Source organism: Gastrolobium bilobum, unplaced genomic scaffold, assembly GCF_033153095.1.
Source record: "Gastrolobium bilobum isolate Gb01-03AN ecotype WA unplaced genomic scaffold, APGP_CSIRO_Gbil_v1 utg10291, whole genome shotgun sequence".
Lineage (NCBI taxonomy): Eukaryota > Viridiplantae > Streptophyta > Magnoliopsida > Fabales > Fabaceae > Gastrolobium > Gastrolobium bilobum.
In genome coordinates this window covers 115,004-167,040 of record NW_026895626.1, presented here as the reverse complement: position 1 = coordinate 167,040, position 52,037 = coordinate 115,004, and the positions used below count along the sequence as shown (strand labels likewise).

The following is a 52,037-nucleotide window of genomic DNA, read 5'->3' as shown; positions in this document are numbered from 1 at the left end:
TGCTTAAAAAATTCAAAATTTTCACATAAAATCTATGATTTGAAGTTGACACTGGATCACAGTTAGCACATATAAAATCAAATATATTATAATGGAAATTGTAAATATAAATGTACCCTCCTCAGCAAAAACAAAGTAATAATTATGGCATGAGCCATAGCTAAGTGAATTGCATTGTATGTAAGAAAGGAATCTAATCTTCATGCAAAAAATTTTATGATTACTCATGTAGACAACATTTAAAAGTCAATCTGCTATAATTTCCAATTATTAAGCATCAAATTCAATACATGCTAATCATAGTGTAATGGCTACTTGAGTTACTATAAATAATCATCATGCATTAACCCAAATTGATACATCACATTTTCTCCAAAGAAGGAACTTCGTGAAAATAAAGATTATGCTATGGATGTAGTACATACAGAGATTTAGCATTTCAGGGGGGTAAAATTTAGTTCACCCTTTAATTACTATTTACATATAGAAAAGAAACAATTCATGTTACGAATAAAATTTCATCTTTCTGCTTGGTAGAGGCTAGAGTGGTTGTCAGTTCTTGGCAACAAATGACTTGACTGTGTTCTGTCTTTCACTTTTACTAAGAATTTTACAACTAAAATATTGAACTCACAAGTAACTAATGATGATCACAAGTTCATGAGGAATGTTAGCAATACTCTTTGAAATTCTCTTTTCAGCACTCTATTATCATGTCAACTTCTATTTTAGCCCTACTAAATAACCTGACCCCACTCTTTATTAGTGGGGCCTGCTTAGAATTTTAACGAACAATAAAAAGATTATTGAAAAGATAATGTAAAAAAGTGTGTTGTTAGCATTTCTCAAAGAATCATAGGCCTAAAAAGATTAGTACAAATGATGCTTTGGTGGTTTTGTCAGTCTCAGCCAGGTCAGTATTAGATAGAGATATAAAAACCAAATAAGTAAACATTCTTCTAGGTTATTAACATGAGAAGTTGATATCATAATCAATGCATGATAAAAATTCTATAATATTGATTAGAACTGATATAATGCCTAAAAGGAAACTTCAAAAAGAGCCAAGGAACCATTATAGAGATGTATGGGTTAGAATCCTGACCTTCTGATTGCACACCAACAAAGGAAAACAATGTAAGAAGCCATAATTCCTGAGGATAAAAGGCCTCTATTAACCTGTAATAATTAAGCATTTTAAGTGACAAAACATAGATTTTAATGGATTTCATGCAAATTAAAATATTAGGATAAATTCATGATAAAATAAAATGTACTTGTATGGCAAAAAAGAAACTTAGGGTAAAGTTTAAGAGATGAAAAGTGTGTTTTTTTCCCTTTAAGTAATCAAAATAGAGTGTACCTTTGAATTTAAGGATATAGTCATCATAACAGCAAGCAGAATTGCTGTCCATGTGACGAAAAATATATTGAGAGAACATGAAGATCTTGAGGCATATGATGTGTACAAATAGACAATTCCGCATATAGAGAGGCAACATAAAACAACGTTGACATAAAAAGTCCAAAGGAGAACCTGTTCCAACTCAATAAGATGCTAATGTATCAAAATACAGACATTGCTATTAAAGCTAATGGCATAAAGAAATGGTGTTGATGTTAAATAATGTCAAACACACTATTATGGGTTATCTATGCTTTGAAGTTATATTCCATCAAGAAAGTAAACTGTTAGAGTGGCCTAGATTTTATGATTCATAAACTTTAAATTACTCATTCTTAATTTAGGAGCATAGGTTGTTAAGTAATTTGGCCTAGATTTTATGATTTTTATTTATTTTTTGCCAAGTTAAGTAGGATAACAACACAGCATCTGAATGTCATAGTAAAATAACACACTTCATATCGGATTTGGTTGGTGTAGACATAGTAAGAAAAATCAGTATAATCAATTTTCAAGTACAATCTAACACTTTATATTATATAGTACGAAGAAGAGAGAAGTCTATTGAGAGTCATGGAAGAAGGGAGCAAGCTATAACATTTATGCAATTTTCTAAGGGAAAAAATAAAACCAGAAGGAAGGTAAGTGATAATAAAAAGATTGGAGGGGTAAGTGATTGTAGAGTAAACTACATGGAAGGTATTTGAACCTTATCCTACTTAAAATATATTTTCAATCAGCATTTTCGTACTTTAATACTTTCAAATAGTGACAGTGCCTCTAACTACTTCTATTTCTACCACTCCATTATGGATCATCTCATCTCAGCCACCAAGGTATAATTTCATTTCCCCTATACATATATTCAGTGGGTATGAACCAATGACATAGTCCAATTCCAAGCTAAACTAAACAAGTTCTCCCTTTTTCTTTTGCAACATAAAGTTAATATTAAAATCCAAGTAGCATAGCCTAAATTCAAGTTTGTCTTTTCAGATTAATTTTATACTATTGAGTTTGCTTTTCTAATTTCTGTACAGTATATAGTCATACCATTTTCAGATAATTGACTAAGTTAAGTTCTTTATGAAATATATATTAGTAAAACAATTGATATGCAGCTGCCACATGGAAAAAATAATGTTGACCTTGGTGGATTACTTTCATGTCACATAAAAATCTTGAACCATCTAGTGCATGATCTTCTGAATTTTAAAAGCTAAGTTTTTACTAATCTACTTATTGATTACAAATTGACTCAAAGCTGATCTATGAATTATAGCAGCAATAATAATATGTACCTCTGCTTCCTTTCTTCATCTGGAGTCCAGAACTTATTCCACCAAGTTATAAAATGGATGACACTCACAAGTTGTAAAAGAAGAAAAATTCTGTATAAGCATGAACCACAATATATGCATGTAAGTAACAATCTGTAGGAAAGAATAATTAAGCAGATACCATACATTGATGGAGTCTCTATGAGAGAAGTTACTTATAAAACATTATTACATAGCAAAATTGGTGCATAAGACTCTACGACTTGCAAGGGTTGATTGTACGCAGTTACCCTATATTTTTGCAAAGAGATTTTTTTGGTCACAAGGAGCAACCTTACCATTGTTCCAAGGCTCCAATCAAACTTGAATAAAGCCTGGAAATATTATCTATAGCTTTCATGTCCTAAGATTAATAATATGCTTTTCAAATGGTACTTGAACAAGCTAACCAAGTTGAGAGGAAATTTGAAATACTAATTTTACACTACATATGTAAGTACACAGTTCAAGACTTGATAGTTGATACCATGTGTAGAAATACTTGAAAGAAAAGGGTATTTGAAATATTATTGAATTGCGTAAATAATCTGTACAAAGGGGTTTCTATTTATAGAGAATGAAAACCCTAATATTTGACCTAATACTTGACCTAATGGGATTGGCCCAATACAACAAATAATAATAATAAAATAACCAATATTTACAACACTCCCCCTCAAGCTGAGGAATAGATATTTATCATTCCCAGCTTGCTAGTAAGTTCTTGAAATCTGTTTGGAGGAAGTCCCTTTGTTAATAGATCAGCCAATTGACGCCCAGTGGGAATGTATGGAGTGGTAATCAACCCGCTATCAAGTTTCTCTTTGATGAAATGGCGGTCGACCTCAATATGTTTAGTCCGATCATGTTGAACCGGATTATGAGTTATACAAATAGCGGACTTATTATCACATAGCAGCTTCATAGGTCCCTCACATTTTATTTTGAGATCATCAAGTACAATTTTTAGCCACAGTAACTCACAAATGCCTTGAGCCATAGCTCGAAATTCAGCTTCTGCACTTGATCTGGCAACTGGCAACCACATCTTGTTTCTTACTTCTCCATGTCACTAAGTTACCACAGAGAAACATGCAATAACCAGTGGTAGATCGACGGTCAGTCATGGATCCAGTATAAACATGCATATGGTTGGGTTTTGTTCACTTTATTGATTCCTTATTCACATAGTGGTGGAAAACCATTGCTCTCAGCACTTAGCACCTTAGTTTTCATTATTTTTTGCTTCTGTGTGGTGCGTCTTGTCCTTGCTCCTTTCATTGAACACCATATTGTTGGGGCTTTTATTTATGGACTAATCTTACCTCATGGGAGGTTTGCTGAGTTGGTGATGGAAATGACAGATGATTTTGTTACTGGGGTTCTATCCCCTATCTACTTTGCTGGTTTTGGCTTAAAAATCAACTATTTAATGATTGTGACCCAGCCAAAATGGCATGTGATGTTGCTCATTATGCTGCTGTTATCCATCCCTAAAGTTCTAAGCTCCTTAATTACCACTTTCTTCTTTGGTATGTCTGCTCGAGATGGTATAGGCATTGGATTGCTTCTCAACACTAAGGGCATCATGGCATTGATCCTGCTAAGCGTTGCCTGGGACAGAAAAGTAAGTAATAATCAATTACCAACTTCATTTCATTCTCCTTTTTTTTTTGCAAATATGTAAACTGGTTTCTTTGTGAATTTAGTGCAGAAGCTTGCCACGGATAATGGAAAACTGTACCTGTCTTTGCAGGTCACTGGGGAGTTACTAGATAACTTGACAAGTTGGGATGTATTGCTAGCTGCATTACCTGTTGGTATAGTTAGTGGAGCACCAAAGGTAAATCTTGGCATCCTTCAAGGCTATAACCTAGGTGTTTGCAGTCTCTTTCTCCTCACTGATGTAGTTTCTGGTATAGATTGGCACTTCCCTTTCTGATATTACTTGTGCATACATAGGGATTGTTGAGAGAAAGGTGGGGTGGAAGGGGTTATCACTAAACATTCTTAGAACAACCACAACACTCTTTGTTGATTGTCACCAGCTTAAGATTGCAGTCTTGGTTTGACTATTTTTGTCCTAAATTGTTATCGTTATCTGTGCTGTACAACAGGTGAAAGCCATGGAGTTGATTGATCAGTTGGAAGTCACAAGACGTGGGCCATATAATGGGGTATTTGGATATCTCTTTTTCTGGTGATATGGACATTGCCCTTGCTCTGAGTACCATAGTTTTCCCAACTTATACTCGTTTTTACACAATGTACCCGTCTAAGGATGTGAACAAACGTAGACAATGGGTTGCCCATCTCCAGGCTGGAGCAGGAATCATGGCTGACAGTGATCCAGATGATGAGCAAAGAGAGTGTGAAAACAAAGTTGCAGACCTTGCCCCTGCCATTGATCTTGCAGAAGCCACATTCTTTTTTTAAATGATTTGCAAAATCTTTATCTCAGCACTAGATCTTGCTTTTGTAGACAAAGGATATTTAGTCAACTTTTGAAGGATGGTCCTTGTTTGATATGTGCAAAGAAAAATTTCAACCTCACGTACCTAAATTCATTTAGCATTATGATATTAAGCAGTTCAATTTCAAAAAAACATCATTTATTATGAGTTACTAAGGAGTTCCCATAAACTCACTTAGCCTGTTTCCAACTTTACGTTTTTACCAATTCGAACATGTTTCACTCTAAATTTTTCTGCGACCAAACCGATCGCAACCAACCCTTCTTCTCAGATTATATTTTTGTATTACTTAATTCCCTTTTTAACAAGCTATCATACGCTCAATTCGGAGCTCATTTTCTCCGGTTATCGCCGTTTGAAGTTGGATAAGCAATTAGCCCAAACAACCCCAAAAACAGCTCCAAACCACTCACATTGCTCGAATTACTGCACTCAATCCACTCAACCATTTGCTCTCAAATTTTTATCCTACAAACTAGACATCTAAAAATTAATTTTGATATATCACACGCTTAATTTGGCGGAGAAACGAAGCGGGAATTAATTTCCCAAATCCGGTCCAGAATCTGCCTCAGGTGCAGGGGCACATGGGCAGTCCGTGTTTCTCTATTTTTTTCAGGCCTAAGATCAACCCAGAATTTCCTCAAATTTTGACACAAGGTAGAGGACATCTCAACCTTCAAAATGGCGTATGGTACGTCCCTAGGGGACTTCTATGGAGGGAGATATGCTCTCCCGAAGTTTGCCTAAAATCTGCCAATTCTACAGAAAATTCGCCAGAGTTTCCTTTGTTTTTCCAATAATCCCAAACTTGTAAAAGATCATTTAAACCTCAAATGTACCTAATAAACACATGATAATACAGTAATAATCCAATGGGTGGCACACACAAGGACCAACAACGCCTTGGGGCACTTACAACCCAATCCAGTTTATAGTTATTAAACATAGAGTCCATATTAATCATTCTTAAGTAGTTGCAATCACTAACACCTTTTTCATGCATATTTCCATCATACATATTATCATAACCTAAAATAGGCCTAAGGCCCTTCCATCATAAATAGACATGCATCAATACTATTACAATATGGCTTTACAAATCACAACTTGAAACTAAAACTTCAAATTACATTCTTCTAAAATTACATCTTAATTTAAAAGACAACATAACCAAATACATCACTACTAGGCTTAGGCAAAATTGCATGAACAAGATGCTAATGAAGATACTAATTGTAACAGCCCGTTACGTACCGGTATTGTTAACATTAATTATGATATTAAGCGCAGTTACAATCACAGCAGTTCATTTAAAAAAACGAGAATAAATTTTTTTCCGACTATTACGCGAGCATTTAAATCCTAAAAAGCGTAATAATTAAAAGCTGTGACCGTAACCGTAAACTCTTGCGGAAGACTTATTTCAACTATTTTTATAACTTACATCATTTTTTATGAGTTACTAAGGAGTTCCCATAAACTCACTTAGCCTATTTCCAACTTTACATTTTTACCAATTCGAACATGTTTCACTCTAAATTTTTCTGCGACCAAACCGATCGCAACCAACCCTTCTTCTCAGATTATATTTTTGTATTACTTAATTCCCTTTTTAACAAGCTATCATACGCTCAATTCGGAGCTCATTTGCTCCGGTTATCGCCGTTTGAAGTTGGATAAGCAATTAGCCCAAACAACCCCAAAAACAGCTCCAAACCACTCACATTACTCGAATTACTGCACTCAATCCGCTCAACCATTTGCTCTCAAATTTTTATCCCACAAACTAGACATCTAAAACTTCATTTTGATATATCACACGCTTAATTTGGCGGAGAAACGAAGCAGGAATTAATTTCCCAAATCCGGTCCAGAATCTGCCTCAGGTGCAGGGGCACATGGGCAGTCCGTGTTTCTCTATTTTTTTCAGGCCGAAGATCAACCCAGAATTTCCTTAAATTTTGACACAAGGTAGAGGACATCTCAACCTTCAAAATGGCGTATGGCACGTCCCTAGGGGACTTCTATGGAGGGAGATATGCTCTCCCGAAGTTCGCCTAAAATCTGCCAATTCTACAGAAAATTCGCCAGAGTTTCCTTTGTTTTTCCAATAATCCCAAATTTGTAAAAGATCATTTAAACCTCAAATGTACCTAATAAACACATGATAATACAGTAATAATCCAATGGGTGGCACACACAAGGACCAACAACGCCTTGGGGCACTTACAACCCAATCCAGTTTATAGTTATTAAACATAGAGTCCATATTAATCATTCTTAAGTAGTTGCAATCACTAACACTTTTTTCATGCATATTTCCATCATACATATTATCATAACCTAAAATAGGCCTAAGGCCCTTCCATCATAATTAGACATGCATCAATACTATTATAATATGGCTTTACAAATTACAACTTGAAACTAAAACTTCAAATTACATTCTTCTAAAATTTCAACTTAATTTAAAAGACAACATAACCAAATACATCACTACTAGACTTAGGCAAAATGGCATGAACAAGATGCTAATGAAGCTACTAATAAATACAAATGACATGTTCATGCCCTAAGTCTAGCCTAGGCCACACGGCCAACAAAATGCAAAATATGAAGCGCTCCAGCGCTCACTCTGCGGGCCTCTTGCCCGAGGCTCCTGCTCCACTGCTACCTCCTGAAATAAATGCCCCGAGACGGGGTGAGATATACGAATATATCTCAGTAACCAAGAGGTTCTGGAGAAAACTCCACCCAATGGTTCACTTCGATGCATATCAATAGAATACAACAACCACTTTGAAAACGGGGTATAGCAAGGGATTTAGAGAATGGGGAATATAAAGAAAACAAAATACGACGATACGGGATGGTAACCCCAATTCCACGTACGCCCTCGGCATATATAAGCCTATGGGTATCATCCAAGGTGTGTTCACAGAAACCACAACCATGATGCCCAAACCAACCAAAACGCCAAAGACATTCCTAGTGTGCTCCTACCCGGATCACACACCATGACCGCAGTCAACTGGAACTCCCTCCTGGAGACCTATCCAGCGGAAGTCCGAAAATGCCCGAAGGCTAATAAAACTGTCTACTGGCCAGAGACTCGGTACCGCAGTACCCATAGCAATAATGCATGCATGCTTATGTGTTCTATACTATTCATACACACTTCCTACCGTTGCCATCAACTGGCATGGTGGAACAGAAAAGGGGAACAAGCCCCAGTACCAAGAGGTTACCTTAATTCGTGTTTCCACAAGCTCCGTAGCAGCTTATCCCTCAACTCGGTACACAGCGGAATGCCTACACAGAGGACATTCCCAATCACTCTCAGTTCAACCCATACATGTTAATTTATAATTACACATGCAATGAACCAATTTCTTACCTCAATCCACTTGGTCCCGGACCAAGGGCAATTCACTGATTCAAGATTCGGGATTCAGGTCGATGTACGGCAACCTATACAATAACGTACATCCATCAGTACTCGTCAAATAGTATCAAAACGCAAAAACACAAAAATCCTCCCCATCTTCCCTTGATGGTTCGGCCATTGTAGTGTAAATGTGAGATTTATTTTTCTAAATTTTCTTTCTCATTTTGTTACGTCTCATTAGGTTGTCAATAAGCCAATTCAAGTGCCGGTTCGTCATTTTCGCGTCGGATTACATCAGGAAGCGAAAACCGCAAAATCCCCCCTTTTTCCCTTGGAGGTTCGGCCATATAGGTGTTAATTGGGGATTTATTTTTCTAAATTTTCTTTCTCATTATAGTACCCATCCTTGGGTTGCCATAAGGCCATTTCAACTGTCGTTTCGCCGTTTTATGTCTTTTAAGCATCGTTTCGCTAAATATTTCGCTCTAGGTTCATTTATGCCAACTAAACCACTTATTATTTTTCCATTGATTCTAACACTTGCCAATCACAACACAACCCATCTAAGCACTATATAACTACACAAATCATCATCCAAATCATTTTTCATCATCAATTCACTCATTTTTCCTCAAAGGTTCGAATCTTGCCCTATGACATTCCAAAGAATTTCCATTCAATTTTAATCACTCCAACCTTCACACAACCTATCATATCATCATACCATCATGCCACAATTCATCAAACAAGTCTCAACACCAAAATTCACAAGTCCAAAATCATGATCATCAAATTTTTCTAAGTTAAATTCATCAATTTTCACCAATAAATTTCATCGCATTTCTAGCTTTAATACATCATTCTAACACATTATCATCTAATACACATTTTCAAATTGAGCTCTCTAACGTCACTATTCATCATATCAAAGTTTAGGTTTTCAAAATCAAATCATCACCATCAACCATTTAAAATGCAAGAACACTCACCCAAATGGAAGGTACAAGGCTCCTCCTAACTATACTCCACCATTGGAGCACTTGGAAGCTCCAAGAACACAAAATTCCTCACCAAAACCGCAGCTGTAAATGGCCAAGATCTCCTCACACACGCGATTTCAAGGCTCAAGAGTGGTACCAATGTGTTTAGGAGGTGTTTTCCAACAAGTTTCAAGACAAAAATCGTTGGATTCGGTGGAGATTTGACCAAGTTATGGAAGAAAGAAAGCTTGAGCAATTCTTGGCCATGGAGGGGCTGCTGCACGCGGGAGAGAAGAGAGGGAGGAGAGAGAAAGTGTGAAAAAAAAGGTGAGTTTGACTCACTTAAGTCACAGGCGGGTCCCACACGCGTTTTAACTTTAATCAATCACCTAATTTCAACCACAAATTCATGACCTACATATTTTTCTTGTTCATGTCATATTTTTGTTTCCCAAAAATACTGATAAAATTTTCACGCTTATCGGTACAATTATACCGCAGTATTTTTACACCGGAAAATCACTATTCATCAATTTTTCCCAAAATGACTCAATTCCATCAAATTTCATCAAAATCATATTTCCTAACTCAAAAAAACATTTACAACTCATATTTGAAACCTAGAGCTCAAAACTCAATCGGCACGTTTTACGGTGCAATCGTACCGCGGTATTTTTACCCGCGAAAAACACTATTCACTGATTTTTCTGAAACTTGCCTGTCCACTCAATTTTTCGTTCTGAACCCATTTCCAGGGTTATTTTTACCATCTGAGACCTTCTACTCAATTTTTATCTTCCTAGGGTTGCGTGTTGGCTAATTACCGTTTTGCCCTTTCTTTGTATTTTGGCCTAATTTTTTGGATTTTCACTAATCCATCACTTGATTGCTCACTTAATATTTTAATTACTTGATTTAAAATTGTGAGGTGTTATACTAATAAATACAAATGACATGTTCATGCCCTAAGTCTAGCCTAGGCCACACGGCCAACAAAATGCAAAATATGAAGCGCTCCAGCGCTCACTCTGCGGGCCTCTTGCCCGAGGCTCCTGCTCCACTGCTACCTCCTGAAATAAATGCCCCGAGACGGGGTGAGATATACGAATATATCTCAGTAACCAAGAGGTTCTGGAGAAAACTCCACCCAATGGTTCACTTCGATGCATATCAATAGAATACAACAACCACTTTGAAAACGGGATATAGCAAGGGATTTAGAGAATGGGGAATATAAAGAAAACAAAATACGACGATACGGGATGGTAACCCCAATTCCACGTACGCCCTCGGCATATATAAGCCTATGGGTATCATCCAAGGTGTGTTCACAGAAACCACAACCATGATGCCCAAACCAACCAAAACGCCAAAGACATTCCTAGTGTGCTCCTACCCGGATCACACACCATGACCGCAGTCAACTAGAACTCCCTCCTGGAGACCTATCCAGCGGAAGTCCGAAAATGCCCGAAGGCTAATAAAACTGTCTACTGGCCAGAGACTCGGTACTGCAGTACCCATAACAATAATGCATGCATGCTCATGTGTTCTATACTATTCATACACACTTCCTACCGTTGCCATCAACTGGCAAGGTGGAACAGAAAAGGGGAACAAGCCCCAGTACCAAGAGGTTACCTTAATTCGTGTTTCCACAAGCTCCGCAGCAGCTTATCCCTCAACTCGGTACACAGCGGAATGCCTACACAGAGGACATTCCCAATCACTCTCAGTTCAACCCATACATGTTAATTTATAATTACACATGCAATGAACCAATTTCTTACCTCAATCCACTTGGTCCCGGACCAAGGGCAATTCACTGATTCAAGATTCGGGATTCAGGTCGACGTACGGCAACCTATACAATAACGTACATCCATCAGTACTCGTCAAATAGTATCAAAACGCAAAAACACAAAAATCCTCCCCATCCTCCCCAGATGGTTCGGCCATTGTAGTGTAAATGTGAGATTTATTTTTCTAAATTTTCTTTCTCATTTTGTTACGTCTCATTAGGTTGTCAATAGGCCGGTTCAAGTGCCGGTTCGTCATTTTCGCGTCGAATTACATCAAAACGCGAAAATCGCCAAATCACCCCTTTTCCCCTTGGAGGTTCGGCCATGTAGGTGTAAATTTGAGATTTATTTTCCTAAATTTTCTTTCTCATTTTATAACACTCCCTTAGGTTGTTTAGAGGCTAGTTCAATCGTCGTTTTTCCGTTTTCCGACATTTACGCATCGTTTTGCGAAATCTTTCATTCTGGGCTCATTTAGGTCTCTAACACAATTCATTTTTTTCCATTGATCCAAACACTCTCCAAGCACAACACAACCCATCTAAGCACCATATAACTACACAAATCATCATCCAAATCATTTTTCAACATCAATTCCTCAATCTTTCCTCAAAGAATCGAATTTTACCCTATGGCATTCCAAGGAATTTCCATACAACTTTAATCATTCCACACCTCATACAATCCTATTATATCAACATACCATCATGCCACAATTCATCAAACAAGTCTCGACACCAAAATTCACAAGTCCAAAATCATGATCATCAAATTTTTCTAAGTTAAATTCATCAATTTTCACCAATAAATTTCATCGCATTTCTAGCTTTAATACATCATTCTAACACATTATCATCTAATACACATTTTCAAATTGAGCTCTCTAACACAACACATCATCAAATCAAGCTTTAGGTTTCCAAAAATTCAATCACAATTAAACCATGTAAATGGGATAAACATACTCACAACAAAGGCTAGAAGCTAACCCAAGACTCCTCCAAGCAATGGAAGATCAAAAAGCTCCATGGACAACCATTTTTTCTCCAAAATTTCGTGGCTGTAAATGGCCAATATTTCCCCAAATACACGGTTTCAAGGCTCAAGAGTGGTACCAATGTGTTTAGAAGGTTGTTTCCAACAAATTTCAACACAAAAATCACTTGATTTGGTTAAGAAATGATCAAGTTATGGTGAAGAGAAAATTTGAATGCAAATGGGGTTTTTGGGGGAGGGGGCTGCGGGTTTCATGAAGAAGAAGGGAGGAAAGTGATGCATGAATAGTGCCAAGCACATGTGGCTTAAGTCACTTAAGTGGGGTGGGTCCCACCGCCACCTCACGCGATTTAAAACTAATCCGAATTTTCCTCCGATTCCACTAAACGTCCGTAAATTCACAACCTATTTAGAAACTCAAATTTTTAACATTAACTATTCCCCTTTAATTAGGCTTGACCAGATGAATTAAGAGTCCTCCATTCGTTCGGAGAAAACACTGTTTTAAGCTATTACGCGCGCCATTGGCACGCTTCCCCAAACTGTCTTAATTTCATCGAATATTATAAGAAATCATATTTCCTAATTCATTAGACCATTTTTAACTCATATTTGAAACCTAGAGCTCAAAACTCAATCGGCACGTTTTACGGTGCAATCGTACCGCGGTATTTTTACCCGCGAAAAACACTATTCACTGATTTTTCTGAAACTTGCCTGTCCACTCAATTTTTCGTTCTGAACCCATTTCCAGGGTTATTTTTACCATCTGAGACCTTCTACTCAATTTTTATCTTCCTAGGGTTGCGTGTTGGCTAATTACCGTTTTGCCCTTTCTTTGTATTTTGGCCTAATCTTTAGGATTTTCACTAATTCATCACTTGATTGCTCACTTAATATTTTAATTACTTGATTTAAAATTGTGAGGTGTTATACTTGGTACCATATCTGTAGGTGCCTAAAGATCCTATCAAAGTGACTTTCCTCTATTCTTAATTATCAGGTATCCAAACAGAAATTTCACATCATAAATTAGACACCTGCTTAAACATTATGGCCATTCTGCCAACACTTAAATAGAAAATCTACTACTTTTAACCTCGATAATTGCATATATTATAGAAGACCGTAGATTTTTGAACTCTAGGGAAGTTTAAAGGAAGTAAACAAAGGTTTTTCAAATTAAACATAAAGATATATTGAAAAACTTACAAGTATAGTAGTTATCCAACCACCATTTTCTTTCTCTTGGTTCTTTGTCTCACATCTTATGGTGGTAGGTTCACTGAAATTCCATCATGGAGATCCATAAATATACCATCTCTAGAAAAAAAAATTCAAAATTTTCACATAAAATCTATGATTTGAAGTTGACACTGGATCAAGTTAGCACATATAAAATCAAATATATTATAATGGAAATTGTAAATATAAATGTACCCTCCTCAGCAAAAACAAAGTAATAATTATGGCATGAGCCATAGCTAAGTGAATTGCATTGTATGTAAGAAAGGAATCTAATCTTCATGCAAAAATTTTATGATTACTCATGTAGACAACATTTAAAAGTCAATCTGCTATAATTTCCAATTATTAAGCATCAAATTCAATACATGCTAATCATAGTGTAATGGCTACTTGAGTTACTATAAATAATCATCATGCATTTACCCAAATTGATACATCACATTTTCTCCAAAGAAGGAACTTGGTGAAAATAAAGATTATGCTATGGATGTAGTACATATAGAGATTTAGCATTTCAGGGGGGTAAAATTTAGTTCACCCTTTAATTACTATTTACATATAGAAAAGAAACAATTCATGTTACGAATAAAATTTCATCTTTTTGCTTGGTAGAGGCTAGAGTGGTTGTCAGTTCTTGGCAACAAATGACTTGACTGTGTTCTGTCTTTCACTTTTACTAAGAATTTTACAACTAAAATATTGAACTCACAAGTAACTAATGATGATCACAAGTTCATGAGGAATGTTAGCAATACTCTTTGAAATTCTCTTTTCAGCACTCTATTATCATGTCAACTTCTATGTTAGCCCTACTAAATAACCTGACCCCACTCTTTATCACAGATTTTCTTGGTACACACCATATTGTTGGGGCTTTTATTTATGGACTAATCTTACCTCATAGGAGGTTTGCTGAGTTGGTGATGGAAATGACAGATGATTTTGTTACTGGGGTTCTATCCCCTATCTACTTTGCTGGTTTTGGCTTAAAAATCAACTATTTAATGATTGTGACCCAGCCAAAATGGCATGTGATGTTGCTCATTATGCTGCTGTTATCCATCCCTAAAGTTCTAAGCTCCTTAATTACCACTTTCTTCTTTGGTATGTCTGCTCGAGATGGTATAGGCATTGGATTGCTTCTCAACACTAAGGGCATCATGGCATTGATCCTGCTAAGCGTTGCCTGGGACAGAAAAGTAAGTAATAATCAATTACCAACTTCATTTCATTCTCCTTTTTTTTTTTGCAAATATGTAAAACTGGTTTCTTTGTGACTGAAAGATCACGGGTTCAATCCATAAAACCATCTCTTTCTAAGTATATAGTAAAGAACCAATTCAACCCAAAAGTTTAAGCTGTCGGGTGAGGCTACATTAATGGTTTTATACTTCTCTAACATATACAAATAAGGATAAGACTGCATATAAGTATTTTCTTCACCTCATCCTCATTAAGTTGAGGTTCAACGGGGAGTGGTTTTTTTATTTCATACTCCTTTTTCAAGTTCATTATCTCTTAGTTACATCTAATTCAAATGTGTGTTTATTTTTTTTTAACAGATTTTGAACTTATATGATTTCACAATCATGATGCTTGGTATTATAATAATGACTGTGCTGGTATCTCCCTTGATCAATGCTATATACAAGCCAAAATTTCGATTTAAGCAATCACAGCTAAGAACTGTACAGAAGTTAAGGAGTGATGTAGTGCTTAGAGTTGTTGCTTGTGTCCACAATGCTCGCCAAGCCACCGCAATGACACGTGTCCTTGAAACAGTAAATGCCACAAGAATTTCACCTTTACATGTATTTGCACTTCACCTTGTTGAACTCACTAGATATGGCACTGCTCTTCTTGTAGCCCAAATGGAACATTCAAATTCAAATGCACATGGTGGAGAACAAAAACTCTATGAATCACAAGCAGAGTTTGAGAGCATAACCAATACATTTGACGAATTTGTAGAAGGATACAATGCTGTTAGATTTGAGACATCAAGTGTTGTGTCAACTTATGAAACTATCCATGAAGATATATACAATGTAGCAGAAGAGAAATTTGCAAGCTTAATTATCCTTCCTTTTCACAAGGAGCTAAACTCAGAAGGTGTACTAGAAACAACTAACACTGCACAAAGTGACATAAACAAAAGTGTTCTACAACAATCACCATGTTCTGTTGTGATCTTTGTCGACCGTGGACTTGGATCATTACTACAAACAAGTTTGAGGATTGTTGTGATCTTCATTGGAGGACCGGATGACCGCGAAGCCTTATCTATAGCAGGGAGAATGGCAGGGCATTCAGGAATTCAATTGGATGTGGTAAGAGTACTTTTGTTAGGTGAAGCTAAGGAAGAAGAAGAAGAAGAGAACACAATGAACAATGATGCAAATGAGTTATTATGTACAGTTAGGGATAATGGGGTACAGAAACAAATGGATGATGAGTATATATTTTCCTTCAGGCACAAGGCAATGAACAATAATGAGTCAATTGTTTATTCAGAGGAAGAAGTGCATACAGCAACAGGTGAAGAGATTCCTTTACTACTCAATGAGTTAGACAAAAATGACTATGATTTGTACATTGTTGGACAAAGTTGTGGTAGAAACTCTAGAGTTTTTTCCAAGTTGTTGGAATGGTGTGACAATCCTGAACTTGGGGTTATAGGGGATATTGTAGCTTCAACAAGCTTTGGTACACGTGCTTCGTTGCTTGTTGTGCAGCAATATGATTCTGGTTCAAAGCGTAAAACTCAACATCAAAAGAAATGTCACCAAAAGAATGATGGTCCTGAGATGATGTTGTGAAACACAGATACAAAGATTAGATATTGCAGATTAAGGAATGTTTTCTATATTTTTAAGATAAATTTATATGTATATAATTCTCGTGATGTAGTTAAGTATTTGGATTCCCATCTTGTTTTTTGTACTCTATTTACTCTCAAAGGCACATAAACATAAAATGTTAGTCATACTATTTAAGATAATCCAAATTAAATACATCATGTTGCGGTTTAGTGTGGTGTGAAGTGATTCCTTTGTTTGTTCACTTCTTCCAGTTCCGCCTTTACATGGTGTTAATTTTGTAAAAAAGTAAAAATAATCATTTTAATTGTTGATAATAGTGGAGCGAGGTTATTTAACCAAAATCACTTAATTTTACACTCTGGAGTCATTTTTCAAGTTAGAAATAGGAGTGGTAAACGAGCCACGGGCTTTCAGGGCCTTTGGCTCGGCTCGTAAAGGTCTGAGTTCGTTTAATAAAAGCTCGTGTTGGAACCAGACTTAGACTTGTATAAAAGCTCGTTTAATAAAAAGGCCTCAGGCTCTTATTCAGGAGCTCGGCCTTAGAGCCTCCCAGGCTAGCCTAGTATATAAATATTTATTTATATTTTTTATACTACTTGTAATAACTCTCTCATCAATTTATTTCACCCCATTTTATTGGTTTAACAGACTTTTTGAATGATTTTGTTCTATATTATGCTATTTGGATATATATTGAATTTATGTATATTTATGGAATTACTAGTGCTGTTCTATATTATCCTTCATCCTCCTTCACACAAACAAACTCACAAAAACTCATTCGTTCCACTGTGCACTGCTCGTTTGTATCAATTTTTTTTATTTTTTTTATTTTATTTTTATTTTTGTTGGCACTTTTTTTATAATGGGCTAAGATAATATAACATGTTATCTACCTTCTCTCACTTTAATTTTATTTATTTATTGTAGACTTTGTAAATTATTGCTGCAAATTGGAAGCTAAGGTTTCTATCTGGAAATTGATTTTTTGTGGAATTCTGTTCTCTTATTTTTATTCTTTAACATGCTAACAGGCTAAGACAGGCTTCACACAGGCTTTTATTTTTTGTAAATAAACCAGGCCACAGGCCAATATTATATTCGTAACAGGTAACAAGCTAAGGCCAGTCGGACACGTTTAAATACAGGCTTGACCCGTTAAGATCAAAGCTCGGCTCGGCTCGGCCCGTAACACACACAAAAAATCTTTGATTCGCTTCAACCTCTTTCCTCTAATTCACATTGATTCATTCACGGAATTGGATTTTTTTTTAAACAAAAAAAAGAAATTAGATCAGAAAAAAGACACCCACATGCAAAGTCATCGACCTCATTAAGAATTTATTTTAAGATTATAGGGTTTTTTTTGAAATGAATTCAGATAAGTTATCTATACTGAGCCTAAAACGATGTCGTTTTAAGGTGAAAATAAAGATATTTTTATAATTTAATTTATTCTATAGTTATAATAGTATTTATCATTTTAATTTTTTAATCTTTTAACCTTAAACGACATCGTTTTAAAAATGCATGTAGATAATTTATCAGTATTCACCGTAGAACATTAAAACCAAGAATATATTATTACCTACCAAATAGAGAAACGTGAACATTAAACTTGAATTTATTTTAAACTTAAAAAATAATGAATCCAATCCCGGTTTCTTATTATCTTACACATAAAATCTTGATTATTATGACATACCAGATTATGATAGGGTCATAAATGATTTACTTAAATCAATTAATAACTAATTTCTCAATTCAAATATGAGATAAAAGTACTATTTTTATTTTGGTCCCTTGGAAATATGGTCATTCCTAATTTGGTTCATTTATTAATTTTTGTATTAATTGAAATGTGCACCAATTCAATTATTTTCAAATTAAAATTGTCCTCAGATAAACACCATAAAAGACTAAATTAATCCAAATCTTATTTGGTAAGATTAAATTTAAAAATAATTATCATTTAAGATTTTGTGTAAAGATTAATAAATTTATCAAATCTTTATAATTTTGTTTTATTTTTTTAAAATTTCTCCACCAGTCTATTAATCAATTAATCCAATAAGTCAAGCATGACTATAAATACAACAAAATTCTCCCTACCAAGTCTTAAAGTAATATAAAAATATTTAACTAAATTATCTTTTCATTCTATTAAATATCAAAAGAAAAAGATAAAATTAAAAATAATAATTAATACTTTCTATTTAAAAAAATAATAAATAATATTTATAAACTTAAAGAGTGTAATGAAAACGTGCCACTAACAGCTTTCATGTAAATTTAATTCTTTCAAATTTAAATTTAAAATTGTAATAATGATTGACATAATCACTACGGGCGTGGAGACAAACAACACAGCTTCCGTAATCATTTTGGCGACACAAAATGTTCAGTATACGCTTTTACTACATCAATCAACGGTTAATAACAACCAAAACTCAGACTAATTTTTTTAATGCATATTTTTTTTTTTTTTTATAAACTATATGGGAATGCAATCTGTTCGAGTCAGAGATATCCAAATTATATTTGGCGGTACTTCTTTCAAAGAATTTTTTTTTTGCATAATGCATATTTTAAATATGATCTAACATATCATAAAATATCAATTATTATAAATTATCTTATCATTTTCTCCAAGGTAGTTAAATCAATGATGTCAATCAAAACACAAAAGAAAAAGTGTTCAACAAATTTAAAAGAATTAATCTTAACTTATTTACATGACAAAGATCCTTTGAATTGAGACATTAGATTATTAGTGTGATGAAAATTTCAAACGGAACGGGGAGGGACGGACTGAGTTTTTCAATCCATCTCAAAAGCAAGGCGGACTCATTTTTTGACCGGTTGATGGCGGGCATAGGCGGGACGAGGCGTGTCAGTGTAAAATAGGTTCGGGCTGACGAGCCAACCCACCCAGTCCGCCAAACGAAACGAGGCGGACCGAGTTTTTCAGTCCACTTTCAAAAGCGAGGTGGGATGAGCTGGCTAATTTTTTGGCACGGTGGGGCGGGGCGGAGCCGCCCACTTTGCCACCTCTACCTGAAATATATTACCATAATACGGGGTGCGAAATAAATCTCGTAAACTCAAAGTTTATGATGCAGAGCAACCAGAGCCAACCGTTAATATGAGTACTCATGGCTATATTTGATATGTTCATTGGCCAAGAACATATATACTCACTCACACACACACACTCACACACACACACACACACACATATATATATATATATATATATATATATCTCAAATCACATCATATCATATTATCACCTATATGAATGCAACTACATTATTATCCAACTATCACAAACACAAACGTATAGATATACCACCAAGATCATGAAATCATGGAAGAACAAACAAATAGGAGGAATCTTTCTAAACCAAGAGCTTACCTCTTGTAGCTTCTATAGCATGTTTACTTGTAGTACAAGTAACTAGGTCAATTCCTTAGAACTCTGATTAGGAATCACAGTATCTCCTGATTCACACCCGTTATCCGAATATATATCAGATTTGACTTTCACACATCCAAATGTATCACAAGAATTATATCTTGTAACTTCCATATTTTTATTCTTAACAATTCATGCTCATACCACAAGTCAGACCTAAACCCTAATAATTAACATTAGGTTAAACTTATATTCAAATACCATCAATAGACTTTAACCATATAAACTTACTTGAAACTCACTTGAATTAAGTTCCTAGGCTTATTTATTAATTACCTTTAATTCCAACCATATTAACCCTATATGGAAAAAACCTACATAGGTTCTTAATACACAATTTCAAAGGTTTTCATTCATCATTAATTCCTTACTCCATTTAACATTTCATCATGCATCACAACATACACTCTAACTTAGACTTCAAAATCAATAATCAAATGTCCTTTCAAGTGTTAAATTATTTTTATAACTTCAAACACTTACTTTAATCATTCCATTACACTTTATTGTACACAAAATGCACTCAACATCATTCATACAAATTAAACACCATTGTTACCCTATTAAACCCATTATGGTCGAATGTATAGGTTAGGATTTTATAAACCTTCACACATTTAAACTTTAATCCAATGACCTTAAACACTTAGTTAATCATTGAATCCATGCTTCACATACTCATTTTATCAAACAACACATAAACCCTCATTTAACATGTCATGGCCGAAAGGTATGTATAAACAAAGACTTATACAATTCATTATATTTTCTTTATTTCAATCACCAATTGATCACATCACAACCTTAACTTCACTTAGACATCATGAAAAACACATGTACTTCACATTTGTTCAAGCTTGGTTGAATCATGCATCAAAGGTTAAGTCATCCATTTTTCATTTTCTTAACATATATTCACTTGATTGAACTCAACATCATCAATCAAGCATTAAACATCATTAACACCATACGAAATCCTTATTTTACTAGTGATGGTCGAAGCACACACTTAAGGTTAGGTCATTTATCTTCCTTTTTTTTCAAATCTCTTTGATGTTCTCTTTACATTAAATGATTAATCAATCAATTTCCAACATCAAAACCACTTCAAACAACATTAACTTGAATAGCTTCCTTTTGATGATCTAAGTCTTTTCCAACATAAAAACCAAGCCAAAAGATCATCCAAACTCAAGATGACAACATATATCAAAGCTTTAGGAGAAGATATCTCACTCAAAATAAAGCCAAAAAGTGTATAAATTGAGAGGTTTTGCTCACAAGCTCACAAGAAATCTTTTTCATGTTGAAAGCTTCTTGAAATAATAGCTAGAAATCAAAGTTCTCTCAAGCTCTTCTTAATCATGGAGACTCATGGTCATGTGCAGAAAATAAAGAAGGAGAATGCTTGAAAGTAAGACAATAATGAAAGGAATTAACTCATATGAAAAAAGAATGACTTAGGCTTTGTTTGATAATTGTTTTCAAAAACAATTTTTTGATTTTCAGAACAAAAAAAAAATCGTTTGGTAAGGCCTGTTTTGTAAATAAAAAATAAAAACTATAATTCTTTTTTTGTTTTTAGAATCAAATTTAGAGAACATATATGAGTTGTTTTTGTTTTCTGTTTTGGTTTTTAACTTCCAAAACAAAAAAAAAGCATAGAAAACAATTGTTTTCATTACTATTCTACAAAATAGTTTTAAGAACAAAAAACTCAGAACACAATCAAATAGGCCCTTAATCATTATGTCTCTTTACTTTTTGACTTTAAACACTTACGATATTTATCCAATCTTTATGTTAACTATCAAACAAAGACACACACATGTGCAAGAAGTAAACTTGCATGGAAATGAAGCCAAAGAAGCATGCCAACCGACTTATGCATAGTAAACAAGCTTAGCTCACATTTTTTGACTTTTTCAAAGCATAAAGTTACTTAATTCTCATTGATTTTCACTTTACACATCACACACTTGAATTTTTGACCAACTTACATGCACTTAGATGAATCATGCGTGACATATAAGGAAGAAAGCAAGATAATTCACTTTGACCAATAGTTAAGCTTAGTTGTAAAGCTTAAGCTTACTTTTCACCTAGTTTTGACTTTTAATTTCCTTAATCTTTAACCTAATTCTTTTAATTATTCTACTCAGCATCCAATCAAATTAAACATGCTTCAAATACCTAAAATTTACCAGACAATTTAACTAGACTGACAGAATTCAGTTCAAACCTAGTTTGTCAAATTGCCAAAATACCCCTTATATCACCAATTTCATATTTATGTCTTTCAACATAACTTATGTTCTTATGAGGTCTTAATTAACTTGTTAGGCATGCATTGTATCCCTCTATTCATTATCATAACAATTTCATGATTTAACTATTAAAATTCTCTTAACAGTCACTAAATTTACATACTGTCTCACTTAAACCTTTATTTAACACATCTTAAGAATAAGGGTTGTTATATTCTCCCCACCTTTTAAGAATTTTGCCGACAAAATTATACACATACCTGGCAGATAACTTATGATATAGCTGGAGAATCTCATCCTCCCGCTCCCAAGTAGCCTCCTCAGGAGTTCAACCTTCCCATTGAATTTTCACCATGGGTATAACTTTACTTCTCAGTCTCTTTTCAGCTATATCAAGTATTTTCATAGGTCTGATTGGAGTTTTCAAGTTTTTCTTTATTTCAATTTCATCAATCACATGAGATTCATCTGCAACATATCTCCTAAGTTGACTTACATGAAATACATCATGTAGATTTAATAATTGTGGAGGTAAAGCGAGTTGATAAGCAACAGGCCCAACCCTTTTGATAATCTGGTAAGGTCCAATAAACCTGGGACTTAACTTCGCCACTCCTAGAGCTCGTCTAACTCCCGTAACAGGCGACAACCTCACTAACACATTATCTCCTTCAGAGAATTCTAAAGGTCAATGTTTACTATCATAATAGCTTTTTTGACGATCTTCAGCTTTCTTTAATCTTTCTTTAATCATTTTCACTTGATTTATGACCTCTTGCACCATATCTGGTTCATACAACTCTTTATCTCCAATCTCTAACCAACAAGTAGCGTATGACACCTTCAACCATACAAAGCCTCATACGGAGCCATATCCAAACTAGCATGGAAACTATTGTTATATGAAAATTCTACCAAAGATAGATATTTATCCCATGTCGTACCTTGATCTAAGGTACATGCTCTCAACATGTCTTCTAGAGTCTGAATAGTCCTTTCATTTTGACCATCAATCTGGGGATGATAAGTTGTATTCAGTCTCAATTGTGTACCAAAAGCATCATGCAAAGCACCCCAAAATTGAGAAGTAAACTTAGGATCTCGATCACTAACTATGCTCTCGGGCACACCATGAAGTCTCACCATCTCTTTCACATAGAGTCGAGCTAACTACTATGTAGTAAAAGTAGTTTTCACAGGTAAAAAATGAGCAGACTTAGTTAATCGGTCTACTATGACCCATATAGAATCCAATTATGCCTGAGTCCTTGGCAAACTTACAATAAAATCGATAGAAATACTGACCTATTTCCATTCTGAAATTTCCAAAGATTGAAGTTTACCAGAAGGTTTCTGATATTCAATTTTCACCTTCTGACAAATAAGACACTTATTCATATATTTAGCTATGTCCCTCTTCATACATTTTCACATATTCACTTATTCACACATTTGTTAGGCATGAATTGTATCTCTCTATTCATTATCATGACAATTTCATGATTTCACTATTAGAATTCTCTTAACAGTCACTAAATTCACACATTGTCTCACTTAAACATTTATTTAAGAGTAAATACCATTTTTTGTCTCTGACAATTTTCACGAAGCCCCTTTTGATCCCCAACAATAAAAAAGGCTCATTTTGGTCCTTAATTTTACAAAAATAGTGCCACGTTTGTCCTTCTGTTAGTTGGCATCTAACGGCCCAACTATCGAAGCACACGTGGAACGTTAGTTTGCTGAGTCACTGTTAAGTAGTCTAGCGTGGAAGTAATACGACGACGTTTTGACCATGCCTTATGTCTTCTTGGAGTTTTGGACAACTGACCCTAGCATCGAAGGCCCTATTTGGTCCCTGACAAATTTATCGAGGCCCTATTTGGTCCTTAACACTAAAAAAATGGACATGAACATAGAAGTTGCAAGGCATATTGCAGCAAACCACCAACCACAAATGGCCCTATTGCCAAGCATCCTGGACAGTGTAGGAGGACTAATTGTTGTCTCCAATCTAAACAATCTCATATCTCTGGTTTCTTATTCCAAATCCATGATATTCAAAGATGGAGATAACGATGGAGGTGAAGAGAGTAAGCCACTATCTGCATGGAGCAGCATATTCATTTTATCAGGATTATGCCAAATCTATGGGATTCACCACTTCAATCAAAAATAGTAGACGCTCAACTTGGAATTTCTTAAATATTGCATGAGTATAAACTGTTGACATTTGTTTTTCCCAAGGTGAAGGAGATTTAAGAGTTGGCTATTTGTGTAATGTATCAAAATCTGTAATGGCTTCCTCATCATACTTATTTTGAAGAATTATCCCATATTGTTTCACAAACTCTTTAAGGGTGATTTTCTTATGAATATATTTGTCAAAGAAAGAGTTAATACTTTCAGAACGTTGAGGTGTAGACATTCCAGCTAAAAAGGTATCCTCCATGTAAGTTGGCACCCACTTTTTTCGGTCTTCATACAATGATTGAAACCATATATCATCTTGGAGTTCAAATCTAGTGACCATTTTCCACCATCTCATGTCAAACTGTTCATCTGTACATGACTTAAAAATGCACTTGTTAAACTTTGGCAAGAAATTCTTATACTGTTTGATCACAAAAGACAGATTTTCAGATATCCTTTCCAGCACGTGCCAAAGAGAAAAGCAATGTCGTACATTTGGCAAGACTTCTTCAATTGATGCCTTCAAGGACTTGTCTTGATCGGTGATTATAACTTTGGGAGCTTGCCCACCCATCGCTCTATGTGACACCCCGTATATATCCGGTAATGTTATCATACTATCGTATTAAGCTGCGCTTAATTAAAAATACGGAATATCTTTTTCTTTTCAATTATGAAGTCATTAACATTACCAACTTGCTTATTAATCAATTAATAAAACATCGCCTGTATGCAATTGCAATAAAACAGCTAACTGAAATACCTCATTAATTAAAACAACATAATGCATGTCTCTAGTCACTGAACTACAACACGTAGACCGGACCAACTATCAGTTTATACAACTCAACTCAAAAGTACTAACAACATAGTGGCATGGACAACTCCCATGCTCACCCAAATAAGGCAACAAAGCCCAACATAAGTCTCAACTCAAATCATAAAGAGCAGAAAATATAAACAGCATCCAATCCAGTCATGACAGTAATACAGCATAAATATCATAATCAGCTAAGCTCTGGCCTCCTGCCGCCAGAGGCATCAGTCACCAAACTACCTGAACCTGAAATAAGCATTCCCCAAACGTGGGCTGAGATCTCTAAACAAGAAATCTCAGTAAGACAAGGGGTCCTCAAGGATCTTCCACCCCAAGCTCACTTACATGTGCAATATAAGTTTAAAAGCAGTTCATCAATATCATTTCTAAAACAGTGCAATGCAGCAGATAATCATGTCATGTGTGTCAATTCTATTCTACTGATCAGAGAAATGCAGGAATACGTCTATTACCCACACAATATGCAAGATGCTACTTGCACCCACCCCACAGACTCACCATCTTGTATAACACCACATACTCAGGCTTACCGACTAAGTAGAAACAACACATACATATTATAAGGCATTGCACATATCAGCTCAAAAGCATTTCAAATATCCAAAGCATGTAACACAACATGCATATAACCACACCCCCATGGGACATGGTGGAACCACAACATGGCTAAACCGAGGACACGAAAGCTTACCTTGCAAGCTAACACCCAAAGCCAAGAGTCCACAGCTCAAAGTCCAAACACAACAGATTCACAATCTATTATGGACCAATAATATATCAATAAACATGCACCGCAAGCATACAATATTAAGACAACGTCTTTTCATTACGTTTTACGTCTTAAGGCTTCTCACCAAGCCATAAGCCCTTAATCACATGATTCTGACTTACATTAATTAATTACAAAAGTTCAACTTCCTCAAACTAAGGTCCACAAACCCATAGATCAGTTCTGGATGAACAGTACGCTACTGTTCCTCGCAAACCCAGAATATTCGGATATTCCTCGGGGGCATATCTGAATATCTCACTGGAAATATCCGGATATCCATATCCCCATATCCGGATATCAATATCCGGATATCCATATCCGGATATTTATCGACCAAATATCCGAATATTTTGCGACAGTATGCAGTTTCTGCATTTCGCGAAGATATCCTTCCGAGGTTCCATTTTTAACATTTCCATAAGCTAAAACATGCATCTTAAGGTCCATTTAGGTTCATATGACAGTTGGTTACTTGTTTAATCCATTAAACATACCAAGACATCAACTTTAACCCATTAAACTCAAGATCAAAGGTAGAACCACTTACTCAAGGTTCAAAACAGAAAAGCAAAGGCTCATGGAGCTCTCCAAACAGCTCCAACAATGCAGACCAAGAAGGTGCACGAAAATGTCACACCAAAGGTTGATTCTTGCACCAAAAGATTACACCTTGAAGCTCAAAAAGCCAACTCCAAGGTTCCCACAACCAAAACCACCAACTCAGCCCTTCACACCTCACAAAGCAGTGACAAAACTCAGAACAAAAGCACTCTCCCCACTCACACTACACTCCACTAAGTGTTTGATGAAGAAACCAAGAAGAAAGATGACTTCTTGGCTCTCAAGGTGAAGAGGAAGGGATGAACAGCAAAGGAAGAGGCACTCAGCAGCTGAGCATTCACGTAGGAAGCCAATATGGCCTAGGGTTTTGTGCATAAGTTGCATTTATAGTCACTTAAGCCTTTAACACACAGTATTAACTTTAATTGCTACGCTTAGCATTTTAATCCCAAACTTTGGATTCTTAACCCACTCAATTTTACAAGAATTATCATATTTTTCTTATAATTTTCGAAGCACCTTTCCGGTACGCGCTTTTCATAGCCCGTACCAGTTTCTGGCACCAGTTCTTATTATTTTGACTTGAAACTCGTTTTACAAGTCCTACATATTATTCTAGTAATTATCATGCACTTATTATAATTTTCTGGAATACTTTTTCGATACACATTTATACCGACTATCAGAACCGGTATCTGCACTTTTCTTTCGAAAAGCGACTTTCAATATTCTTAATCACTTACTATAATTATTAGAGCCTCATAATAATTATTAGGGTCAATTATGGAATTATTTCCTAATTTCACATAATTAATTAATTGACTTCCTTAATTAACGGTGCGGATTCTTACACTCTAAGCCATGTCTTCATTAACCAAACAAATGTTGGTTTAGTCTCATCTACAAGCAATGCACATCAAAGAAATATAGGTTGAGAATGATGGTTCACTCCAACAAAAGAAGCAAACGACAACTTATCATTGCTTTTTATGTAAGTGGTATCAAATGAAACAACATCATTAAAACTGAGATAGTCATTGATACTTTTTGCATCAATCCAAAATAGATTTCTTAAACGTTGCTCTTCATTTAAATCTATAGAATAGAAGAAGTTGGGATTCTCTTTTTGAATGTGCTTAAAATACTCAAGCATAATTTGGGCATCTCCCTCATCCAAAGCCAAATACTGACCTCTGTCAAACTGATAATTTACATCACCCAAGAGAGACACAATGTTTTGACAGCCACCAGATTTCCTAGACATTTCAACATACATCTTTCTGGTGCGGTCACTAACAGCATGCAGGATGTCAATGTTATTCTTTTCAGCTAATTTCACATTTCTATGAATCCGAAAATGATATGCCAGAGCTGGTAAAAGTTCATGATTATGTTCCTTTATAAATTCATGAATGATCCACTTTCCATCCGGCCTTCTCTTCACATGCATGCAAGCTTTGCAATTTGTCTTCTTTACACTTGGTCTTCGACTGCTCCCACTGTCAGACTCAGGTGTAACTCCATACCTAGAGCATGCAAATTTGGCATCGATAAATTCTTTTGTTTTCTTTGAGCGTCTAATATTTTTGATTGAAATGGTGAATCCCATAGATTTGGCATAATCCTGATAAAATGAATATGCTGCTCCATGCAGATAGTGGCTTACTCTCTTCTTCACCTCCATCGTTATCTCCATCTCTGAATATCATGGATTTGGAATAAGAAACTAGAGATATGAGATTGTTTAGATTGGAGACAACAATTAGTCCTCCTACACTGTCCAGGATGCTTGGCAATAAGGCCATTTGTGGTTGGTGGTTTGCTGCAATATGCCTTGCAACTTCTATGTTCATGTCCATTATTTTAGTGATAAGGACCAAATAGGGCCTCGATAAATTTGTCAGGGACCAAATAGGGCCTTCGATGCTAGGGTCAGCTGTCCAAAACTCAAAGAAGACATAAGGCATGGTCAAAACGTCGTCGTATTACTTCCACGCTGGACGGTGACTCAGCAAACTAATATTCCACGTGTGCTCCGTTAGTTGGGCCGTTAGATGCCAACTAACAGAAGGACAAACGTGGCACTATTTTTGTAAAATTAAAGACCAAAATGAGCCTTTTTTATTGTTGAGGACCAAAAGGGGCTTCGTGGTATTTACTCTTTATTTAACATATATTGAGAATGATGGTTGTTATTCACCATCATTGAAAGAGTTAAATTTTGTTATTTTGTTAATAAAAATTGAAAACGGAAAAGTTACTTTTTTATCAAATCCCAATTTTTTGTTTAACCATATTTTCTATTTGTTTTCAGCTTCAGAACAACCCGCTCGAATCTGAATGAAAATGCATTCATCATTCGTCTCCTGACTTTTTCATCTAATTGTTGTTGTGCCATCTAATTAGGGAGGGAAAAAAAAGCAAGTTCCAAATTAAATTTATTAATTTATTTATAGGAAAAGTATATATCTTTTTAAATGACACAAAATTAGATCATTTTAAGAGAAAGATAGAGATAAATACTGTGTCTTATTTAAAATTTAAATTAAAAAAATTCTCCATACTTTCTCCTCCCTAATTTATATTTATCTCTCTCTTTATAATACATTTTTTTCCATTATTTATAAATTTGAAATTGAGTGAGTGGAGCTTATTGGAGAAAAGGGGCACACGGGCCACGGCAAAGCACAGGAGCAGCTTCATCTTCAGAGCCAAACACAAACAAAACAACAAAACCAAATCTTTTCCCCTTTCTCTCTCTTTCTTTCTAAAACCTCTCTCAGATATCTCTCTCTCTCTTTGTAAACTGTAATCTGATGTGTAGATCTTAAAAAGTGGCCATTGCGGATCTGAATTGGTGTTAGGGTTTAAAAAAAGGGTTTTTCTTTTTCTTTTTCTTTTTCCTTTTCCTTCAATGGCCACACCCTTTCCCATTCCCTTCAGTGCAGCTCAGGTTCTTCTTTCTTCTCTCTTTTGAATCAAAATCTATGTGCTTTTTTTTTTATCTCAAATAATCTCTGTGTGACTTTTGGGTTTTGGTTCATTTGTTATTTCAGGTTGGGACCTACTTCGTGGGGCAGTATTATCAGGTGCTTCAGAATCAACCGGAATTCGTGCACCAGTTTTATTCTGATGCTAGCACTATGCTCCGTATTGATGGCAACGCTAGGGAGACTGCCACTGCAATGCTTGTAATTTCTCAATTTAGATTAATACAATTGTGTTTTTTTTTTTTTTTGTGGTTTGAGATTACTGATTTATTTTATTTTACTTTTTTGTGACCTGAATTGGATATGAAATATGAATAGGACTGTTAATAAGTTGGTATATTTTGTAGCGTGCTTCTTAGTATTATATTGACTAAAAGGAATGATATGTCAAATTATGGTGGGAAAAAGAATTCTTTTGATTGAGAAGTTTCAACTTTCAACAGGGTGCATATAGAGTGAGTGAGTGAGTGAGTGAGTAAATGTGTGAAACCTCTGTTTTAGAAAAAATGAAAACAGAGCAATGGAATAGCCAAATAGGATATATAGTGAGTGAGTGAGTGAGTGATTGTGTGAAGTCCTTGTACCAAAAGAATGAAAATAGGTCAACGGGATAATTAAATAGGGTGCATTCAGTCTCTTTTAGTTCCTTTTCATTTAGTAAATTTAAGTTTATTTGACTTTCCGATTTCTTTTGAGAATTGATGATAGAAAAGAAAAAAAGAAAAAATTATCAAACTGTTGGTGATATGGAATTGCACCAATTCATGCATGTATCAGCACAATTTGAAGTTATCTCCGATTCATCACATGATGATGATACGAATTACACGCATGCCAAATCATATTGAACCATGGGATTCAATTCATGAATAATGTGATTCTAACTACTATGATAAACTAAGTATTTGGAATATGAATTCACTCTGTCCCGGTTGCTTCTAGTCTATAATCTTTAGATGGTACTTGTACCCTCTTTGCATTCTATTAAAAACTTTATTTGTCAGAGTTAAGACAATAAGTTATTCTCTCAGCTGATTTAGATTCCTTACATTTTAATACCTCCTTAATAGATTTAAGGGACTAGTTTATGCACGTACAACTATAGTAAACTTCTTATTTCCCCCCAGAATTAAAGAAATTTCTCTGTGGGCAGCAAATCCATCAACTGGTTATGTCACTCAGTTATACTGGAATTGAAATCAAGACAGCACAATCTCTGGAATCTTGGAGCGGTGGTGTTCTTGTGATGGTTTCTGGATGTGTACAAATTAAGGACTACAACCCAAGGAGGAAATTTATGCAGACATTCTTCCTGGCACCCCAAGAAAAAGGCTTTTTTGTGCTCAATGATATTTTTCACTTTGTTGAAGAGGATCCAGTTCCCCACCACCAAGCGGTCTTGCTAGCTCAGAGCAATCTTGATTCGAAAGTTAATGCTCAGAGCATAATCAATAAGCCAGGTAATTCTGTGTCAGCTTGTGTTCTTGTACCTGAATTAAAAAATTACCACCTGTTGCAGTTAAAAAATAAAGAAAATGTAATACGTTGTTTCTCTTGATATAACTCTGAAGTTATGTCATTGTGACTATGTATCTATCCCCAGGTGTTACCTGTTCTTTTATGTGAATTATGGTACTGATCTTGTTTGGTGTCTGTGAGAGACTCTTAGTTATGTGTTCTTTAGTACTCTTCTAGTTTCAGAGAATTTGTAGTTCATATATTATTAATTATTTTAGTCAGAAAATCTTTTAGTAGTGGGCCGCCAATTAGGAAGGTGAATGTGAGAAGAAATAAGGATGGGCCAGGCCCTATTAGTAATAGTAGTTAGGTTTGATTGATATTGTTATATATATTAGATAGAGTTACGTAATATTAATTGATATTATTAGATATAGTAGACAGAGTTACTTGATATTAATTGATATTGTTATATATATTAGATAGAGTTACATAATATTAATTGATATTATTAGATATAGTAGACTAAGTTACTTGATATTAATTGATATTGTTAGATATGTTAGATTTAAGTTACTTGATATTAAAGGATAGTGTTAGATACAGCAGTTAGGATTTCCTAATATTGGATGATTTTTCTCTAAATATTTAGTTATGATGTAAGGAAAAGCAAGGCAGAGAAAAGAGATCACCGAGGGAAAAGAATTGAATGTGTGGGGAGAGACCAGGCTCTCAAACTCCTAGGTATTAGCTGCTGTAATCATTCTTTCTACCCCTATCAATAAAATTCTCATCTGTTTTCCTCAGAAATTTTCTAAATTCCGGTCCTGTTCAATTAAAAATCCTATGTTAAGTTCATAAACTTTTTTCCCTTTTATAAACTGCTGTTGGTACTGCTGATCTTTTTCAGCCGCTTATACAGATACCATGTTTGTTTGTCATTAATTGTGTTTGCTACATCATTATCAGTTGTTGACTGCCACCACCCATTATTAGCACATTGACAACACATAGAAAACACCAGTTGCCTCAAATTGGTTTAAAAAACTGCATCCTTTCTGCTTACAAACTGAAGCTTTCTCAGATGTAGAATGATAAATCTGGATATGGATTTCAAGCACTTGAAATTAAATAGTTGTAACCTTAACCCTAGATCCATATGCAGATTGTGGTTGCGAGTGCTTTGTTATAGTGTTACTTTATAGAATGATTGTGTAAAGTTGGAAGTTGTCCTAATGACAAACCTTATTGATTTAACAATGATCAATGTTTTATATCTTTGAAATAAATAAAACAACTTTTACTTCTGAGAAATTTAGATAAATAACCAATTTGGCTTCAACTGATTCTGGATGCTGTAATGCTTTAACTCTTAATTAATTGAGAGCCATGGATTTTACAGTGTCCAACTACCTGCTGGGTGGAGATATCCAGGCTAGGGAGTTTGTTGCTACAACTACAAATGAGGTCAAAGAAAATGGTGTAGTCGACAATTATGGATTTTCAGAGCAACGAATGCATCAAGGCCCTGATTCTGAACATATGAGGGAGGATAACACTGTTGAAGAGTCAAATGGTTCCCTTCAATCTTCAGTGAATGCAGTGCAAGACCATGTACCTGCTTCTGATGAACCTGCTGGGGAGCCAACAAAGCACACTTATGCCTCCATTGTATGTGCTAACTAACCATTCTATTAATTTCCACAAAACTTTTTCTTTTGGTATTCAATTATGACTTTAGTACTGACCATGTTATGGGCTGTTCGTTGGAAGTTACGAGTTGCTAAAGGACAATCCACTCCATCTGTATCGTCTCTGCCTTCTCATAAGAATGTGTACCCTTCGGAATGGGACCATGCTCCACAGACTAGTAGTCAGCAAACAACTGCTTCGGCAAATGCATTTGAAAGGTCTGAGTATGATATAGTGGAGGAGCTTCCTGCAACAGAAGATGAAGGTTACTGTGTGTGTTTGTTGAGAATTGATTAATTATTTGGTTCCTTTATTTATTACTTATATTTACTTTCTGGTATTGAGCACATTTTCATGGCTCATTGCATAATAAACTAATTTGTTTGAAAGAATCCTTAAAAGTGTTATGTATAGTATTTGTCACATATTCATTGGTCACTGCCACTGATCTTGATTTGCTTGGGAATGCTTTCAGATGAAATAAAATCTGTTTATGTGAGAAACTTGTCACCTACAGTGTCTCCTTCTGAAATTGAAGATGAATTCAAGAATTTTGGTAGAATCAGGCCAGATGGTGTTGTCATAAGAAGTCGCAAGGTTTGACTTTACACCTTCAAATAACTATATTAATATTAGTACATTTATATCCCATTATGAATCTATAATTTTCACTTATATCCAGGACGTTGGAGTTTGTTACGCATTTGTTGAATTTGAAGATATGACAGGCGTTCATAATGCAGTCAAGGTTTGGATTTGGTTTTAAATGATTAGTTTGAGATATGTATTACTCATCAATTATGATATAGTAATGCCACTTTGCAACCCAGAACGAAGAGAACTAACTAAAATCAAATGTACTACATGGTCATAACGAACTAGAGTCATGTTTGTATTGTATGTTTGGCAGGCTGGATCTGTTGAGATAGCAGGAAGACAAGTATACATTGAAGAGCGGAGACCAAACAGTAACATCCCTTCTCGAGGAGGAAGTATGTCTTTTTCTATTATTATTTTGAACTTTGCTTCTGTCTTTTCTTTTCTTTTTCTCAAAAAATTTTCATCATGAATGTCCCTGACTCCTGTTTGTGACAAATAGATGTGGTAAAACAATGAATCTGTATTGCCAATTTGGAAAACTGAGGGATGAGTTGATGGGACTAGTAGTGGATTCTCATGTGACATTCATTTTTGAACAATTACAGATTAAGCTTCAATATGCTAAATTTTGTATAAGGATCCCATTAGGTTTACGGTGATGTGATAGCTTCAAGTTCTAATTGTGTTTCAATGTTTAGTGGCTTTTCCATGTGAAATATGGATGAAAAAATGTTATATTTTTTATTTAACTAACCTCATGCTTCATTTAATTATGTATCATAAACTATTCAAAATGATCTTTGTCTACACTATCTGACCTGCTATGGTGCATCAATAATGACGCTGACACTGACTATGCTACAGATGAGTGACCCCTTTTTTTTTCCCAAAAATCTCCATGTTTTTCTCTGCATAATTCAACTGTTTATAAGCCATTTATTCAGGTTTGTTTTGTTTGTCACACTTGTTTTTCACTGTATTATCAACAGGACGGGGTAGAGGCAGGGGTAGCTATCAATCAGAGGCACCAAGAGGGCGTTTCAGTTCAAGGAGTTTTGGCAGGGGAAGTGGCCATGATGGTGGTGATAGGGAGTATAACAAACCCAGAGGAAATGGTTTCTATAGACCAAGTCCACGGCAAGAGAGGGGATATTCAGGGCATCAAGTACAAAGAAATGGACAGAATCTGGCTGAGTCTTCCTGAGTCAACAAAATATTTTAGCAAGAGAATCCAATTTTGGGTCCAGATATTTCAGCTCCCAATAGTCAATTTCAATAGATTAAACCAAATATTGATAATTTTGAAGTATTAAATTAAGATGTTCAATTCAGGGAATATGAATGAGATATTTTGGTTTCTGATAAATTTTGTTCTACAGGCTTCTTGTTTCATTTGTTTCTCCAGGAATTTTATGTTTAGCTGGAAATGTGTTTAGAACATCTGGCATTTGTTTACTCCCCCGTTGAAATTTAAAATCTAGTTGTTATTTTTTGTTAACAGTACTTCAGAGTTTGATACTATTTGCTTAAATGTAATTGGTGGGTCAATTTCTTTGTTAATACATTGCCCACGCTTTGATTTTTAAAATTAAAGTAATTTGTAGATACATACATGCTCAGTTAGTAATTATAAGCTTTATTGGAGTTGGAGTTGTTTCAAAATTCAAAATTGCTGCACTTTTATAATGTCAGAATTAGTTTGTTTGCAGTGCATCATTAGAAAAATGATTGGTCAGCTATTTATTTTTAGCAAGGTCATTTTTAACATTTACTATAAAAGAATTTATTGATAATTTGGTATATGATCTTCTAAATTTTTTTAGAACTAATTTGGGTTGTTATTTACAGAAGTTAAATTTACTTCTAATATAAAATTATAAAAAAAAAATCCATTTGTGTTATTATATTTTTTTTATTTACTAAAATAAATAATCAACATTGAAAAGTTAACAATGTTTTGAATTATATAATCCAGACGCATGATATGCAAGGTCGAAAGAGAACTGTGTTTGGATTAATTTATTTATATTCAAAACAGTTTATAATTCAAATTTTATTAAAAAAAAAAGGTATTGAAATGAAAAAAACACACACACACACATATATATATATATATATATATATATTTCTCTCAAAATTTATCAAAACCAATAACGCAGTTATTCTAAAAAATAGAAGCTCAAATTCCTTAAGAAGATCTTAAATCTCTCTCCTAATGCATCCATAAATTATAACAATTAAGCATTAATATATAATAGTAGGACTTAATTAAGGTACATTTTATATTAGCCTAGATAAATCAAAACTGTTATATTTTCAGGTACATTTCAGCTTAAAATGTCGTCATTTTATGGAGCTCTCTATTTAGTAAATCCATAGCTGTACATAGTGATGTTTACTATATATATCAGAATTACACAAAGATTATAAACCCTAACTAAGTCTCGGAAACTTGTGACATTCTAAAATAGGTATGTATGTATGCTTTGTATTGACACAGTTGCAAGTCTTGCAACATAGCTTTAATTACCAACAAAAAATCCTAACATAGACTGAAATCAAAAGAAACAGAATTTTCCATATCATCACCGAAAATAAGGGACTAAATTAAGGGTTGAAAACTATTCAATCCTCCTTTTGATTCGTTGTCTTTATTGCAAAATTATTCTCTCTTCATCATCAAAATGCCTTATTTCCCTCTCTTCTCCGTCTTCATGAAACGCACTCACCAAACCCTTTCCTTCTTTCCAATGCTCATAAAGGCATTAAAGCATAAATAACAAAGATCTAGCACAAATTCTTTCGTTTTCATTATTCCCTCTTCTGGTTGCAATTTCATTATCACTAGCTCAAACAACAATAATTTCAAGCTCTCCAATTCAAAGCTCGCATTTCCGTTTCTCTCATTTTCATGCAATTTCATCATCATCATTAACAATAGTAACATGTCTAACATTTTAGCATGTTACCAACTCTTGGAACTCAATGTCATATCCGCACAAGACTTGACTTTGGTGGGCCGATCCATGAGGACCTATGCAGTTGCATGGATTGACCCAGACCGTAAGCTATCCACCCGAGTTGATTCCGAAGGCGGCAATAACCCGACTTGGAATGATAAATTTGTCTTCCGAGTTGATGAGGACTTCTTGTATGACGACACATCCACAATTTTCATTGATATCTATGCCATTCATTGGTTTAAGGACATCCATGTGGGCACAACCAATGTCCTTGCCAGCGACATCCTTCCACCACCATCATCGCGACCTTACCAAAAACCCGTGGGTTTGCAGTTTGTGGGGCTCCAAGTTCGACGGCCCTCAGGTCGCCCAAAAGGGATTTTAAATGTTGGTGTGGCGATAATTGATAGCTCCATGCGGAGCATGCCTCTCTACACACATGACAACACCCCAGCCATTGGATATTCTCATGATCATCAAAGTCAGCTCAGCCATGAAGCCAAGCCGGAGCTTCGACGCACGAAGAGTGACACAAGCTCAATGATCGGCTCGGAAGCTGTGGCTCACGAGCTGCGAGTCAAAGCTAAAAAGGGCAAAGCAAGTTCCGTAGTTACCCCTTCTGAAGTAAGCACAAATAGCAAAAAGAAAAAGGGTAGCTCCAAATTGAGTGGCTCAAATGTCAATGCAACCCCAAAGAAGGATAAATTAGAGAAAAAAAATAAAAACTTGATGGCTCAAGGTTCATCAAGCCATTCCAACGCCATGCAACAAGTTGATTATGAAGTTAAGGCGTCACCAAAGCCACAGTTTCAAAACACTCCATTGCATAAAAATGGAGTGAGGGCCACTCCGTTACATAGTACTTATATACATAAAAATGAAGTGAGAGCAACTCCATTGCATAACACTTATGTTCATACGGATGATGTGAGAGCCACACCATTGCATACTACTTATGTGCATAAAGATGATGTGAGAGTCACACCATTGCATACTACTTATATGCATAAAGATGAAGTGAGAGCCACACCATTGCATACTACTTATATGCATAAAGATGAAGTAAGAGCAACTCCATTGCACAATACTTATATTCATAAAGATGAAGTAAGAGGCACTCCATTGCATACTACTTATAGACATAAAGACCAAGTGAGAGCTACTCCATTGCATAATAATTATATACATAAAGATGGAGTGAGAGCCACTCCATTGCATGTGTTCCCCTTCGCAAAGGGAAACGCAGATTTGGAATATGGCACTCCATATAGGTCAAATATGGGTCATCGTCCTGTCATGACGGACTCCGAGCTAGGTCCATCAGCTTCAGAGGTGGCAGCGGCCATGGCAAGACAGCCGGTGGTGGAGGAGGGGGAGAATTCCACCGTGGGAGGGTGGAGCTTGGATGAAAGCGTGGAAGGTTTGCAGCCTAAGGTGGAAAGGTGGCAGACAGAGCTACCACCGGTGTATGATGGCAGCGAGATTTCAACCTTGCCGGCGTCCAACAAGAAAGGGAAGCATTCACGTAGGCACACAGATGGTGGCAAAGGAAATGGCTTGTTCTCTTGCTTTAGTGTTATTTGTGGTGTTGAATGCTCCATCGTTTGTGGCGGTGACAGAAAGAAGGACCGGCACCGCCGGTCTCGGACGGTGGACAATGAAAGCTTCCTATGAAAAGAGGACGCAGATTGAGTTCCATCACTTGGATGCATGCATGTCCAGTTGAACGTGAAGATTGAGAATGTTAAGTGGGAATGGACTAAACTCAGTATTTGCTTCATTTTTTTTGCATTTTAACCTAATTCTTTATTTTTTAATATAATCTTTTGTTTTTCCAACGAATTTCAGATTCCATTTCCAAATTATATCTTGGCTTGCTTATGGCAATAGAACACATTATGTTACAATAAGAAAAAAAAATTCATTGATAAAAGAAATTCATGATATTCATTCATTTCACTCTCATGTAAAGCTGGTTAAAAAGTATATTACATTTTTTGGTTATTCATTAAATTCTGTTAAAAATTAATAAACTTCATATTTGAATTGATTTGAGCTACTGAAATAGAGCTTTGCTTAATTGTATTTGTACAACTTAACTATTTGTGATGAATTGATTTACGGGTAAGATAGATTTTTGTCAATTTATGCAATAAAATGTACAATATTTTTTGTGATTGTAATTTTTTTTTTAAGTGTATTAATTAGTAAGATGAATATTTTTAAGAGTGTTAAGAAAAACTCATATATATAACAAAGCAACGTGCACTCCACTATTTCGTCATCAAATAGCAATGTTAAACGTATGAAGGAAAAATTGCAAGCAAGAACTAAATAAATAGAACAACTTCTGCAAGTAACAAAACAAATTACCTCAATTGTCTTACTGCAGTAACATTTAATACAAGACAGTGAATAATACAGTGAGCACCAATTCATTAAAAGTCACAGAGAATTTATTCATGGAACAAAAATACAGATACATTGGTCACAACTTTAATAGCTTACAGTTTTATCTTAAGGTATATATATGATACAACGGGGATTTTTTTTATTGTGGTCCGTGTGGGTACTCCCCTTTTTCCAAAATGAAAAAAAGTGATTTTATTTAAATCCCTCCCTTTTTTAATAATTTCCTCTTATCCCTTTCTTTTTCTATTTTTAGGAGGGAGTATGGTGCTCCCGGAACACCAAAAAAGCGCTCATACAATGGGGTTTTTGAAATAACAAGCTAGAGCAAGAACTCTCTTGGATCAGTAACATGACCAGTCAATGCAGATGCTGCAGCTGTATATGGGGAAGCCAAATATATTTGACCTTCCTTGTGCCCCATTCGGCCAGGGAAGTTCCTATTTGTAGTTGAAACACAAACCTGCACAACCACCCCATTAGCATTTGAGTTAATTATTCATACTCACAATCTCATCCCTTGTGTAGAAAGCATATAAATACTGGAATGAATCTTCTCTTATGTGACATGAGGTCAAGTGAGAGGGTATCAGCCGTCCAGATACAAATTATTTTCTTACCCTTTATCCTGATGGTTTCTCTTATCACCGTTGATTTGTACGTGGACGACTAATATCCTCTCATGTTATCTCATGTCACTCGAGAGGATCCATTTCTTATAAAAACAATCATATGGCAGGGAAGGAGCCATTCACCATGTATTAAATAATAAGAATGCTGCATGCTTCAACATTCAGAACCATACATCTTTATATTCTAAAAAAATCTATTGACCTACCAAGACAATGATTGCATCCCATAATATTATAAAAAGAGCACACTCCCCATGGTCTTTCACTTTATTAATAAAATTTATTAGATAACCATCTACACTGCTAACTCCATTCTCACCCAACCCTTTTTCCTTATGTCCAAGCAGAAACCACTTCCTACTTCTTAGGAATTTAATTTTCTTTTACAGAATTCTGTTTTTAAATTAACTACCAATGAAGTATAAAATTACAAATACAAATTATAATATGTTAAAATAGCTACCCAAGTGAGACATTAAGAAGGGCACCACAACTCTTATTAATTACAAAGAAAAGGTTGCTTTCACTTGCTGATGGTTTTCATCACTTAAAAGATTCAACTAGTTTTCTTAAATATAAACCATTCCATTTCATGTCTGTTAGATAATAATATAAACCATTAAAAAAACATTCACTCAACATCTTAAGGTTTTGGGTTGAATTAGTTCTTTACATGGTATCAAAGCTTTAGTGACTATAAGGTCACGAATTCGATCCTCAGAGCTCCCATTTTCTAGTGAAATTAAATAAGCACAAGATAAACCAAAAATTGGGCCTGTGCAATATCCACGCTCCAAACCCAAAGGGCTCTTGCGTGAGGGGGTGTGTTAGGGAATAATATCTTAAGGTTTTTTTGGTTGAAGTGGTTCTTTATATGGTATCAGAGCTTCAGTGACCATAAGGTCACGAATTCGATCCTCCCCGCTCCCTACTTGTGGAATTAAATAAGCATAAGGTAAAACCAAAAATAAACAAAAAATGAGCCTATGCAATATCTACGTTTCAAGCCCAAATGACTCTTACGTGAGGGGGTGTGTTAGAGAATAATATAAACCATTAAAAAAGCCTTCACCCAATACCTTAAGGTTTTGGGTTGAATTGGTTCTTTATAATGTCATACAACTATGTAGGAATGAACAAATTTCCTGATGTAATCAGATTATCTTTCCACTGACCCCAACTAGTTTGGGATAAAGTTATTTTTTTGATGTTAACATGTCAATGCCAATATTAGCAGTTACTTTCAATGTATATTACAAGATGGAATTTGAGCTACTTTTATAATTGTACATTACAAGATGCTCAGACAGAAAGCAAGGAACTTGCCTGAGGTTCATTCAAGCGTGCATGAGTATCTCTAGGGCCACCCATACAAGCACCACAAGTAGGACTAGCAGGTGTGTCACACCCAGCTTCTTCAAATATCTGTGAGCAAGTCTTACCACCAGATCCAGGGACTGGGATGCTATACATGTCCATCCATACCTGAAATTCCATTTACAGAGATATGTTAGAAAGCATTCATCTGTACAAAAGACAAAGCACCAAATTTTATTTATGTTAATGAAAAACTCCTAATCCTAGTTCAATAAGGAAACAAATCATGGAATATAAACAAATATGGAAATTATTTCTAAGAGATCATCTAAGATACTCTGAACTATTCTATAACATATAATCATGATATTGTGAGATATCCTCTAGATATTCTAACTTCAATAACTGTAAATTAACTGATACAAAGATATATAAATATTAAAATATGTTCAGACCTTCTGTGTTGCAGGCACAAGAAATGTGGGAACTTTGACCTTTTTAGCCTGCAGGTGCAGATATCAAGTTCTTCATTAGGGCAAACAGTTGCAAGATTAGCAGGAGATATAGAATCAAATATGTCATAAAAAGCATAGTACATTCCATAAAACGGAGTAAATGCTACAATGCTAGATGAAATACACTTGAATGAATACAGACTGAATATTATTTCTAAATTGATTAAAAAACTGTACAATACAATACAGTATATAAGCTAAATTAAATAATTACTTTCCTAAAATAAGATTCAATCTACCTCAACTGATGACCCATCATAATAATAAAATAATTTACATCAATTATAATGATTACAAATGTAACTGAAGTGGGATGTTACAAAACTCCCCTTCAAGCTGATGATTGAATATCTATCATTCCCAACTTGCCACTAAGATCCTGAAATTTCTATGTAGTAAGTCCTTTAGTTAACACATCCACCAACTGAACCCCTAAAGAAACATATGTTTTGGCGATCAACCCATTATCCAATTTCTACTTTATAAAATGTCAATCTATCTCAATATGTTTTGTCCTTTTATGCTGAACCGGATTATGAGTAATGTTAATGGCTGATTTGTTGTCACAAAACAACTTCATAGAAATTTCATACTTTAATATTAAGGTCATCCAATATAATCTTCATCCATAGTAGCTCGCCAACTTCTTTTCTTCCCTAGCTCAAACTCAGCCTCTACACTTGATCGAGTGATATTTTGTTTCTTACTCCTCAAAGTCACTAAATTTCAAACCAAGAACATACAGTAACCAGAGGTTGACCTCCTATCAATAACTGACTCAACATAATTGGCATTTGTATATACTACCATGATTGATTTCCACCCTTTCGGAACAAAGATCCTCTGCCAAGTTTAGCCTTGAGATACTATACAATTTCATCCATTGTCTGTGTCTCACCCTTGGATCATGCATGAATTTGCTAACAACAATAACAATATATTCTAGACCTAGACGTATGTCAACTTACCAACTAACCTATGATATTGGTTCATGACAAGTTACCCAAGCCTCTATAACCAAGTGGTTTAGAGCTAATAAAAAATTGAATTCTAGCACAAGGTGGGTGGCCTATGCATTGTCTACGCTTCAAACCTAAAGAGCTCTTGCCTAAGGAGATGTGTTAGAGATGTAATATAAAGCCATTTAGGTGGCTTTACCTAACAACTTAAGCTTTTGAGAAAATTGATTCATGACATATAAAGTAATGGGGCTCTCTATGTCGAACATAATGGTAGTGGGTATGAGCCAGGTGTATCAGCCATGTGCCACCCCTTGTTGGAAGAAGGACCAGCCATACATACCGATTAGACCAAGTGAGGGTAGATATGGATAGAGAAGGCTGAGACGTGATGAATGACACCAACGGCGGGCTGAATGGCGACCAAATGCACCGCTAAATGCTATTGAAAGGGGTGCCACATGATCAAAGACACAGAGATTGTACAATACCTTACAATATATAGGCTATACTAAAATATTACTTTCCTAAAATAAGGCTCGACCTATGGCAACTAATGACCCATCCTAATAACTATAATTTACAATAATTACAGCGATTACAAATGTGGGACTGTTACAACAAATACCACACAAGAAAACATGCAGACCAGGCTTACACATTTTGAGATAAGCATTGGTCATGCAACACTAACTCAAATGTTGCAGTAAATTTAACCTTGTAAGGTTACATAAATATAGTAAAGAAGTCGTAAGACTCAGCCAGAAAAGCTGCCAATAATCTTAACAAAACTAAAGTCCAACATCTTTTATAAGATTATAAAAAGATGATGCTTACTGATGCTAGAAAAACTTTTGCTGCAGCCATGAAATCCTCGGTTTTTCCACCTGTACAAGATCCTATATATACTCTGTCAATTTTCACATCCTTGCACTCTCTTGCCAAAGAACGGTTATCTGGAGAATGAGGCTGCAACAATTATAAGCATTATATTAGCTGTAAAACATAGTGGCAGCATCAGATAATAACAACATATAGCTGCTTGAAAATTAAACACAGAATAAAACCTCACTAGAAATGCAATTAAAGGACAAACCTTGGCCACCAGAGGCTCCAATTTTGAGACATCAAATCTATATTCAGAAAGAAATCTAAATGCCAAAAATAAATAAATAAATATTAGTAATGGACAAAACTGATTACCAATGGATCTTAATATTTCAGTTGTAACATCCAGTTTTTCTCCACTATAAGCATCGCAGACATTGTGTTCCTTCGCCGTGATAAATGTATAAGAGATGTATGCTAAAATCTAATTTTGGTAACAAACAAAAATCATGCAGATAAGCTTGGTTTGATAAATTGAAATCATATGCAACATGACAATCCAAGGAGATAATTGTAACTTGATCTTTGAAGCAAGCTATGTTCAATATATCATCATGACCATGAAGCAGCTAACACGCCCTCACGCAATAGACCATTGGATTTGAAGGGTAGACAATGCATAGGTCCAGCCTACCTATTCTAAGATACTCTACAATATTTAATTATTTATTAATAGAAAGGAGGGCGATGATGATCAATTTTGTTACCACTTGGTCACGGAGGCTCGTATAAAGAACTAATTTTACCCAAAAGCTCAATCTGTTAAGTAAGACCCACTTTAATGGTTCTATATATTACTTCTCTAACACACCAAAAGAGAAGGGTAAGTAAATGGTCTATGTTATACTTTCTTCATGAGTACCATACCATCCTGACAAAATGGAATATTTTCATTATATAATCCCCAAAGTCAACATGCTACCCAAGCTGTTTCTCCCATGAATGGCTAGCAAATATAGATTCCTTCTTGATATTCGTTTAAGTTTTTTTTAGTTGATTAATGATGAGAGAATTTGAGTAACAAAAACTGCAATTATACTATACCCACATTGAAAATTTAATAATTACAAGCGACACCAAAGGGTCTTTCCTCGATGACAAATATTTGTCAGCATCTATTTCTACTAGCATTATGGCATTTTATATAAGAGGTGATACATGGAGCATTGACTTTTCCTAAACATTGAATATAATAGGGGGAAAACAAGAAGAAATTTGAAAACTATAACTACCTTGCTTGCTGGTCACTATAAACTGGTTCATATGCCACAGATGTCTTACCCTGCAAAAGAAATGGAAACAACATTAAAATCGATGCTGGCCAAGACATGGGCACAATATACAAAGGGAAAGCACCATTCATGGTGAATCACACAAACAAAGCCACTATGTCAACACAGCAACACTTCATGAGATGGCATATTCAGCAGGCAAGATTAACTATCCGAAACCAATAGGATGAAAAAGAAAAACACAATATAGGCACTACTAAATACTAAGTAAGACTACCCAAGATAGAATACTAGACACCCTTGTGATGATAATAGAACCTGACAAAATTTGAATCTTCATGCTTTAAAAACTAACCACACTTGGACTCTAGTTCCTCTTCCATCTCATAGGAAGGCTATTGGGTGCAAGTGGGTATTTAAAGTGAAGGAGAATCCAGATGGGACCATCAATAAGTATATGGCTCGCCCTGTGGCAAAAGGATTTCATCAACAGGAAGGTTTTGATTATACAGAAACCTTCTCTCTTGTTGTTAGACCTGTAACAGTGAGAATTACGCTCACTCTTGCCCTTACTTTTGGCTGGTCATTAAGGCAATTCGATGTCAATAATGCCTTTCTCAATGGGGACCTAATTGAAGATGTCTACATGCAACAACCTCCAGGATTTGAGGCTGCTGATAAAACTCTTGTGTGTAAGCTGCATAAGGCTCTATATGGCCTTAAACAAGCCCCTAGAGCTTGGTTTGACAAGTTAAAACAGGCGCTGATTACTCTTGGTTTTCGGTCTAGCAGTTGTGACCCTTCTCTTTTCATTTTTCATGGTGCTAACAGATGTATCTATGTCTTGATATATGTTGATGATATCATTGTTACATGCAATGACACTCCCTTTATTCAGAACCTGATCACTGCCTTAAATTCAAGATTTGCACTTAAAGATCTTGGTGACTTAGAATACTTCCTGGGAATAGAAGTTAAAAGACATCCTACTGGTTCTATATTTCTATCTCAATCAAAATACATTTGAGATCTTTTGGCTAGAACAAATATGTCAGATGCTAAGAGTATTGCCTCACCTATGGCTACTAGTTGCAAGTTGACCAAGCATGGCTCAACCACTACAGATCCATTGTGGGTGCATTACAATATGCGACAATTACTCAGCTTTGCTGTCAACAAGGTGTGCCAGTTCATGTCTCAGCCTTTACTTGACCATTGGAATGTTGTTAAACGCATCCTAAGGTACCTTCAGGGGACTGTTTCATATGGGCTCTTGCTTCAGCTAGCATCTACCCACTGTCCTCTCTCTTTGACAGCATGTTGTGATGCTGATTGGGCAACTGATCCAGATGATCGCAAGTCTACATCCGGTGCTTGTCTCTTTCTTGGTCCAAACTTAGTGTCATGGTGGTCCAAAAAGCAGACACTGGTAGCCAGATCCAATACTGAGGATGAATACAGGAGCTTAGCCATTGCTTCTGCAGAAATTTTATGGATTCAGTCCCGTCTTCGTGAGCTTCACATCTCGTTGGCTACTCCTCAGATTTATTGTGACAATCTCAACACTGTTGCTTTGTCTCATAATCCTGTTCTGCATTCCCGTACTAAGCACATGGAGCTGGACATTTTCTTTGTCAGAGAGCGTGTGTTATCAAAAGATCTTGTGGTATCTCCTGTTTCTGCTTCCCTCCAGCTTGCTGACACCCTCACCAAGCCATTGTCTGCACCCAGATTTGCTGAGCTGAGAAACAAACTCAGAGTTCTGGATATTCTTCATCTCCACAACTCATGAGTTTGAGGGGGCATATTAGCATATAAAATGCTTTGTGGATTAGTTTATTATCTGTATCTGTCTACTGTTGTATTCGTTATATCAAGGTGTGTGCTACACCTGATTAGTTCTATGATTGGTTAGTGTGTTACAGGCTGTCACGAGCTGTTATTAATTGCTGAGTAAGCTTCCAGCTCTATAAATAGAGCTCTCTCTGTGTATCTCTTTTAGTTAGTGAATAAGATCTTCAGAAACACTTTAATGGCTTCTCTCCTTTCTTCTCTCGTCTTCATATCCTTTTCTCTTAACAACAAAGGTGAAAGAAAGACAGCGTCTCACCCTCTCATGCACGCTAGAAAAAATAGGACATACAGATCTAAGATGGTAGCTATGAAAGGAGACATGGCTGCTAGAGAAAGGGTGGTAAAATGGATGAGGTGAGATCAGGTCTATAAAGAGGAGAAGACGAGTCAAGTACGCAAAACAGCTGTCAGAGCAATTGCCAGATACATCCTTACATGCCCAAAAGGAGCAAGGCTGGTCAGATTTAGCCAGGCAGCACATGGCAGTGTGTCGGAGCTCAGGTGGTGGTGCAATTTTAGGCCCCGGCTAATTTGGACACACCAGGGTTGATGGCAGTGGCAGTGAGATGAAAAGTTCCACGGACGAGGGTAGATCTGATACCCACAATTGCAGAAAAGAGAAAAAGAGGAGATAGAAAATGACATAGGTCTAGAGTTTTGATGGTTGTAATTTGTCATGGCCAATAGAAAGGAAAAATAGGATATAATGAAATTCTTTGATTGGTTTTCCAACAGATATGATTTGTTTTACTTGACAAACAAAAGAATTCCAAATTTTAAAGATATCAACAGTCGAATAGTGACAGAAGATGATACTACACTGATACCATGTTGGAATTATAGGGTTTACATATGGAAGGATGATATTAAATTGATATGGTGTATTATGACATGATACAACATACAAAGCACCAACCCCAATTTGAACAAGTACATACTAGACTCCCGCTCCTAATCAATAAGGAAAAAAATTAAGAAATATAATGAAATATGTACATCACTCCTAAGAAATCATCTATGATACTCTGACTTATTCTCTAAGATACAAAGATATTATGAGATACTTACTAAATATTCTAATAATGTCAAAATGCTAACACAATTTTTTATTAAAAAAATTCCAGCAAGAGAAATAAGAAAAGTTAATGCAAAATGCAAACATATACATATAACTTCAGAGGCAAGACATCAAATTCAGTGCACCAGCTTATTTGCACAAACCTCAAGATATTTATATGTAGTGCTATCAGCAGGAACAACACCATTCTTTCCCCCAGCTTCAACAACCATGTTGCACAATGTCATCCGCTCTTCCATCTACCCAAGAGGGACAAAATGCCAAAACAACATTTATAATCAAAATAAAGAGTTCAGAGATTGAAGAAACATTGAGAGCTACATCATAGCATAACATATTGCTGAACATACTTACACTTAAACTCTCAACAGTTGAGCCAACAAACTCCATAGATTTATATGTTGCACCAGCCATACTTATTTCACCAATAATCTGTAAGGTACATCATGCATTCATGTAAGGATGTAATTTTTATATTTGTTACATTCAAATAAGCTAATCAGACAACGCATGGTTACCATATGACTATGATACGTCCTACAGAAACAGAAGTACAGGATCAAGGATACTTACTTGCAAAATCAAATCCTTTGCAAGCAAATAATTTGGCATTTCTCCATCCATTACAAATCTCAGAGTTGGAGGCACCTGCATTCAAATTAAATATATGTAGAAAACAATTATTAAAAGGTACTTTTCCAGCTTTGCTCTAGTCCCAAAAGTTTCAAGAAAATCCTCATTAATATCTGCTTCTCTTATTTTGCTCTCACACTATCACCAATTTTTTTCTCTAGAAATGAGTAGTTAACTCTCAGTAATATATAAAAGCTGCCCATGGAAAATGGCTAACAATAAAAACCTAGAATATGTTGTTTCAAATATAAGAATATTAAAGACAGATTAAGAGAGAGAGAGAATCAAGTAAACAACAAAATGCAAATTAGCTGGTTGCCAAGCTAATAAAAGCAAAATAAAATTACAAGCAAAAATTAATATAAATCAAGCCTATTTGAGTTTAAAACCGCCATATAAAAAGCCTTAGGCTGGAGTGGGTAATAAAAGGTAAAAAATATAATGATTTCACAACATATCTTCCATTAAAAACTATAGGTATGAGCCTTCACAAATGACAATGCAACCCTGTCCCTCCCTCCCCCCACCCAAAAGAAAACCCACTGACAGAGGAGCAGTTAAATGCTACTACAGTATTAAGACTTAAGAGGACGAGTGTTAATGATATAAGTGTTGGGGCTGTGTACTGGGCCAATGCTCTTGTAAGTTGTAACCCTAGTTTATGCATAAAGATACATAGAGCCTAATCAGTCAGATCAGTGACCCCAATAATTTTAGCGAACTCTCTCTCCCTGTCTTCTATGGGTATCTATAGCTGGTTTCGGGTTGGAAACCTAGCCACCATCCAAAAGAAAATTGCAGATCTGTCTACAGACTACAGAAGACAGATTTATCTACATGTGACCTTGACATAGTTATTCCCAGATCCCAGCGGGTCTAAATAATTTGTAGATCATAGAAATTGGGTGGCTTTTCACACGTAATTATGCAATTGATATTTGAGAGTGACTGAAAAGAAAGGGACAGGAATTTTCAACAATACTGGCCAAAAAGGGAACTGTTTCAAGCAAAGGAGTTATTTTGTAACTATCTTGTTCCATTGGTCCGATCTACCTCCACTTTATTTAAGGTACCAAGATGTTCTATATTGTTGGGCTCGTAAGGGGATTGTTTTTTATGCAGTGCCATTGGCACATGATGATTTGCTTCTCATGTAGTTATTCTTGCATTTGGATATGGTATTTTACTGTGACTTCTCTTAAGATAGTGCTGAGATGGCTAAAGGAGATGAACAACAAAACCTATGGGGGGAAAAATGCACTGTGGGAGAAAGTACACCGGAAAAACACAAAACAGAGGCCCCCAAGGCATAGATATCAGATTTTGGAGGCTTAGAAATGTAATCTTTGGATGGACAAGGAGCAAGAGTGGTCATACTATGTTTTTAAACATTCTGAATCTTAGTTGCATTTATTTTTGCTAAGTTTTTAGCTAATTTTTTATGTAGATGAAACAATGATCAAAAACAGTGATGAGTGTGATATATGCTCTCTAAAACTGAAAATGCTGAAAAAGTACAAAAGATAGGTACAATGAAGAAAGAGAGAAAGGACCTAAATGGTACACTTTTAAAGCCATCTTCTGTAATAAGAGAATACAATAGTGGCAGAGAGCTCAAGTTCTCATAGCAAAAAGAAACAAAATATAGTCTCTTAACAACAGCATCATAGACCTCAGTGAAACATAACATTTACCTTGAGCAGAAGCTTCCCTGTTCCCAACACAAAACCAGCATCGGTAATACCAATCCCTGTAGCAAATTGACCAAATGCTCCAGCAGTACAAGTGTGAGAATCAGTACCTAAGAGAACCTGGAGACAACCAGAATCGGATTAGCAAAGCAGAAACCAAAATTCTATAAAACAAATGAACAATACTTGACTATCCTTTCAAATAACTTGTTAAATTAATCAAACCTCTCCAGGCCTACAATGACCTTCCTGAGCAAGAGCAACATGGCAAACACCTTTGTAGTCTGGATTTGCCTGCATTGTTAAAATCCCACATTCAATGTCCACGGATATTGTGCATTACAATGCTCTTTAAGAATTGAAAGGACCAAACTAATATTGAATAAATCAAAAGAATGCATACCTTAAAATTGCTAAGATCCTTGATATCATAAAAGTACTTGATATTCTGCTCGTGGCAGAAATCTCTTAATATGTCTACATTGCGATTGGCACGTTCATCACTTGTGAATATATAGTGGTCAGGTATTATTACAACCTTTTCACGGTCCCAAACCTTCAAAGGAACAATGCAAGCAGGAAATTACAAAACTTAGGTCTTAGCATATAAGGAGAATGACTGACAAGCAATCTTAGAAAATTACAATCCTAAATCTTTCAATGAGCCACATAAGTATAAGTAGTCAACCCAAAATAATTATTCTACACATGCTATTCGATATGCAGTTATGTACAGACAACTTTCAAGGTAAAAGGATCAAACATATATGTCATGGACATGAACAAGTGCACAATTAAACCAGCAAATTTATTTTGAAGTCACTTCCCAAGAAAAAAGGAAAAAACTGTCATTGTATATCCCCTTTTAGATATAAGAATTACACTAGCACCACTCACTCACATGACTTCAAAATTGACAAAACTCTCAAACAGAAAGCAGATAATTACTTTTGATAAACATCAACTATTATTCGCATTGTTCTTCAAATAAATTCCATTACATGAACCTGATCCTATTCTCTTCAACAACTATCACAACTCATCCTTCTCCAAATTACCTAAAATCGATCTCTACAATTCCACCAGCCATCCAATCCAATCACATATAATGAATTTTCACACAGCAGCTCAATGAATAATCCTAAATAAGTATACAAGCACCAGAAACAAAAGTTCCAAAATGAGACATTGAGTAACAGCAAAACCAATTTACCTTGGCATCCTCACCAAACTCCCTCTTGAAAATCCCAATAGAACCAGGGCCACACACATCATGTGTCATCAAAACATCAACATTAACCCAAACATTATCCCCAGGGCTCAACTGGGCCTTCTCGGAAGCTCTAGCAAATATCTTCTCAGTCATGGTCATGGCGGTCTTCAGCTGAAACCCATCAAACAAGCCTCCATAAACAACAAGAACTCAAAAACAACACAAAAATCCAAAAGGGTAACCAAAAAACATAGCAACAGAACTGATCCAGTGGTAGAAGGCTGGCGCTGCGATTGCTGCGGTGCAGCAACAGAACAACAGATTCTCCTGGAAACCGGTTTCTGGCATCGCTGAGAAGAACTGTAACAGAAAGCAGAGAGACCCTGATCCTTCTGAGAGACAAGGAAAAGCAGAAAAGTCCATGAGTTGGTGCAAAGTTAACCCCTTTGGACAAAAGGGGTGAAGAAAAACGAGTTTATGCACCACGAAAAACATGAGAATGAGATTCGTTGTGTTGGTTTTGGTAGTGTAAAAGCGGTGGAAATGAAGGGAAGAACCAACCAACCAACCAACCTTGATGGGGAAACCATTGAAGGATGTGGATGACGGAGCAACAATAGAGGAAGCCATTGATGATGGAGCAGAACAGAACAACAAGGTTTCGGCGGCTGATGAAAATAGCGAGTTGAGTTTTCTTCTTTTGTTTTTGCTTTTTTTTTCTTCTTCCTTTTGAATTACGTTTGTTCCTGAACTACTGTATTTGTTTGATTTTCTCCTTTACTGATTTTGTCTGTTGCTGTAGAGACAAAAAATGGTGGGACCCATCCTGAGCACAGTTTTTGATGGCTCAGCCTGTTTTTCTTACACACAACACAAAACAACCAACAGAAGCTCAGCTATCCAGCGACTAACTCGACCTATGTTAATGTAACAAAATAAACAAGGGCATTTAAAAGGGTGATAATCTCTTAAAATCATAAAAGAAAAATAATATTATCCTTGTAAAGTTGAAAGCAACGTCAACATCAAAATCATCTCACTTACAAAAATAAAATAAAAAATAAACGAATCGAGCACAACATTAAATAGTTCCCAAAATTTATAACAGAAGAGGGGGGAAGATGCAAAAAGAAGACCACCTCCTCAATCGTGTGGGATTTCAACATCTCCGTTTGCAAATTCTTGGGGTCCTTGCAAACAGCGACGCAGGTACCTGACATGAGAAATGCACAGTCTGCAAAACAGGTTCGATTTAATGGGTCAATCCGCCCCATCAACTAAAAATGAGGCGGGTCGAAACAGAATTGTTTTTTAACAGGTTGATAACGGGCTGAGGCGGGTCAGTATAAAATAAGCTCGGACAACCC

General features: G+C 35.5%; 4 protein-coding genes, 1 long non-coding RNA gene and 2 pseudogenes across 7 annotated transcripts; 4 read left to right on the top strand and 3 right to left on the bottom strand.

Moving 5' to 3' along the window:
- Positions 1–4,081: 4,081 nt before the first annotated feature.
- LOC133285166 (anthranilate synthase alpha subunit 2, chloroplastic-like) lies at positions 4,082–5,181 on the top strand (annotated as a pseudogene).
- Positions 5,182–7,611: 2,430 nt separating this feature from the next.
- Positions 7,612–9,841, bottom strand: LOC133285176 (uncharacterized). The gene is made up of 4 exons (XR_009747978.1): positions 9,579–9,841; positions 8,599–8,672; positions 8,450–8,513; positions 7,612–7,878 (listed from the first exon to the last, which is right to left on the bottom strand). It is a non-coding gene; the product is annotated as an uncharacterized LOC133285176 (long non-coding RNA).
- Positions 9,842–15,225: 5,384 nt separating this feature from the next.
- On the top strand, positions 15,226–16,434 carry LOC133285159 (cation/H(+) antiporter 15-like). The gene has a single exon (XM_061482343.1). The coding sequence runs from the start codon at positions 15,226–15,228 to the stop codon at positions 16,432–16,434; it is 1,209 nt and encodes a 402-aa protein (XP_061338327.1).
- A 7,885-nt stretch (positions 16,435–24,319) lies between these two features.
- On the bottom strand, positions 24,320–28,230 carry LOC133285153 (protein FAR-RED IMPAIRED RESPONSE 1-like; annotated as a pseudogene).
- A 1,018-nt stretch (positions 28,231–29,248) lies between these two features.
- On the top strand, positions 29,249–34,821 carry LOC133285077 (nuclear transport factor 2-like). The gene is made up of 9 exons (XM_061482238.1): positions 29,249–29,499; positions 29,603–29,737; positions 30,690–30,996; positions 32,397–32,665; positions 32,768–32,951; positions 33,162–33,283; positions 33,369–33,434; positions 33,597–33,678; positions 34,276–34,821. The coding sequence occupies exons 1-9, from the start codon at positions 29,461–29,463 to the stop codon at positions 34,488–34,490; spliced, it is 1,419 nt and encodes a 472-aa protein (XP_061338222.1). The 5' UTR covers positions 29,249–29,460; the 3' UTR covers positions 34,491–34,821.
- A 1,410-nt stretch (positions 34,822–36,231) lies between these two features.
- LOC133285143 (uncharacterized) lies at positions 36,232–37,923 on the top strand. Its single transcript, XM_061482321.1, has one exon. The coding sequence runs from the start codon at positions 36,232–36,234 to the stop codon at positions 37,921–37,923; it is 1,692 nt and encodes a 563-aa protein (XP_061338305.1).
- A 704-nt stretch (positions 37,924–38,627) lies between these two features.
- On the bottom strand, positions 38,628–51,837 carry LOC133285086 (3-isopropylmalate dehydratase large subunit, chloroplastic-like). 3 transcript variants are annotated; one of them, XM_061482250.1, is made up of 16 exons: positions 51,810–51,837; positions 51,244–51,587; positions 50,934–51,062; positions 50,671–50,841; positions 49,861–50,013; positions 49,683–49,751; positions 49,461–49,577; positions 47,707–47,781; positions 47,488–47,565; positions 47,277–47,372; positions 44,202–44,251; positions 43,178–43,232; positions 42,919–43,050; positions 41,063–41,110; positions 40,617–40,775; positions 38,628–39,121 (listed from the first exon to the last, which is right to left on the bottom strand). In XM_061482250.1, exons 2-16 carry the CDS (start codon positions 51,298–51,300, stop codon positions 38,981–38,983), a joined length of 1,530 nt encoding a protein of 509 aa, XP_061338234.1. In that variant the 5' UTR covers positions 51,301–51,587; positions 51,810–51,837; the 3' UTR covers positions 38,628–38,980. The 3 variants fall into 3 exon arrangements, with proteins under 3 accessions (XP_061338234.1, XP_061338244.1, XP_061338252.1); XM_061482260.1 differs by having other exon boundaries at positions 51,244–51,522; positions 51,810–51,827; XM_061482268.1 differs by lacking the exon at positions 51,810–51,837 and having other exon boundaries at positions 50,934–51,087; positions 51,275–51,300.
- Between the last annotated feature and the right edge of the window lie 200 nt (positions 51,838–52,037).

Coding starts and splice junctions, on each gene's coding strand:
- LOC133285077 (XM_061482238.1), top strand. CDS start 29,461: ATGGCCACACCCTTTCCCATTCCCTTCAGTGCAGCTCAG. Junction 32,666..32,767: donor AGCACACTTATGCCTCCATT/GTATGTGCTAAC, acceptor GTTCGTTGGAAG/TTACGAGTTGCTAAAGGACA. Junction 32,952..33,161: donor TCCTGCAACAGAAGATGAAG/GTTACTGTGTGT, acceptor GAATGCTTTCAG/ATGAAATAAAATCTGTTTAT.
- LOC133285086 (XM_061482250.1), bottom strand. CDS start 51,300: ATGGCTTCCTCTATTGTTGCTCCGTCATCCACATCCTTCAATGGTTTC. Junction 47,373..47,487: donor CAACTGTTGAGAGTTTAAGT/GTAAGTATGTTC, acceptor CCTCTTGGGTAG/ATGGAAGAGCGGATGACATT. Junction 39,122..40,616: donor CACGCTTGAATGAACCTCAG/GCAAGTTCCTTG, acceptor GTGGTTGTGCAG/GTTTGTGTTTCAACTACAAA.
- LOC133285159 (XM_061482343.1), top strand. CDS start 15,226: ATGACTGTGCTGGTATCTCCCTTGATCAATGCTATATACAAGCCAAAA.
- LOC133285143 (XM_061482321.1), top strand. CDS start 36,232: ATGTCTAACATTTTAGCATGTTACCAACTCTTGGAACTCAATGTCATA.